Source organism: Cherax quadricarinatus, chromosome 59 (assembly GCF_038502225.1).
Source record: "Cherax quadricarinatus isolate ZL_2023a chromosome 59, ASM3850222v1, whole genome shotgun sequence".
Classification (NCBI taxonomy): Eukaryota; Metazoa; Arthropoda; class Malacostraca; order Decapoda; family Parastacidae; genus Cherax; species Cherax quadricarinatus.
In genome coordinates this window covers 13199286-13271374 of record NC_091350.1, presented here as the reverse complement: position 1 = coordinate 13271374, position 72089 = coordinate 13199286, and the positions used below count along the sequence as shown (strand labels likewise).

Here is a 72089-nt window from a genome sequence, read left to right as displayed (position 1 = left end):
TATAGGCCAATATCAAACTTGCCTTTGCTATCCAATATCTTTGAGAAACTCACAAACAAGAGATTATACTCCTTTATAACATCACAAACTATTCTCAACCCCTGCCAATTTGGCTTCAGGAGAAACAAAAGCACAAATGATGCAATTACAAAAATGTTAGTTTAATATCTATTATGCAGCCCATACCCATCCTGTGGGCGGCAGTCAAAAGATTACAGAGGTACATAATGGGTCCAGGGACTGCATCCCAAAGTTATGATAGTTGAACTAGTCACAAAGGTAATAAACTCCAGGTAGATCTAGTCACAATCAAAGGTAATGAACCATTCACACTCCTACACATGGTTCCAGTCATGAACAAATTACAAAGTAATGAACCACTGACACATTACAAAAATGCTAGACCTACTTTACACAGCTTCACATCGTCTGCGAACAGGGACACCTCTGAATCTAACCTTTCTGCCATATCATTCACATATACTAGAAACAGCATGGACTTAGAACTGACCCTTGTGGAACCCCATTCGACACATGCACCTCGTCATGTTTCAACACATTGTTTCCTTTATGCCGAGTATTCCCTGATCCACTGTAGTACTTTCCCTGCCTGCTCCTCTAGCTTGTCAATCAGTCCCTTATGTAGTACTGTGTTGAAAGCCTTTTTTACAGTCCAAGAAGATGCAGTTTGCCCATTCCTCTCTCTTCTGTCTTACTTCTGCTACCTTATTGTAGAACTCCAGTAGCTTGTTATGCAATATTTTCTTTCCCTGAAGCGATGCTGGTTGTCATGTATGAGCCCATTCCTTTCTAGGTGCTCCACCACTCTTCTGATGATCTCCATATCTTAAGATACTATACATGTCAGCAACATAGGTCTGTATTTATTGCTGCCTGTCTTTCTCCTTTCTTAAAAACTGGGGTTGCCCAGTTTCAATGGATTTATAGAAGATTGTTGTTAGTGGCACACACAGTGCATCTGTTCCCTCTCTCAGGTCCCATGGAGGAATGTTATCTGGGCCCACCGTCTTCATGGTATCTAGTTTACCTAGCAGTTTCTTCACCTCCTCGGTTGTATGCAGTGTATCTATCACTTACTGGTGCACCATACTCCTTTGGTTTGCTAGAAGCCTATCTCCACTGCGAACACCTCCCTGAATCATGAGCCGAGCTCCTCGCATACTTCCTGGTCGCTTCCTGTGAGCTCCCCTCCTTCCTTCCTCAGCCTGCTCCTTGACTGTTTTCCTTTTGATGTGGCTGTATAACAACTTTGGGTCAGATTTGGCTTTTGATGCTGTCATTCTTGTATTCCCACTGGGCCTCTCTCTCATTTCTGGCTCTTCAGCTCAACTCCCTGTTTTCCCGAGTCCTTTGCCTTCTGTATGTTTAACATGCTCTAGCACACTTGGCTTTGGCCTCTCCACACCTCCGGGTAAACCACGAGTTCACCCTGGGCTTCCCATTGTTTCTGTTGCCCTTTGACACGAACTTCTCCTCTGCCTCCCTACACTGTAGTCACATGTTCCATCATTTTGTTTACTGTCTTTCCCTCTAGCTCTCTTACCTACTGTATCTCATGCAGGAATTGCTTCATACATGTGTAGTCCCTTTTTTGAAGTTTGGCTTCTTCCTGTCCTTCTCGCATTTCATGTGTGATTTCCTCTATGTCCAAACTGTTCAAGGTGAATACAAAGTCCAGCCTGACTGGTTCATCATCTCTCCCTCTCTCTGGCTGTGTCCCTAATATGTTGGAACATGATACTTTCCAACATTACTCCCAGCATCTTGGCTCTCCATGTCTCCGATCCCCATGTGGCTCCAGCTTTTCCCAGTCTCCTTGTGGTTAAAATCCCCCATGATGAGTAACTTTGCCCTGCTTAAGTGAGGTCTTCTGGCGACCTCAGCTAGAGTGGCCACCATCTTTGTTGTTCTCCTCGTTGTATTCTTGTCTTGGTCACCTGCTGTTCAGTGGCAGTTTGTACATCACTTCTGTCATCACTTTTGGACCCCTGGTTAAGTGTTCCTCCTATGTAGTCATTCGCTTCAGCTCTGACTAGTCTTCCCATCTCCCCAAAACTCCATTGGTTTTTGATGAGCAATGCAACTCCTCCTCCCCCTCTGTTTTCCCCCATTTTTCATCAGGATCTGATATCCAGATGGGAAGATCACATCTGTCATCACCCACATGAGTTTTGTCTCTGTGAGTGCTGTGATATATATATACAGCCTCTCCTCACTTAGCGACATACTCGTTTACTGATGACTCGGACTTACAACGGGCTCTCTGGCCAGTATGCATACATAAATAATGTATATTAAAGCTGATTTCCTCTATTCTGTTTTAATACAATATGTATAAAGTACACTACTGTATAAACATTTAAAAATATACCAAAAAAGTTATAAATGGTACTAAAGTGACATTACAACAATATCAAAGATGGTTGACACAAACCCACTACCATTATAGTATACTCCTTACTTAGCGATGAATTCGTTTACTGACATGGTCTTAGGAACAGAGCTCCATCGTTAAGTGAGGAGAGGCACTGTGTGTGTGTGTGTGTGTGAGTGTGTGTGAGAGAGCAAGAGAGAGAGAGCGAGAGAGAGGAGAGAGGGGGGAGGGAGGAAAGAGAGGGAAGGAAAGGAGGAAAGAGAGGGGGAAGTGAGCATGAGTTGTCATGGTGGCTCTCTAATTGGGGGGTTGGGGGAGGGGTTCTTGCAAAAAGTTTATATTAACAACACTAACAGCACCTTTCAAGGCAGGTGAAATTGCTGACCTAGAAAATGTACAGAGAACCTTCACGGCTCGCATAACGGAGATAAAACACCTCAATTGCTGGGAGGGCTTGAGGTTTCTGAACCTGTATTCCCTGGAACGCAGGCGGGAGAGATACATGATTATATAGACCTGGAAAATCCTAGAGGGACTAGTACCGAACTTGCACACGAAAATCACTCTCTGCAAAAAAAAAAAGACTTGGCAGACGATGCAACATCCCCCCAATGAAAAGCAGGGGTGTCACTAGCACATTAAGAGACAACACAATAAGTGTCAGGAGTCCAAGAGTGTTCAACTGCCTCCCATCATACATAAGGGGCATTACCAATAGACCCCTGGCTGTCTTCAGGCAGGCACTGGACAAGCACCTAAAGTCAGTACCTGACCAGCTGGGCTGTGGCTCGTACATTGGATTGCGTGCAGCCAGCAGTAACAGCCTGGTTGATCAGGCCCTGATCCACCATGAGGCCTAGTCACAGACCGGGCTGTGGGGGCGTTGACCCCCAGAACTCTCTCCAGGTAAACTCCAGATAATAAAACAGAAGCTTGTGAGTCATGTCATTATTAGGAGGGTTAGAAGTACCCAACTACTGGTTTCAAAGCTTTTTCCCATTAATGATATCACATGGGTTGGTCAGCATAATAACCTTCTATGACTTGTTGTTAACATATCTCTTACCTTTTTTTTTTAATCTGACTGTGTACCAACAATACCACCAGTCCGATGACATTCTTCTTTGCAAATATACAGGGTCTAAAGCCAGCAACAAACAACAAAATACCTTTCATCCGTGGACTGCTTGCAGAGGCAAAGGCAATGTTCGCGGCTTTCACTGAGACCCACATAAAGGATCACTTGGACAACGAAATATGGATCCCAGGTTACAACCTATACAGATGTGACAGAGTGAACAGGCAAAAGGAAGGGGTTGGCCTGTACATTGCAGAGTCACTTGTTTGCACAGAACTGCTAAATGCCTCAAATGATGTAGTGGAAGTTTTAGCAGTAAAGGTCGAGAACCAAAACCTAGTCATTGTGGTAGTCTATAAGCCTCCGGATGCAACATCCCAGCAATTCCAGGAACAGCTGTTAAAAATTGACCACTGTCTGGAAAATCTTCCAGCTCCTGCACCCAACATCTTGCTCCTGGGGGATTTCAACTTAAGGCACCTAAAATGGAGGAATATAGCAAATAATATTGTTGCAGTAATAACACCAGGAGGCAGCTCTGATGAAAACTCACACTCACACGAGCTTTTAAATCTCTGCACAAAATTCAATTTAAACCAGAAAATAATAGAGCCTACTAGACTGGAGAATACACTAGACCTCATCTTCACTAACAATGATGATCTGATAAGAAATGTCACCATATCAAAAACAATATACTCAGATCACAACATAATTGAGGTTCAGACATGTATGCGTGGAGCCCCAGACCGACAAAATGAGATTAGTCACGAGGGAGCATTCACCAAATTCAACTTCAATAACAAAAACATAAAGTGGGACCAAGTAAACCAAGTCCTAACCGATATAAGCTGGGAAGATATACTAAGCAACACAGACCCCAACGTATGCCTAGAACAGATTAACTTGGTGGCACTCGATGTATGCACAAGGCTTATTCCTCTAAGAAAAAGGAGGAGTAGATGTAAAATAGAAAGAGACAGGCGCTCCCTTTACAGGCGATGGAAAAGAATAACAGAGCGGCTAAAAGAGGTCAATATATCTGAAATGCGTAGGGAGACACTGGTCAGAGAAATAACAAGCATCGAACTCAAGCTAAAGGAATCTTATAGGAGTCAGGAATCGCAGGAAGAACTAAAAGCCATAAATGAAATCGAAAGAAACCCAAAGTATTTCTTCTCCTATGCCAAATCAAAGTCGAGAACAACATCCAGTATTGGGCCCCTACTTAAACAAGATGGGTCCTACACAGATGAGAGCAAGGAAATGAGTGAGCTACTCAAGTCCCAATATGACTCAGTTTTTAGCAAGCCGCTAACCAGACTGAGAGTCGAAGATCAAAATGAATTTTTTATGAGAGAGCCACAAAATTTGGTTAACACAAGCCTATCCGATGTTATCCTGATGCCAAATGACTTCGAACAGGCAATAAATGACATGCCCATGCACTCTGCCCCAGGGCCAGACTCATGGAACTCCGTGTTCATCAAGAACTGCAAGAAACCCCTATCACGAGCCTTTTCCATCCTATGGAGAGGGAGCATGGACACGGGGGTCGTCCCACAGTTACTAAAAACAACAGACATAGCCCCACTCCACAAAGGGGGCAGTAAAGCAACAGCAAAAAACTACAGACCGATAGCACTAACATCCCATATCATAAAAATCTTTGAAAGGGTCCTAAGAAGCAAGATCACCACCCATCTAGAAACCCATCAGTTACACAACCCAGGGCAACATGGGTTTAGAACAGGTCGCTCCTGTCTGTCTCAACTATTGGATCACTACGACAAGGTCCTAAATGCACTAGAAGATAAAAAGAATGCAGATGTAATATATACAGACTTTGCAAAAGCCTTCGACAAGTGTGACCATGGCGTAATAGCGCACAAAATGCGTGCTAAAGGGATAACAGGAAAAGTCGGTCGATGGATCTATAATTTCCTCACTAACAGAACACAGAGAGTAGTCGTCAACAGAGTAAAGTCCGAGGCAGCTACGGTGAAAAGCTCTGTTCCACAAGGCACAGTACTCGCTCCCATCTTGTTCCTCATCCTCATATCCGACATAGACAAGGATGTCAGCCACAGCACCGTGTCTTCCTTTGCAGATGACACCCGAATCTGCATGACAGTGTCTTCCATTGCAGACACTGCAAGGCTCCAGGCGGACATCAACCGAATCTTTCAGTGGGCTGCAGAAAACAATATGAAGTTCAACGATGAGAAATTTCAATTACTCAGATATGGTAAACACGAGGAAATTAAATCTTCATCAGAGTACAAAACAAATTCTGGCCACAAAATAGAGTGAAACACCAACGTCAAAGACCTGGGAGTGATCATGTCGGAGGATCTCACCTTCAAGGACCATAACATTGTATCAATCGCATCTGCTAGAAAAATGACAGGATGGATAATGAGAACCTTCAAAACTAGGAGGCCAAGCCCATGATGACACTCTTCAGGTCACTTGTTCTATCTAGGCTGGAATATTGCTGCACACTAACAGCACCTTTCAAGGCAGGTGAAATTGCTGACCTAGAAAATGTACAGAGAACCTTCACGGCGCGCATAACGGAGATAAAACACCTCAATTACTGGGAGCGCTTGAGGTTCCTGAACCTGTATTCCCTGGAACGCAGGCGGGAGAGATACATGATTATATACACCTGGAAAATCCTAGAGGGACTAGTACCGAACTTGCACACGAAAATCACTCGCTACGAAAGCAAAAGACTTGGCAGACGATGCAACATCCCCCCAATGAAAAGCAGGGGTGTCACTAGCACGTTAAGAGACCATACAATAAGTGTCAGGGGCCCGAGACTGTTCAACTGCCTCCCAGCATACATAAGGGGGATTACCAACAGACCTCTGGCAGTATTCAAGCTGGCACTGGACAAGCACCTAAAGTCGGTTCCTGACCAGCCGGGCTGTGGCTCGTACGTTGGTTTGCGTGCAGCCAGCAGCAACAGCCTGGTTGATCAGGCTCTGATCCACCAGGAGGCCTGGTCACAGACCGGGCCGCGGGGGCGTTGACCCCCGGAACTCTCTCCAGGTAAAACTCCAGGAAAACAGCCTCAACAATGTTTGAGTGTGTTTTTGAGGAAGGAAGAGCTCACTTCCTTGTACGCACTATTCATGCACCTTCCAAAAGTTCAAAATGCTTTTATAGCTTGTTTCTTTGATGCCAGTGAAGGGCTTTTGATCCAATGAATTGAAGCTACTCTCCCTTTCCTTTAAACAAAATTGATTGCCTCCAATTCCTCAAGTGATGTATGACCTTCATGGATTTAGCACCACCCCATAAATGTAATGTGTAGTAGGTTGGTAGACAGCAACCATCCAGGGAGGTACTACCGTCCTGCCAAGTGAGTGTAAAACAGAAGTCTGTAATTGTGTTACATGATGGTAGGATTGCTAGTGTCTTTTTTCTGTCTCATAAACATGCAAGATTTCAGGTACATCTTGCTACTTCTACTTACACTTAGGTCACACTACATATACATGTACATGTTTATGTATACACACTCATCTGAGTTTTCTTAGATTGTCTTAATAGTTCTTGTTCTTATTGTTTTCCCTTTCATGTCCATGGGGAAGTGAAATAAGAATCTTTCCTCCGTAAGCCACATGTGTTGTAAAAGTCAACTAAAATGCCGGGAACAATGGGCTAGTAACCCCTTTTCCTGTATAGCCTACTAAAAAGAAAAAGAAAAACCGTCAAAGTGGGATGTTTGAATTTGCATGGATGTTATGTGAATAAGAAAGAGATGATTGTGGATGTTATGAATGAGAAGTAGCTGGATGTCCTGGCTTTAAGTGAAACAAAGCTGAAAGGGGTGGGAGAGTTTCAGGGGGGAAAATAAATGGAATTAAGTCAGGGGTTTCAAATAGAGTTAGAGCTAGAGGAGTAGCAGTAATGTTGAAGGATAAGTTATGGCAGGAAAAGATGGAATATAAATGTATAAATTCAAGGATTATGTGGAGTAAAATAAGGGTTGGATGTGAAAAGTGGGTTATAGTAAGCCTCTATGCACCTGGAGAAGAGAGAAGTATAGAGGAGAGAGGGAGATTTTGAGAAATGTTGAGTGAGTGCATAGGGAGTTTTGAACCAAGTGTGAGAGTACTTGTGTTTGGGGGATCTCGAGGCTGAAGTGGGTAAAAATGTTGTGGAGGGAGTAGTAGGTAAATTTGGGGTGCCAGGGGTAAATGACAATGGGGAGCCTTTAAGTGAGCTATGTGTAGAAAGAGGTTTGGTAATATTTTTTTTTATTATCACACCGGCCGATTCCCACCAAGGCAGGGTGGCCCGAAAAAGAAAAACTTTCACCATCATTCACTCCATCACTGTCTTGCCAGAAGGGTGCTTTACACTACAGTTTTTAAACTGCAACATTAACACCCCTCCTTCAGAGTGCAGGCACTGTACTTCCCATCTCCAGGACTCAAGTCCGGCCTGCCGGTTTCCCTGAATCCCTTCATAAATGTTACTTTGCTCACACTCCAACAGCACGTCAAGTATTAAAAACCATTTGTCTCCATTCACTCCTATCAAACACGCTCACGCATGCCTGCTGGAAGTCCAAGCCCCTCGCACACAAAACCTCCTTTACCCCCTCCCTCCAACCCTTCCTAGGCCGACCCCTACCCCGCCTTCCTTCCACTACAGACTGATACACTCTTGAAGTCATTCTGTTTCGCTCCATTCTCTCTACATGTCCGAACCACCTCAACAACCCTTCCTCAGCCCTCTGGACAACAGTTTTGGTAATCCCGCACCTCCTCCTAACTTCCAAACTACGAATTCTCTGCATTATATTCACACCACACATTGCCCTCAGACATGACATCTCCACTGCCTCCAGCCTTCTCCTCGCTGCAACATTCATCACCCACGCTTCACACCCATATAAGAGCGTTGGTAAAACTATACTCTCATACATTCCCCTCTTTGCCTCCAAGGACAAAGTTCTTTGTCTCCACAGACTCCTAAGTGCACCACTCACTCTTTTTCCCTCATCAATTCTATGATTCACCTCATCTTTCATAGACCCATCCGCTGACACGTCCACTCCCAAATATCTGAATACGTTCACCTCCTCCATACTCTCTCCCTCCAATCTGATATTCAATCTTTCATCACCTAATCTTTTTGTTATCCTCATAACCTTACTCTTTCCTGTATTCACCTTTAATTTTCTTCTTTTGCACACCCTACCAAATTCATCCACCAATCTCTGCAACTTCTCTTCAGAATCTCCCAAGAGCACAGTGTCATCAGCAAAGAGCAGCTGTGACAACTCCCACTTTGTGTGTGATTCTTTATCTTTTAACTCCACGCCTCTTGCCAAGACCCTCGCATTTACTTCTCTTACAACCCCATCTATAAATATATTAAACAACCACGGTGACATCACACATCCTTGTCTAAGGCCTACTTTTACTGGGAAAAAATTTCCCTCTTTCCTACATACTCTAACTTGAGCCTCACTATCCTCGTAAAAACTCTTCACTGCTTTCAGTAACCTACCTCCTACACCATACACTTGCAACATCTGCCACATTGCCCCCCTATCCACCCTGTCATACGCCTTTTCCAAATCCATAAATGCCACAAAGACCTCTTTAGCCTTATCTAAATACTGTTCACTTATATGTTTCACTGTAAACACCTGGTCCACACACCCCCTACCTTTCCTAAAGCCTCCTTGTTCATCTGCTATCCTATTCTCCGTCTTACTCTTAATTCTTTCAATTATAACTCTACCATACACTTTACCAGGTACACTCAACAGACTTATCCCCCTATAATTTTTGCACTCTCTTTTATCCCCTTTGCCTTTATACAAAGGAACTATGCATGCTCTCTGCCAATCCCTAGGTACCTTACCCTCTTCCATACATTTATTAAATAATTGCACCAACCACTCCAAAACTATATCCCCACCTGCTTTTAACATTTCTATCTTTATTCCATCAATCCCGGCTGCCTTACCCCCTTTCATTTTACCTACTGCCTCACGAACTTCCCCCACACTCACAACTGGCTCTTCCTCACTCCTACAAGATGTTATTCCTCCTTGCCCTATACACGAAATCACAGCTTCCCTATCTTCATCAACATTTAACAATTCCTCAAAATATTCCTTCCATCTTCCCAATACCTCTAACTCTCCATTTAATAACTCTCCTCTCCTATTTTTAACTGACAAATCCATTTGTTCTCTAGGCTTTCTTAACTTGTTAATCTCACTCCAAAACTTTTTCTTATTTTCAACAAAATTTGTTGATAACATCTCACCCACTCTCTCATTTGCTCTCTTTTTACATTGCTTCACCACTCTCTTAACTTCTCTCTTTTTCTCCATATACTCTTCCCTCCTTGCATCACTTCTACTTTGTAAAAACTTCTCATATGCTAACTTTGGTAATAATATATATTTTATGAAAAAGAGGATAAATAAGTATACAAGGTATGATATAGCACGTAATGAAAGTCGTTTGTTAGATTATATATTGGTGGATAAAAGGTTGATGAGTAGGCTTCAGGATGTACATGTTTATAGAGGGGCAACTGATATATCGGATCATTATTTAGTTGTAGCTATAGTTAGAGTAAGAGATAGATGGGACAAAAGGAAAATGACAACAAGTAAGAGAGAGGTGAAAGTGTATAAACTAAGGGAGGAGGAAGTTAGGGTGAGATATAAGCAGCTGTTGGTAGAAAGGTGGGCTAGTGCAAGTATGAATAGTGTGAGGGGGGGGGGCGGTTGAAGAGGGTTGGAATACTTTTAAAAATGCATTATTAGAATGTTGGGCAGAAGTTTGTGGCTATACAAGGGTGGGTGCAGGAGGAAAGAGGCGTGATTGGTGGAATGATGAAGTAAAGGGTGCGATAAGAGAAAAAGCTACCTTATGAGAGGTTTTTACAAAGCAGAAGTGTTATAAGAAGAGCAGAGTAGTATATGCAGAGTGAAGGTGAAGGTGAAGAGAGTGGTGAGAGAGTACAAAAGGAGAACAGATGATAGAGTGGGAGAGGCACTGTCAAGAAATTTTGATGAAAATAAGAAAAAGTTTTAGAGCGAGATAAACAAGTTAAGAAACCCTAGGGAATGAATGGATTTGTCATTTAAAAACAGAGTAGGGGAGTAGTAGATGGGGAGCTGGAGGTATTGGGTAGATGGCAGGAATATTTTGAGGAACTTTTAAATGTCGATGAAGGAAGGGAGGCGGTAATTTCATGCACTGGCCAGGGAGGTATAACATCTTTTAGGAGTGAAGAAGAGCAAGATGTGAGTGTGGGGGAGGTGCGTAAGGCATTACGTAGAATGAAAGGGGGTAAAGCAGAGCTGGGGAGGTACCTAGGAATTGGCAGAGAGCGTGTATAGTTCCTTTATGTAAAGGGAAGGGGGACAAAAGAGATTGTAAAAATTATAGAGGAATAAGTTTACTGAGTGTACCAGGAAAAGTGTATGGTAGGTTTATTATTGAAAGAATTAAAGGTAAGACAGAGTAGGATTGCAGATGAGCAAGGAGACTTCAGAGTGGGTAGAGGATGTGTATATCAAGTGTTTACATTGAAGCATATATGTGAACAGTATTTAGATAAAGGTAGGGAAGTTTTCATTGCCTTTATGGATTTAGAAAAGGCATATGATAGAGTGGAAAGGGGAGCAATGTGGCAGATGTTGCAAGTATATGGAATAGGTAGTAAGTTATTAAATGCTGTAAAGAGTTTTTATGAGGATAGTGAGACTCAGGTTAGGGTGTATAGAAGAGAGGAAGATTACTTCCCGGTAAAAGTAGGTCTTAGACAGGGATGTGTAATGTCACCATGGTTGTTTAATATATTTATAGATGGGGTTGTAAAAGAAGTAAATGCTAGTCTCTTTGGGAGAGGGGTGGGATTAAATTATGGGGAAACAAATACAAAATGGGAGTTGACACAGTTACTTTTGCTGATGATACTGTGCTTATGAGAGATTCTAAAGAAAAGTTGCAAAGGTTAGTGGACGAGTTTAGGAGTGTGTGTAAAGGTAGAAAGTTGAAAGTGAACATACAGAAGAGTAAGGTGATGAGAGTATCAAATGATTTAGAAGAGGAAAAATTGGATATCACATTGGGGAGAAGGAGTATGGAAGAAGTGAATGTTTTTAGATATCTGGGAGTTGACTTGTCAGCAGATAGGTTTATGAAGGATGAGGTTGACCATAGAACTGATGAAGGAAAAAAGGTGATTGGTGTGTTAAAGTACATACCTATGGAGACAAAAAAACTTTATCCATGGAGGCAAAGAAGGGAATGCATGAAAGTATAGTGGGTGTGAATCTTGGGTTGCAAATGCTGCAGCGACGAGGCAGCTGGAGGCAGTGGAGATGTCCTGTCTAAGGGCAATGTGTGGTGTAAACATTATGCAGAGAATTCGGAGTGTGGAAATTACGGGGAGGGGTGGAGTTACTAAAAGTATTAGTCAGAGGGCTGAAGAGGGGTTGTTGAGGTGGTTTGGTCATTTAGAGAGAATAGATCAAAGTAGAATGACTTGGAGAGCATATAAATCTGTAGGGGAAGGAAGGCGGGGTAGGGGTCGTCCTCAAAAAGTTTGGAGGGAGGGAGTAAAGGAGGTTTTGTGGGCGAGGGGCTTGGACTTCCAGCAAGAATGTGTGAGCGTGTTAGATAGGAGTGAATGGAGACGAATGGATTTTGGGACATGACGAGCTGTTGGAGTGTGAGCAGGGTAATATTTAGTGAAGGGATTCAGGTAAACCGGTTATTTTTATATAGCAGGACTTGAGTACTGGAAATGGGAAGTACAATGCCTGCACTTTAAAGGAGGGGTTTGAGATATTGGCAGTTTGGAGGGGTATGTTATATATCTTTATATATGCTTCTAAACTGTTGTACGTATCTGGGCGCCTCTGCAAAGACAGTGATTATGTGTGAGTGAGGTGAAAGTGTTGAATGATGATGAAAGTATTTTCTTTTTGAGTCACACTGCCTCAGTGGGAGATGGCCGACTTGAGAGAGAAAAAAAAATAATAATAACAGAGTAAAAAGAGGTAATGTTATTTTAGGTGTTACAGGTATTCCATGTAAAAAATACCATATTACCTAGCATTATAGGTAGTAGGTTGGTAGACAGCAACTGCCCAGGGAGGTACTACTGTCCTGCCAAGTGAGTGTAATTGTTTTACATGATGGTAGGATTGCTGGTGTCCATTTTTCTGTCTCATGAGCATGCAAGGTTTCAGGTACATCTTGCTACTTCTACTTGCACTTAGGTCATACTACACATACATGTACAAGCATATATATACACACCCCTCTGGGTTTTCTTCTATTTTCTTACTAGTTCTTGTTTATTTCCTCTTATCTCCATGGGAAAGTGGAACAGAATTCTTCCTCCATAAGCTGTGTGTGTTGTAAGAGGCGACTAAAATGTCAGGAGCAAGGGGCTAGTAACCCCTTCTCCTGTATAAATTACTAAATTTGAAAAGAGAAACTTTCATTTTTCTTTTTGGGCCACCCTGCCTTGGTGGGATATGGCCGGTTTGTTGAAAAAAAAAAAATTACCTAACATTCATATTCTTCTAAGAAATTATTATTAATTAATCTATTATAATCCAAATTCACTGTATTATTACATTCACTGGCAGGAGCACTACACTGGTAGAGGTTATACATCCCCTGGGCAAATGGGAGGCAATCAGGTTTGAGCCAAGGATGTGGTCCCATACAAATCCTTAAATCAAGAGCCCCTTACTGGTATCAAGAAACCTCTTGAGAGGAGTCCACATTATTGTGATGTTCACTACCTCTTTTACAAACAAATTATCAACAGTCTTCTACATCAATGGCAGATGCTTGATTTCATAAGAAATGAGTTTTCAGTCTGATAGAAATGGGAGGAGTTAATACCAGATAACAGGAGAATAACACATCATGTTATGGAGTTCTTTTAATGGGAAGTGTATAATTATACAGCAATACAACTGAACAATGATTATTCAGTCCCTTTCAGGGAAAAGGAGAAAAGGGTTACAGTGGGTTTTCAACAATGCAACTCACATAAATTTTGTAGTCCCTTTGTTTTACAGACACCTCTTTTTTCATTATATATTTGTTTTCAGCATTGGATGGAACAAGAATGCCAGATAATGCTGAAAGCCAAATAATTATAACCAGTCACAGGTTAATCAACGACCTACTGTAGTTTCAAGAATAGGAACACTACTGTTTCTGACATTTTCAGCTAGCACCTTACATTTTCTGAGGGGCTGATTATTTTTTTTCAAATACATTTCATGTGTTAAGTATCAATACTCTGCATTTCCTCTCCATTGTATTAAAATTGACATTGAGTTAAACACTAGTTGCATCAATGTTAATTTACACATGTACAGTATTTTACTGTAAAGTTTGAAATATCTATCACCAGTGTAATTTCAAATGTAATTATTATTATATTTAGAAAGAAGAGCTAAAAACCAGAGGTTATAGTGTGCTTTTGAAATAGGCAGTAATCAGATTTAATCTAAGAAAGAGAAGAACAGGTCCAGTTCCTTGGAATAACAGACCCTCACTGGCTTCAAATAATCTCCCTTGAATGCTTTAACCTTTAAAATGTCCACACGTAGATATAGGTTCACGTGCAGTGGGCTCTGAACGTAGATCAATGTTTTATTTTTCATTCCTTCAAATTTGGTGCGATAGGCCTGGTCACCTACATGAAAGAATAGGTCTGTGCACTCAGTGTGCACACTATGAAAAAAATCTGGGAGCACTTAGTACCTTGTGAGAGCACCAGTTCAACTGAGCGCCAGCTAGAGCAAACAGTGTTGCAAACACCAGTGATTCACTGATGTCATGTCATATTAACACTCACATTTTAAGAGGAAAGTAAAACTAGGTTAGATAAATATGTGAGTGGGTGTGGGTGCATGTGAGTTGGACCTGACTAGCTTGTGCTACTGGGTCAGATGTCATGCTCCTTCTTTCAGTGGATGTGACCTCACTAGGTGGGTCATTGGTTTAAGCTGGGGGGTGACATGGACCTGCTTTGCATGGACCAGTAGACCTGCTGCAGTGTTCCTTCTTTCTTATGTTCTTATGTATTCGGCTGGCTAGCTGGCTGGCTTTGGCTGTCTCTCTCTGTATCTCTGTTTATATCACTGTCTCTTTGTATCTCTGTCTCTCACATGTATTCATAAATACAGTTATTATATATAATGTAAATTACCTAGGATAACCCAAAAATTCCAGGCCAAGTGCTATACAGTGTTTGTAGATATAAGACATAAATAAACATGATGCAAATAATAGCAGTGTCACTTGCTCAGCAATCAGGGAGCAGCACATACACCACAAACCAACAGGTTTACTAGCCGCTCCCTGAGACAGAGACAAGCAGATGGAGAGACAGACACACACAGGCAGACAAAAAGACAGATAAGCAGAACTAGACAGACAGATAAGCAGAGCTAGACACACAGACAGACATAGATGTACAGATAGACAGATAGACTGACAGACAGACATACAGAGACATGTTTGTGTGCAAGAGTAAAAACATATAGAGGCAAGGTTTCCCCTCCAGCAGTGCACATTCATCAAATGTCACTTGCTATCTGACGCCTGTCATAACACCATTATTCAAGGAGTTCATATTATACTCCAGGCACACACAGAAGACAGATAAGCTGAACTGGACAGACAGATAAGTAGAGCTAGGCAGACAGACAGACAGATAGATGTACAGATAGACAGATGTACAGATAGACAGGCAGACAGATAGTCAGGCAGACAGATAGACTGACAGACAGATATACAAAGACATGTTTGTGTGCAAGAGTAAAAACATATAAAGGAAAGGTTCCCTCCAGCAGGGCACATTCATAAAATGTCACTTATCTGACCCTTGTCATAACACCATTCAAGGAGTTTCATACCCCAGCTGGGACCTATAAATACTTTGTATATATTTCTAGACAATAGTAAATGGCCAGGGCAGGTGAAAATATTCACCTGTCAGTGTGATTGTTACAGTTTATCAGTATATGATATTAATTACAATTTATCAGTACATGAGTGTGTCAGAACAAAGATTGGCTATTAAATCACAAGAACTATTATAAATTCTAATTATCAGAACATAAAAATTATATAAATTAAAATAAAAACGAGAAAAAAAAGGTAAATCGGCAACACTTCTGCAAGCGGCAGGACTGGATGTTGCCATCAGGTGAGCATCCAGAGCCAACTTCATGGTTTTATATCTTGGTAAGTACTTGTCCTAATTTTTTTTTGGGGGGTTTTGTACCACACAGAAAATAGCCCTCTTTAAAAAAAAAAGATTTTCTTATTTTTCAAAATATTCAGAGCACCACACAGGTGAACGTAGATCTATGTTTGGACAGTTTAAGGGTTAAAGGTGACATTTAGCTTGAAAAAGATAAAGCCAGTTCTTTAGAGCCACCAAGTGTGAATATAAGGTGATAACTCAAACAAGTAAAGTTGCTGTTCTAAATGCTCATTATTTAACATACTCAAGATAACTCACCATTCAGTTAATAATTTGTTGGAGGCACTGAAGGTGGAGCTTGGGTGTGATCAAATGGTATATGAGGTGGGGGTGGTTGGGATGGTATGTGATGCATTGGTGGTGGAGGGGGCATGCTGTGTGGTGGGTGCAGTGGGGTTATATTATGTAATGGTGGTGGTGTCATACTATGTGATGGCGGTGGTGGTGTCATGTTGTGTTGCGGTGGAGGCATATTATGGGTTGATGGTGGTGTCACAGTGTGTGGTGGTGGTGGAGGCATACTATGTGATGGTGGTGGTGATGTCATATTGTTGGGTGATGGCATACAGTTTGGTGGAGGCATATTACATGGTGGCAGTGATGCCATGTGTGATGGTGGTGGTGGCATGTTATGTGGTGGTGGAGGTGGCGGTGGTGGTAATGACATGCTCTGTGGTGGCAGCATGCTGTGTGGAGGTGCAAGTGATATGTTGGGATGCATTTGTGGCATATTGCTTGGTGGAGGGGGTGGCAGCATGCCAACAACAGATTCATGTCCTGAGTAAGATGGAGAAGGCTGGGAGGCTTGCATTACATCACCAAAAGATCCCAATGGATTCCCAAGGCCAAAAGAATTCTCTACAGGGGAGGGAGGGGGGTTTGGATGATCTGAGACACCGAGAGGACCTGCTAAACCACGGGGATGGAAATACCCCCTGGGACTGGAGAACTGTGGAGGTCCCCCAAACTGAATGTTTGACGGCTGAGGCCAAGCAGCTGTGCTAGTGGGAGGACCATTGTGATATCCATCACCTTCATGAGTAATCAAAGCCATGCCTTGATCAGCAGTCATTTCTACCCGGTTCTGGAAGTTAGAAAATGGTCTTGGGTCGTGTGGCTCAGGATTCCGATGCATTCGTGAGGGTCCTTGAAAACCAGGAGAGCCCGGTATGAAGTCTGGAGGACCCATAGAAAAAGGTGGAGGTCCCCGTGGCCTGAACCTTGGGTGCATTGCTGGTGGATAGCCAAACCTGGTGGGTGGTCTGGAAACCTTGCCTCTCCCATGAAATGGAATATTATTGCCATTTTCATGAGTGTGTCCACGGTCACGAGCTTCACCATGAACTTGCCCCTTTCCACGTTTTCTACATGACTGGAATTCATTTGTAGATGTTGTATACTGCATAAGAAAATGATCAAATTAATTAGTTACAGTATTTACAGCTAATTTTCAGCTACTAATTGTTTATTTAAACATGCACAAATGAAAAAATATAAAAAAAAAAATAAAAAATATGAGGAACAATAGATGAAAAAATTAAAATATCTTGAGAAATGATGAAGAAAAACAATTAGACTGAGAAAAGCAAAATGTAGGTAAATTATGAATAATATCAGAATAGTGGATAATGGGAAATGCAAGATATAGGAGTAGGGGAAGGGAGAGGTAAAACAGAGAGAGGAGGGAAGAGGAGGAAAGGATAACAAAAGAAAATACAACTACAAATCTTTATTCCCATATAGACTCATAATGGTTAGAAATGGTGACAAAAAGTATGTGGCATGGATTTGAACCTTAATGAAAAACCACTGATTATGCAAAGCATTTTAGGCATACTAAGATTAAACCTTAAAATTAGGCCTTGAAACTACTTCACAATGCATAATTAAAGCAAGAGGCTAGTAACTCCTCCTGTATAAATTACAAATGTAACAAAAAAAACTTCCATTTTTCATTGTACATCTTGTGTTTCCCAAACTTTAATTTTTCTTTTTAGGCTACCCTGCCTTGGTGGGAGACAGCTGGTGAGTTAAAGATAATTCAAGTTTGACTGTCTGAATGCTAAGTTTAATACAACATGTTAGTATGAGAAGATAGTAAACTAAACTGAAATGTTAATTTTGGTAACATTTCAGTTTATAAATATTGTAATTACATAACCTCTGTATGACTCTTAAAACTACTGCTTCAAAATTATGTGAAAATATATGTATGAGATTCATGGATGGTGGCAACTCATGAGGCATGCATCCACTGTCTGAACAACAACAGTGTTAGTACGAATTTGCTCTCTGATGAGCGATGGTGCAAATGAAATTCTTGTGAATTAATTTTTACTGTTTTAACCACCTGACTGCATTATGAGATTTCAATGTCAAATCTTACTGATATCACTTAGCCATGAAAGAGAGCACATGTTAGTTGTTTTCCACTCAGACAGGGCAACCAAAAGACAAAAATGTATTCACAAAAATTAATGTATGCTGGAAATTGGGGAATATTTATAATACTTTTATAAAAATGATACAGGTACAAAACCGATTTTCAGGCACCCTTGGATCCTAGGCTTTGCTTGTATATCGACTTTGCCGAACCAACAAAGGTCATATAATAATAATTAAACAATACACTAATGACCCACCATAGTCTGTTAGAAACATAAACATTAGCATAAATGAAACAGGTTAATCTACTACTGTACTTACAAAGAATATTACCACTCCCAAAATGGTAAATTTTAGAATTTTACTGGAGCTACAAATCTAATCACTAGCCATAACGAGGGTTGTTAGTAAAATATGCTAAGAACTGCACAGAATCAAGTGATCACCACCAACAACTGCAGTGTAAACAATTTAAGTAAAGACGCACTATATACAACACCATCTGTGGCCGCCCCATTAACTATTTGGTAAAAAAGTAGTCTCATAATTTTGTCTGAACCGAAAGAGGTACCATACAATCTGTTGTTGGTAAATCAGTGTTGCATCTGTAACAAAATTAGTTCATCTAAGGCAAGAAGTCTAAAAATACTTTAAAGAGTTACTTCATTGCACCATGTACAAAAGAAAATATTAGATCAATAAAACTTGGTCATCAATAATATAGTATATTATAATTTATATAGAATAAGTCTTTGTACATTAATTGTCCTAAAGCAGTGCCACATGTGCCTTTTCTTTTTCTAAACTAAATCATTACATTAATTATGTAACTTTCTTGATCACTCTAATACTAACCTTATTTTGCTTCTTTCCTCCTAATACTCTTGCTTCTTCCTCATCATCTGAGAATTCTTGGCATTCTGAAGCTGGCAGTTCATTGCCTGTCAGGCCCGAAGCATCACTGCCCTTGAGCCTAAGGTAACATAAAAAAAACCAAGAAGAAGGAATAAATATAAAACTTTCAAGTAACATGAGAACTTATAATACTATGGAATAACAGTACAGTAATTTGTAGATTGAAGGAGAAAGGTAAGAATCAGGTGAAGTGGATGAATGACTGCCAGAAGATAGAGAAGTACACTTTAGAAATTCATGGGGAATAATGTTCCTAGAGGATGTGGAAATTTAAAAAATTTAAATAGCACAGACAAGGGGAATCCGATTGTCTAATTAGCCCTTAAACTGTCAACACGTTAGATCTACATTCATGTGTGTAGCGCTCCAAATGTAGATCAACATTTTATTTTTCATTCCTTCAAAATTAGCATGATTGGCCTGAGATGCCTGGTCAGTATAGAATGGGTCTTAACACTTGGTGTGCACATTATTAAAAAAATCTGGGACTACTTAGTTCCTTGTGGGAGCACCAGTTCAACTGAGAGCCAGCTAGAGCAAACAGCATGGCAAACACTAGGGATTCACTTGCGTCATGTCGTATTAACGCTCCCCTTTTAAGAGGAAAGTGATGTAGACCCAGAGTTTAGTGGCTTTGAGATGGATGAGGCCACAAGTGGTCGAGGAAATCTCAAAAACCTCGATAATAACACATCTGCAACATTTGTGTAACATCCTTTCATTTCTGATACCACTGGTAGTGTCATCCTGCCAGAATGTCATATGTATTTGGCAGGCTGGCTGGCTGGCTAGCTAGCTGACTGACTTTGGCTGTCTGTATCTGTCTGTCTATATCTCTGTCTGTTTGTCTGTATCTCTGTCTCTGTCTATCTCTCACTGGTACACATAAGTACAGTTATTATACATAGTGTAAATTACCTAGGATAACCCAAAAATTCCACGCAAAGTGCTATACAGTGCTTGTAGATAAAAGGCATAGCATGACGCAAGTAATACGCATTTTCACTTGCTCAGGATTCAGAGTGCGGCTCGTAAATCAACAGGTTTACGAGCCGCTCCCTGAGACAGAGACAAGCAGAGGGAAAAAGACACACACACAGGCAGACAGAAAGACAGATAAGCAGAGCTAGACAGATAGACAAACAGACAGACAGACAGACATACAAACATGTTTGTGTGTAACACTGAAAACAAATAAAGCCAGAGTTCCCTGCAGTAATGCACGATCATCAAGTGTCACTCCACTGCTGCAATGTCAGCAGTTTATTGACACCCGTTTTACCACCATGCCTCAAGGAGTTTCACATATACAGTGGACCTCCGCATAGCGACTTTAATCCGTGCAAGAGGGCTGATTGTTATGCGAAATGTTCGGTATGCGAATGAATTTTCCCCATAAGAAATAATGGAAATCAAATTAATCCGTGCAAGACACCCAAAAGTATGAAAAAAAAATTTTTACCACATGAAATATACATTTTCCTACACACAAAGAGAAGGATACATGCACAATAGTAGAGTAGTACATGCACAATATATATTGTGCATGTTCTACTCTACTAAATGAAGAATAAATGACACTTACCTTTATTGAAGATGCAGCAATGACTGATGAGACACTGTGTCCTGGGAGTGCCTTTTCCTCCTGAGTACTGTAGGTCCTATTTGGCATTTTCTTCCAGAACAGGCCTTATCACACTGTGTATGCCACTACGATTCTTAAATCTCTCAAACCAACCTTTGCTGGCTTTAAATTCACCAATATGAGCACTAGTTCCAGGCATTTTTCCCTGTTCACCTGGGTGTTAGTCAACTGGTGTGGGTTGCATCCTGGGAGACAAGATTAAGGACCCCAATGGAAATAAGTTAGACAGTCTTCGATGACACTGACTTTTTTGGGTTATCCTGGGTGGCAAATCCTCTGGGGTTAATTGTTTCTTGGTATTCTCAATAAGCCACACCAACAACGGTGCTACAGCAGCAGCTGCAGCTGACGGTGGTACAGCAGCAACAGACGATGCTACAGCAGCAACAGACGATGCTACAGCAGCAACAGACGATGCTACAGCAGCAACAGACGATGCTACAGCAGCAGCAAAATTTTTGCGAAAAAAGAGAGCGGTATGCGGATTGTACGGTATGCGATGCGTGCGGTATGCGGGGGTCCACTGTAATAATAATTATAATGCGTACAGGTCTCCCTCAACATTTGCGTTTTCAACTTTCACAGGCCTCACACATTCACGAATTCCCAACCGCCAAATTCCCAGCCGCCAAATCATATTTAAGTTTCCCGCCACCTGCGAGTCCCTACTACCCTCCCACCGACCCCCGCAACTGGCAGCCAGCCCTCCCACCACTGTGTGGGGAGTGTTTTGTTTGTTCATTATTTGCTATTAAAATACAATATAAATAATGTAAACCCATTCATGATTGCATATTGGAATGGCTGTTTGGACAGGTATTGGACGGTGACATCATGTGTTTACTCTTGAACACAGCAAAGAATCAAACATTTCTGCTACTGCTAATAATAACAATAGTAATAATAATAATAATAATAATAATAATAATAATAATAATAATAATAATAATAATAATAATAACTAATAATAATAATAATAATAAATACGATAGAATTGAAGAAGGAAATTGTGCAAAAATACGAGGGAGTGGTTGACACATTGTCAGTGTGGCTTTGTTTATGCTGGAGTGAGCATTAGTCTCCCTGCTCTTCCAAGCATTTCACAATAATTCATTGTGTTCGGTGCTTGTAGATTGAGTGCAACTGGAGTGGTAGAGGCAGTGGTTGAGGAAGCGGTTGAGGCAGTGGGTGAGGCAGCAGTTGAGGCAGTGGGTGAGGCAGTAGTTGAGGCAGCGGTTGAGGCAGCGGTTGAGGCAGCGGTTGAGGCAGCGGTTGAGGCAGCGGTTGAGGCAGCGGTTGAGGCAGCGGTTGAGGCAGCGGTTGAGGCAGCGGTTGAGGCAGCGGTTGAGGCAATGGTAGAGGCAGTGGGTGAGGCAGCGGGTGAGGCAGCGGATGAGGCAGCGGTTGAGGCAGTGGTTGAGGCAGCGGTTGAGGCAGTGGTTGAGGCAGTGGTATTTAATAACATACATGTTATTAATAATAATACATGTTGTTAATAATAATACATGTTATTAATAATAACATGTACTATTATTATTTATAACATATATGTTATTAAATACCACTGCTTCAATTGCTGCTTCTACCATTGTCTCAACCGCTGCCTCACTCACTGCCTCACCCACTGCCTCAACCGCTTCCTCAACCACTGCCTCTACCACTCCAGTCACACTCAATCTACAAGCACCAAACACAATGAATTATTGTGAAATGTTTGGAAGAGCACAGAGACTAATGCTCACTCCAGCATAAACAAAGCCACACTGACTGACAAATGTGTCAACCACTCCCTCGTATTTTTGTACAATTTCCTTCTTCAATTCTATCGTATTTATTATTGTTATTATTTTTTTTTAACAAGTCAGCCGTCTCCCACCGAGGCAGGGTGACCCAAAAAAGAAAGAAAATCCCCAAAAAGAAAATACTTTCATCATCATTCAACACTTTCATCTCACTTACACATAATCACTGTTTTTGCAGAGGTGCTCAGAACACAACAGTTTAGAAGCATATACAGTGGACCCCCGCTTTACGATCAGCTCCCAATGCAACCACTTATGTAAGTGCGTTTGTACGTGTATGTTTGGGGGTCTGAAATGGACTAATCTAATTCACAATATTCCTTATGGGAACAAATTCATTCAGTAATGGCACCTGAACATACTTCTGGAATGAAATAATATCGTAAACCGGGGGTCCACTGTACCTATAAAGATACACAACATATCCCTCCAAACTGCTAATATCCCGAACCCCTCCTTTAGAGTGCAGGCATTGTACTTTCAATTTTCAGGACTCACGTCCAGCTATATAAAAATAACCGGTTTCCCTGAATCCTTTCACTAAATATTACCCTGCTCACACTCCAACAGATCGTCAGGTCCCAAATACCATTCATCTCCATTCACTCCTATCTAACACGCTCATGCAAGCTTGCTGGAAGTCCAAGCCCCTCACCCACAAAACTTCCTTTACCCCCTCCCTCCAAACTTTTCGAGGACGACCCCTACCCCGCCTTCCTTCCCCTACAGATTTATACGCTCTCCATGTCATTCTACTTTGATCCATTCTCTCTAAATGGCCAAACCACCTCAACAACCCCTCTTCAGCCCTCTGACTAATACTTTTATTAACTCCACACCTCCTATTTTCCACACTCTGAAATTTCTGCATAATATTTACACCACACACTGCCCTTAGACAAGACATCTCCACTGCCTCCAGCCGCCTCCTCACTGCTGCATTCACAACCCAAGCTTCACACCCATATAAGAGTGTTGGTACTACTATACTTTCATACATTTCCTTCTTTGCCTCCATAGATATACCTCCCCAATTTGATATCCAATTTTTCTTTATCTAAATCATTTGATCATTTGATTAATATTATTATTATTACTATTGTTATTATTAGCAGTAGGAGAAATGTTTGATTCTTTGCTGTGTTCAAGAGTAAACACATGATGTTACCTTCCAATACCTGTCCTAATAGCCATTCCAATATGCAGTCATGAATGGGTTTACATTATTTATACTATAGTTTAATAGCAAATAATGAACAAACAAAACACTCACCACACAGTGGTGGGAGGGCTGGCTGTCGGTTGGAGGGAGGGTAGTAGGAACTCGCAGTGGTTGAGGAAGTGGTGGAGGCAGTGGTATTTAATAACATACATGTTACTGAAGTATAACATGTATGTATTTAGTACAATTTACGGCATTTTCTGGTATTTTATGATTGTTCATGGTTCAACAAGTTAAGGAAGCAGTACTGTATTATATTTCCCTACAATATATTGGGGCATCAAACATTCGCGATTTTTCAACATTCGCGAGGCTCTTGATCCCCTAACCCTCGCGAATGTTGAGGGAGACCTGTATTAATAATAATAATAATAATAATAATAATTGTAAGACATACATACTAAGAATAGTAATAATTATATTAATAAAAATAATAATAATACAATATAATAGTAATACACCTACCATCCGACTTACGACCTGCTCGACTTACGACCACTCGACTTACAACTGTGTTTTTTATGCCAAATTTCTGGGAAATAAACAACTATTTGTGTTGTACAAAGTGTTTATCCTAAACCTTACAGTATAAAATACAGTACTAACAGCATAAAAAGTAAAGTAAAACATGAAATACCAAAATAAAACAATAAAATAAAGTCATTACAAAAACGTTTTGTTGATATTCAGTAGTAAAGTTCGACTTACGACTATTTCGACTTACGACCGGTTTCTCGGAACTGAACTCGGTCGTAAGTCGGATGGTAGGTGTAATAATAATATGTTGTCATTTTTAGACATTTTTCGTATTTTTTTTTTTCATATTTTTGTGCCAAATGCTTCAAAATACAAATTGGTAGCCCTCTGGATGGCTGTAGGTACAGCTGCTAGACCAATGCTGTCTCAGTGCCAACCAAGGGTCAAAAGGAAGGGGAGGTGAGCCACTCTGAGTGAGCGCAGCAGACCCTTGGGATGCGTAATTTTGTCTTATATTGCACAAATTTCTTACACAATGCCTCGCCCAAAGGGACAGTATTTGCATACAATTAGCAAGAAGCTCAGGAAGTGATTAGAAACTATGAAAAAAGCTAGAGAAACGAAGAAGGAAGCAGCATAGAGTGGGGCAGCTGGCCGCCGCCACTACCACCACTGTGGCCACAGTGATCATGTCTTCACCTATACGTATATACATCTGTCTTGACCACACCTGTGGTTACATACGTGACAATCTCACCACTAATCATAGATAAACACAAGCTAGGTGTGGGGTTATGGACTGGGAAGATACTAGAGTGAGAGAGTAAACGGCAAATGCTTTCTGCTGCTGCTGGTGTTGCCATCACTTGCTGTATTATGGCTTATTTTATTCATTCTAGAATATATATCATGTTTCTGTCTTATTAATATTTTTTATTATGTCATATTATATGAATTTTGATGGATAACTAAGCCGTAGAGTTGATATTAGCATTATTTTGTCATGCCTCCTAAGAGGCTGGAACGGATTAATTGCATTTCAATTAATTTAAATGAGGAAAATTGACTCGGCATACGAACAAATCAGAATACGAACAAGGTCATGGAATGGATTAAATTCGTAAGCGAAGTTCCACTGTATTTCAGTACATAATATTAGTGTCAGAACAAAGATTTGCTATGAAATCACAAGAACTATAATAAACTGTAATTATCAGAACATAAAAATTATATAAATTAAAATAAAAATGAGAAAAAAGGTATATCAGCAACACTTCTGCAAGTGGCAGGACTCGATGTTGCCATCAGGTGAGCATCCAACGCCAACTTCGCCAACTGGTCCTAATTTTTTTTTTTTTGGTCTGATAACACACAGAAAATTTCCCTCTTTAATTAAAGAATTTTTTTTTTTTTTCCAAAATATTTAGAGCGCTATGCAGGTGAATGTAGATCTATGTTTGGACAGTTTAAGGGTTAAAACAAGGCATCAAGAAGGTCACAAATGGATGCTGACGCGATGTGATTGCTGCCCAGTGCTCTGAATGTGAAGGTGAAGAGATTCAAACAAGAGTGGGTAAATGGCTGGAGTAACTATGATAGTCTGCTTAATATATTTTTCAGATTTGGGGTCATATTGTGTTTTAACCCTTTCAGGGTCGAGAGGCCCTCTCCAAAACTTGTTCTCAGGGTCAAAAATTTTTCAGAAAAAAAAATTATTTTTTTTGTTATGAAATGATAGAGAATCTTTTCCCAATCATAATGACACCAAAAGTATGAAATTTGGTGGAAAACTTACGGAATTATGCTCTCGCGAAGTTAGCGGTCTCACTAATGTTGATGCATCGGCGATTTCACCCACTTTGAACCCTATTTTCAGCCAATTCCTGTGTACTAGTCGACAAAAATCATATTTATTTCGCTAGAACTCCATTTTTTCTATCGAATGAGTACAAGAAACCACCCATTTACCAATTTCAACTATCCAATACAGTGGTTAGAAATTGGCAATTTGCCAATTTCACACAAATTTCAGAAGATGCCAATTTCCAAATAGGGTCCAGAATAAACAAGACAGACATTCCTGGCACTAAAATAACAAGTTCTCTGTTCGTTAGTCACGTCCCCAGGCCCCTCTTACATTTCTTTTGCTTTCCACTTTGAATTTTTATTCTCACAAAAAATAAAACATTTACTGTTATGCAGACTACTGCATTAGTATAGAAATGGTATAAATAATATCAGCGCACTTGTGAAAGAATATTAGACTCACCAGTTGATGTGTATTGGATGCTTGGCATGATTTGTTTACTTTTGAACTTGGGTAAAAATTGAACATTTCTGCTACTGTGAGCTCAATTTCAAGTACTTTTCATAGTGAAACAAATCAAAATCATCTCAATTTCTGTAATATGTCTTCCATTCTATAAAATGAGACCAGGAAAACTAGAATACAACCATAAATACCATACGAAAATACAGTGCAAAGTCGCTGTTTTAACCCAAAAACACGGTCAAAGTTTTTTTTTTCTCGTTACGCACTGTGTGCTGCAGGATTTTTTTTTTATACTGCACACACTGACCACATAGACCCATTCTTTCATATGTAGGCCTACCAGCTTTCTCTCACTAGATTTGACAGCGCTAGAATTTAGGCATTCTAGTACGTCAATAACCCTTGTGCGTAAGCCGTACTAGTATGTCGGAAACCCTGAAAGGGTTAAAGACTACATCTCTTTAATATATCACTCTAATATAGTTAATTCTGACATTCATAAAGAATGACCAGAATAAAATGAGATTTATGTAAGGAAAAAACACTGAGAAAATGTGTACCCAAAGAAAACCCATGAATCATCAAATTCAATAGTGGTCTACCCATCAGTAAAAATTTTTTTTTTTCAACAAACCAGCCATATCCCACCAAGGAAGGGTGGCCCAAAAAGAAAAACAAAAGTTTCTCTTTTTAAATTTAGTAATTTATACAGGAGAAGGGGTTACTAGCCCCTTGCTCCCAGCATTTTAGTCTCTTCTTACAACACGCATGGCTTACGGAGGAAGACTTCTGTTCCACTTCCCCATGGAGGTAAGAGGAAATAAATAAGAACAAGAACTAGAAAGAAAATAGAAGAAAACCCAGAGGGGTGTGTGTATATATATGCTTGTACATGTATGTGTATTGTGACCTAAGTGTAAGTAGAAGTAGCAAGACGTACCTGAAATCTTGCACGTTTTATGAGACACAAAAAAGGACACCAGCAATCCTACCATCATGTAAAACAATTACAGGCTTTCACTTTACACTCACTTGGCAGGACAGTAGTACCTCCCTGGGCAGTTGCTGTCTACCAACCTACTACCTATGATCAGTATAAATATACTGAATAATCAAACTCCCCAAATGAGGAGCCCCATGAGTGTGTGATCTCAACTGTACATCAGTTGATTAAATCAGGAAATGACATTTAACACAATAGGATATAAATTGTTGAGAAGTGAGAGAATAGTCTCTCAATGATGATGCAGCACAAAGTGAACAATAGAATACAGTTTACCAGGTAAAGTGCAGAGCAGAGTTTTCATTGATAATGGCTGAAATGGCAGAAAGTGTGAGTAACGAACAGACCAAATGGAAAAGGATGTATGAATCATGTGATGTATTTTCTTTGAAGAATATAAGTAAACATGGGCAAGAAAAAGAAACTTTTGAATTCATGGATATGGAAAATATCATGGAAGCCAAGAAAATGATGGGGAAGATAATGAAAACTTTCAAAACAAGGGAAATAGTGCCAATGGTGATGCTTTTCAAATCACTTGTGCTTTCTCGCTTAAAGTATTGTTCAGTGTTGAGGGCTCCTTTCAGGGCAGGAGATATCCGAGCTGGAACTGACAGAGCATAGAGCCCATAAAGCATTTAAATTGCTGAGAATGCCTCAAAGTCCTAAGGTGCCTGAGGGTCTGGTCCAAATCTGCACATTACTTAACAACAGGGGTGTCATGGGCACAATACGGGAATGTTGCATCAATATCTGTGGGCCCATACTATTTAAAACTAACACAAGATATTAGAAACATTGCCAGAAAAAATGTAGAAATTTTCAAGAAAAAATCTGACATGTACCTCTGCCAAGTGCCACATTAGCTAGGCTGTGATGAATATGTGGGCTAGCAGGCTGCCGGTAGTAACAACTTGGTCGATTACGCAAGCACCAGACAAGCTTGGCTCAAGGCCAGGCTCTGAGAATATGAAAACTCTCAAAAGACTCCAAGGATATATTTAATTTCAACACAACGAGGCAGGGTGACCTAAAAATAAAAAATTAAAGTTTTCCTTTTAAATTCAGTAATTTATACAGAAGAGGTTACCAGCCTCTTGCTTCCGGCATTTAAGTCACCTCTCATGACACGCATGGCTTATGAAGGAAGAATTCTTTTTCCATTTCCCCATGTGTAGTGTAACTTATGTCACATTACACATGCATGTACATGCATGTGCAAGTAGAAGTAGCAAGACATACCTGAAATTTTGTACATTTTTGAGACAGAAAAAAAGACACCAGCAATCCTACCATGTAAAACAATTACAGGTTTCCATTTCACATTCATGTGGCAGGACATAGTACTTTCCTGGGTGGTTGCTATCTACCAACCTACTACCTAGGTTTGCCTCAGATTATTTTATTATATCCATGGTGAGGTGCTAAATCTGTAGGGGTCATACTGTGCATGGGAAATGGGATGTTATCAGATTTGATCCAAGAAAGGGAAAGGTAACTCCAATTGTTTGAATCAATAACCCTTCACCACCACTAAGCCACCTACCAAATTCTTAATTAAAGAAGTTGCCCATCAAGTGATGACTTGACAGAAGTCCAGATCACCCTATTGGATAGGGTTTTCCGGCCTATAAACAACAAAATACAGTAGACCCTTGAGTTACAATAATAATAATATGTGCCAGAAGACGCATCATTCTTCAAAACTACCATTACTCATATCCTAAGTTACATGATTTTGTGGTAATTTGTTCCAAGACTCCAGAAGTGCAACTTTTACTATGCCTTGGTCTTGGAAAGTTGGTGGTGTGGTGGTGGGGAGAGGGTGGAGAAGAGGTTACTGGTTGGTGGTCGGGGAGACGGTGGTGAAGAGGTTACTGGTTGGTGGTGTGGTGATTGGGGAGAGGGTAGAGAAGAGGTTACTGGTTGGAAGAAGCTCCTTTCAGCTGCTGCCTCTTGAAAAACCTGTCCAGAGTTGTTTGTTTTTCTCACTTTCATCTGAGGCTATTAAAATAAGATAAAACATTATCTTCTAAAAACAAAGGAAGTGAGTTCAGGTTATTTATATGTCTGGGTGCTTTCTTCTGATTCTTTTCATATTTTCCCAATGTAAATAATTCCTGAATTTCTGCAGCTGTTATCCTATGGTCATCTTCCTCCCCACTGTCCTGATCCATCTCCCCTAATTCCTGGAGTCCCTCTGTTGTTAACTCCGTTCTGAAATAACTCCTCCACATCCTTTTCATCAACATCCAGACCCCACTGCCTCACCAAGAGCAACAATCTCCTGGTTTACATTCTCCTCAACCTCAAATCCTTCAGAGTCATAGGTGACTGATAGCCACAATTTCTTGCTTGATCTTTAGAGAAACTGCCTGTTTACTGTGCACTTTAGGGATCATGACTTGGTAACACCAAAGATGGTATGATTAAATCACAAGGGTAAATAATCCAGATCTTGTGCAGGCAACACACATGGCTGCTTCAAACTGAAAAGGAAACATTATACTGTAGCACAAACACTGACACTGACTGAGATGCTACCCCAGAGACATTCATTCCTATCACTGACCGGCTGCTAAGCCACCCCCACTGATGCTCCTATTGGCTTGGACACTGCCCAAGAGGCAAGCTACCACATCACCTGCTAGCTGAGGCCCACCCCCTTGCACCGACCATCATATGCGTATCGTATGTCAAATTTTTCATTGTGACTCAAAACTCAATTCCTTTATAAGCAGTAAACTGTGACTCACAATTATCACAACTCAAGACCATTGTAATAGTCTGAAAGTGGTGTAAGAAAAAAAGAACTTACCTCATAAGTTCATCAATAACAATGAAGTTGGTATGTTCCGTGCTTGGGGCAAAATAAACAATATCTCCCTTTTCTATCTTGTTATCCTTTATATGGTCAGCGGAATTGAAACGAACCACATAAAATGGTTCTTGAACAGGGCCAAACACATCAAACACTTGTCCAAGTGTTCTCTTGCCATGATCCAAAAAGAGTACAGAGTCCAAATCAATGGCAGGGATCTTTGCAAAGGCTTCCACCACAACTGAAAAACACTTTTGTTACTATACTTCATAATATTTATTTTTCTTTGTAGTAGCTGCATACCAGCTCCTTGCATTAGACACTAGCCAACATTTATGGCACTCATGGCTTATGCATAAATTTTAACTCACTTCCTCATGGAACTGGAAAGGAATTGCTATGGGATTACCTAACGTTAATGTGAAGCAGTTAGTGAATAAAAAAAAGTTGTCTTACAATTAAATGACTGAAGAAATATTCAAGTAAAGGAGTTTTCTTCCCTACAGTGTGACTACTTTCCAGGAGCCTAGCCTGGGGTTAGGCTTACATGTTAATTGCCTGTTTAACCAAGCTGTTGCTGTTAGCAACCCACTGCCCCCACAACCTGGTTGATCTGGTATTTGGCACAGGCAGTGAAAATTATATGAGTGAAATGATAACCATTTACTGTATGGGTGAAATTATAACCATTTAATGTATGGGTTAAATGGTAATAATTTAATGTATGGGTGAATTGATAACCACTTAACCCGTAAACGGTCCAAGTAGATCTACGCTCACATGTGTAGTGCTACAAAAGTAGATCAAAGTTTTTTTTTACACATTTTCAAATGTAGAAAAACAAAAAGAATATCTACTTTTTTTACATACTTTCAAATGTTGAAAAAACGTATATATACGTTTGGACCGTTTACAGGTTAATGTATGGGTGAATTGATAACCACTTAATGTATGGGTGAAATGATAAAAATTTAATGTATGTATAAAATGATAACCATTTAATGTATGAGTGAAATGTTAATCATTTAATATATGGGTGAAATGATCATTTAATATATGGGTGAAATGAAACAGGAAGAACAAGGTATGTGGAGAAGACAGTAAACACACACACTAGATCTTCTCACTAACCTTGCTGCTCAACAGTGTTGAATACTGTTCCTATGGGGACAGCCTTTTCCTCTGGCACAGATATGTGTAAGTCCTCGATGGGTGGCAACTCATGTAGCTGCAGTTCTCCAGGAGTGACCAGAATGTTAAGCTTTGATGCAGGTTTCTTCTGCACCTGATGTCTGATAGTGGATACAACACTATGTTAAATAACCAATAGTTACCAGGTAAAGCTAATAAACTAAGGTATATTATCATCAGAGTTATACAGCATCTGGGGAATAGGAGGTAATCAAGTTTCATCTAAGGAAGGAAAGGGTAGCTCCATCAAGCTTGATATAAGGAAGGAAAGGGTAGCTCCATAAAGCTTGATATAAGGAAAGGGTAGCTCCATCAAGCTTGATATAAGGAAGGAAAGGGTAGCTCCATCAAGCTTGATATGAGGAAGGAAAGGGTAGCTCCATCAAGCTTGATATAAGGAAGGAAAGGGTAGCTCCATCAAGCTTGATATGAGGAAGGAAAGGGTAGCTCCATCAAGCTTGATATAAGGAAAGGGTAGCTCCATCAAGCTTGATATAAGGAAAGGGTAGCTCCATCAAGCTTGATCTAAGGAAGGAAAGGGTAACTCCATCAAGCTTGATATAAGGAAGGAAAGGGTAGCTCCATCAAGCTTGATATAAGGAAGGAAAGGGTAGCTCCATCAAGCTTGATCTTAGGAAGGAAAGGGTAGCTCCATCATGCTTGATCTAAGGAAGGAAAGGGGTAACTTCATCAAGCTTGATCTAAGGAAGGAAAGGGTAGCTCCATCAAGCTTGATATAAGGAAGGAAAGGGTAACTCCATCAAGCTTGATATAAGGAAGGAAAGGGTAGCTCCATCAAGCTTGATCTAAGGAAGGAAAGGGTAGCTCCATCAAGCTTGATCTAAGGGAGGAAAGTGTAGCTCCATCAAGGAAACGGTAGCTCCAACTCCTTAGATCAAGAGTCCTTCACCAACATCAAGGCATTCTACTTGAAGTGTTGTAAATTACAGTCATTCACATAAAACAAAAACCCACAATACCATGACTGGAACAATACACAAATAACCCACACATAGGAGATACTTATGATGATGTTCGGTCCAACTTGAACCATTAACTAGTCACATATTAACACTCGAGGGTAAGGGAGCCAGGACACGAGGGCAGAAGTCACGAGTTTCTTTCTCCTATGTGTGGGTTATTTGTGTACAGTTATCCACACTCTTGCATTACATTATTTTTTTTTTAGAGCAGTCTCCACAATTTAAGAAAGAGTCTAGTTAGAATTTGTATGGATTATGCTGACTTGCTGAATGCCACCAACTATGACCTGTACTAAAGCCAAGATGTCAGTGAAGAAAAGCATTTGAATCTGGAAACTAGCAAAACAAATAAACCAGCCCATTCACTGTACAACTCTAATACAGGATTCTCCAAATTACAAACACCCCCAGTTATATTTACCCACACTTATAAATGGACACTAAACTAGCAAACATTTACAACTGCCGAGAGACAGTAAGAATGTATGAAACATAAGTCAGCCTTCGTACTATTATTTTTAGAAAATAATAGTACTAAAGTGAAAAATCAGGAATGCAACTTGTTTATATGTTAAAGATTTCTTGTATCCAAAAACTACAAACTTCAATGGCAAAAAAAAAAAGAGGAGGAAGTATAACAATAATAGATTATATAAACATTGATCAAGATAACCCAAAAAAGAAACCAGACATCCACGTAATAAATAAGTTAAGGTATTAAAAAATCAACAAGGCATAATAACCCAAAGAAGAAAAAGCCATTCACCATCACTCATTCCATAGCTGTTTTTTCAGAAATGGATGAAGATCATAATTCAAATAACCCACCAATCAACAACATCCTCACTCACTGATCGGAGCTATGGAGCTGAACACACACACCAAGGCTGAGGGACTGACTACCTCGTATCTACATATCCACTCCTGCTGTCTCCTCTGTATTTCAATGGAAGAAGCCTGCTGAGGAGGCAGGCAATAAAGATATCAAATTGTTGCACATGAGTCTTACTCATCTACTTGTCAGTATTGTATATCATTAACATAATGATTCCCAGCCATCCTCCATAGTGCTGACACTCTACTTCCCACTTTATGTCAGCCAGTTTCCTCTGAATCCCTTTGTACATGAAGGGGGTAGGTGAGTTTAAGTGGGGAGAAATAAATGAGATTAAGTCAGGAGCATCTGAGAGAGTTAGAGCTAAGGAAGGGGTAGCAATAATGTTGAAGGATCAGTTATGGAAGGAGAAGAGGGAATATAAATGTATAAATTCAAGGATTATGTAGATTAAAATAAGGGTCAGATGCAAAAAGTGGGTCACAGTAAGTGTATGCACCTGTAGAAGAGAAGAGTGTAGAGGAGAGAGAGAGATTTTGGGAGATGTTTAGCGAGTGTGTAGGAACTTTTGAACCAAATAAGAGAGTAATTGTGGGAGGGGACCTAAATGCTAAAGTAGGAGAAACATTTAAAGAACGTGTGGTAAGTAAGTTTTGGGTCCCAGGTGTAAATGATAATGGGGGTCCTTTGATTGAACTTTGTATAGAAAGGGGTTTGATTATAGAAAAAAGAGAATAAATAAGTATACAAGATATGATGTAGGGCATAATGACAGTAGTCTGTTGGACTATGTATTGGTAGATAAAAGACTTCAGTAGACTTCAAGATGTACATGTTTATAAAGGGGCCACAGATATATCAGATCACTTTTTAGTTGTAGCTACAGTGAAAGTAAAAGGTAGATGGGATACAAGGAAAATGGAATCAGCAAGTAAAACAGATGAAGGTTTATAAGCTAAAGGAGGAGGCAGTTAGGGTAAGATATAAACAACTATTGGAGGATAGATGGGCTAGAAAGAGCATAGGCAATGGGGTTGAAGATGTATGGGGTAGGTTTAAGACTGTAGTGTTAGTGCATTCAGCAGAAGTTTGTGGTTACAGGAAAGTGGGTGTGGGAGGGAAGAAGAGCAATTGGTGGAATGATGATGTAAAGAGAGTAGTAAGAGAGAAAAAGTTAGCATATGAGAGGCTTTTACAAAGTAGATGTGATGCAAGGAGGGAGGAGTATATAGAGAGAAAGAGAGAGGTTAAGAGAGTGGTGAAGCAATGTAAAAAAGAGAGCAAATGAGAGAGTGGGTGAGATGTTATCAACAAATTTTGTTGAAAATAAGAAAAAGTTTTGGAGTGAGATTAATAAGCTGAGGAATTCTAGGAAACGATTGGATTTGATAGTTAAAATTGGAGAGGAGAGTTATTAAATGGAGAGTCAGAGGTATCGGGAAGATGGAGGGAATATTTTGAGGAATTGTTAAATGTTGATGAAGATAGGGAAGCTGTGATTTCGTGTATAGGGCAAGGAGGAATAACATCTTGTAGGTGTGAGGAGTAGTGAGTGCGAGGGGAATTTCGTGAGGCAGTGGGTACCTAGGGATTGGCAGAGAGCATCCATAGTTCCTTTGTATAAAGGAAAAGGGGACAAAAAATAGTGCAAAAAATATAGGGGAATAAGTCATGACATCTCCACTGCCTCCAGCCTGCATGTCTGCTACACTCCCTGCATACCTGCTACACTCCCTGCATACCTGCTACACTCCCTGCATGTCTGCTACACTCCCTGCATGTCTGCTACACTCCCTACATACCTGCTACACTCCCTGCATGTCTGCTACACTCCCTGCATGTCTGCTACACTCCCTGCATGTCTGCTACACTCCCTGCATGTCTGCTACACTCCTTGCATGTCTGCTACACTCCCTGCATGTCTGCTACACTCCCTGCGTGTCTGCTACACTCCCAGCATGTCTGCTACACTCCCTGCAAGTCTGCTACACTCCCTGCATGTCTGCTACACTCCCTGCATGTCTGCTACACTCCCAGCATGTCTGCTGCACTCCCTGCATGCCTGCTACACTCCCTGCATGCCTGCTACACTCCCTACATGTCTGCTACACTCCCTGCATGCCTGCTACACTCCCTGCATGCCTGCTACTCTTCCAGCATGCCTGCTACACTTCCTGCATGGCTGCTACACTCCCAGCATGCCTGCTACACTCCTTGCATGCCTGCTACACTCCCTGCATGTCTGCTACACTCCCTGCATGTCTGCTACACTCCCTGCATGCCTGCTACACTCCCTGCATGCCTACTACACTCCCAGCATGCCTGCTACACTTCCTGCATGACTACTACACTCTCAGCATGCCTGCTACACTCCTTGCATGCCTGCTACACTCCCTGCATATCTTCTACACTCCCTGCATGTCTGCTACACTCCCTGCTATATTCCCTGCATGCCTGCTACACTCCGTGCATGCCTGCTACACTCCTTGCATGCCTGGTACACTCCTTGCATGCCTGCTACACTCCTTGCATGCTTGCTACACTCCCTGCATGCCTGCTACACTCCCTACATGCCTGGTACACTCCCTGCATATCTGCTACACTTCATCAAACTAACTATGTAATTAAGCTAACGTCTCCTCCAAAGTAAGAGCAAATATTTCTTATTTCTATATTAAAATGTAAATATTTCTTATTTATAAATTAAAATGTAAATAGTTTTTTATTTATAAATTACGTACATATACATATCGTTTGTGGATAGTGGTTGTGGCAGAAACCTCCTCCACCACTAATATGTACAGCTTCTCTCAGTGGCCATTATAAACCCAATAACAACACTTCCAGCACTTTCTCCTCACATATAATATGACATATTTTATTCTAGAGTATATATCATGTTTCTATGGTATTAATATTGTGATAGATAAATAAGCCGTAGAGTTGATAATAGTGTCATGTTGAAGTACTATTCTCTCAAGCCTCCTGACACCAGAAACAGATTAACTGGATTTCCATTATTTCTTAGGGGGAAAATTAAATCGGATAACGATAAAATCGGTTAAGTAGAATCTCTCTGAAACGGATTAAAATCGTTAACTGAGGGTCCACTGTACTCTCATACATTCCCCTCTTAGCTTCCACAGACAAAGTTCTTTGTCTCCACAGATTCCTAAGTGCACCACTCACCCTTTTTCCCTCATCAATTCTGGGATTCACCTCATCCTTCATAGACCCATCTGCTGACACATCCACTCCTAAATATCTGAATACATTCACCTCTTCCATACTCTCTCCCTCCAATCTGATATCCAATCTTTCGTCACCTAAAGAAATAGCTATGAGTTTGGTCAACTGGAACAATGGAATTGGCCAAAAACAGGGCTCAAAGTCAGCGAAATTGCCGATGCGTATATGTCGCCGAGACCGCTAACTTCATGGGACTGTAATTCCCTGAGTTTTTGACCAAATCTCATACTTTTGGTGTCATTACCATCGGGAAAAGATTCTCTATCATTGCATAAGAAATTTTTTTTTTTTTCCAAAACTTTTGCGACATAGAATGAGTTTCAGAAAGGGGCTTGCGACAGTCAAAGGGTTAAGAGTAAGACGGTGAGTAGAATAGCATATGAACAAGGCTTTAGGAAGGACAGGGGGTGTGTAGACCATGTGTTTGCAGTGAAACATATAGGTGAACAGTATTTAGATAAGGATAAAGAGGTTTTTGTGGCCTTTATGGATTTGGAAAAGGCATATGATAGGGATTCAGGGAAACCGGTAGGCCCTACTCGAGTCCTGGAGATGGAAAGTACAGTGCCTGCACTCTGAAGGAGGTGTTAATGTTGCAGTTTTATAACTGTACTGTAAGCACACCTCTCGCAAGACAGTGATGGAGTGAATGATGGTGAAAGTTTTTCTTTTTCCAGCCACCCTACCTTGGTGGGAAACGGCTAATTTGTTAATAAAATAATAACCATACTCGTTCTCCTATGACATATCATCTGACAGTAGACTGAAAAAACAGTGTGCATTAATACAAACACAGATACACATCCCACATGTGCATGCATGCACACATACATGTATATACACAAATACACATGCACACACACAAATACTCACGCAAACAAGTACATATACAATGACAAATACACACTCACTGAGAAATACGCATTCACACACACAATAGGTAATAACATACAAGTTACTATTCACATATATTAATAAAGAAATTGCCATTAAAATTTACCACTGTCTAGAGCAGAGGTAGCTAACCTTTTGCATTCCATGCCTCAATTTTTTCACTCTCTGGTTCAAATGTGCCATACAACACTTGTACGCCCATTCAGTTATTTAAAATATGTTTATATGGACATATTTAGCATTTTTACATAAAATTATTTAATATAAAGACAAGATAAACATTACTTACCTTAACAAGACTTTTGAGTCTACCTTGATTTCATCAAGTTTGTAATATCTGGAGTTAAATTAGTTACTGAGAGCAGCAGAGAATTCTTCAAATTTGAATCAGTCATTTGTGACCTTAGTTTGTTTTCAATAAATTTCATGGATGAAAATGCTTGTTCACATCTATACGTTGTTCCAAAATGACAGATATAACTCCGGGCAAATTTTCTCAGTTCTGGAAAATGTTCACAGGGTAATGATCGCCAAAAATTAATTACATATGAATATCAAAAGCATCAGGAACTGAGGGAAGCTCATCAAATTTCATTTTCAATAATGAATTTGTTTTCAAATCAATAAGTTCCATGTGTATGTTACTAGGCATCTTCAGGATTTTTTGTTCATTAAGTGAAAATGGGTAAAATCACTAGAACAACTTTCAAATGACTCTTGCAATAATCTGATTTTTTCAATATATTCTGTAAAATTGCCATTATTTTCAGCACATTCACTCAGTTCTTTTGAACGTAGAAACTGGCTCAAATCCTCATTTTCTAACTGAGAGGTATAAACAGCTTTATCTTCATCTTGAATGCATTGATATCATTGACTAAGCTAGGAAACAATTTGTTCGTGCCTTGCAGTTTCAAATTTAGATCATTGAGATGGCTGGTAATATGAACTAAAAATGCTAAATCAGACAAATTTGTTATCAGGAAGCTCATTCCTCTCTTCTAGAAAATTATGAGCATTATTTTTCAGTTTCCAAATTCTACTGAGAACCTGTCCTCTAGAAAGCCAGCACACCTTACAATGAAAGATGAGATCACCATATTCCAAATCTAACAATTCACAATATTCTCTGAATTCTCTTCTGTTTAATCCTCTTGCTCTAATTTTATTAACACATTTCACAACTGGTAGCATAACATGCTGCAAATTTAATGTTTTTCCCACACAGTGATTCTTAATGTATGATGCAGTGATATTTTAGTAGAGGATGACCTAAAAAGATTTCAAACAAAGTTACAGTCCGAGCTGCTTTACCTCTCATTGATGGTGCTCTGTCACTACAAACACTGATGAGCTTACTAGAATTTAGTTGCAGATTTTCTAGGTATGACTTTACTTTGTCAAATATGTCTCATCCTCTTGTTTTTCCATGATGTGACTCAAGACTGATAAGTTCTTCAAAGATGTTAAAATTATCATTAATTCCTTTTAAAAAAATGCCTAACTGGGCTACATCACATATGTCAGCAGATTTTCCAAAGCTAAAGAAAAGAAAGCACAAGCATGGGCAAGGTCTTTCAGTTGCTCAGATACATCATAAGAAAGTTCTTCAGTCTCGTAATTGTTTGCTTTGACAGAGAGATCCTGTCTACTTGTCTTTCAATATTTTTATCACCAAGACATCTTGCAAATATTTGGAGATAAGGCTTAATAATTTCTTCTCCATCAGATAAAGATTTCCATTTTTTAGCCAACACAAAGGCAACTTAATAGGATGCTTATGTCTTTACCAAACTTTCACAACCTTTTCAGGGTTGGTACGTTGTATCACGGCTTTGAAGCCAGTGTCGGTCCTGTAGTACAATACCATGAGCTCAGCTCACTCAGATTAGCAGTGAGCAGTAAATCTGGGCCTAGATATAAGAGATGTGTACACCACATAAACAAAATCCTGCAGCATGCAGTGCACGAGGAAAAAATCCTGTGACCGTGTTTTTGGTTTAAAACGACTTTTCAGTGTATTTTTGTATGGTTTTTATTTTATTCTTGTTTTTTGGTCTCATTTGATGGAAAGGAAGATATATAACAGAAATAGATATGATTTTGATTGGTTACAGGACTGCAAGTAGCTTGAAATTGAGTTCAATGTTTGATTTTTGCTGATATTCTAGAGGAGACATATGACATCACTTTTCCAATATGTGTCTAACTGGCCAGTCTAATATGCATTTAGGAATGCAGTGACATTATTTATACAATTATTACAATAATGCAATAGTCTGCATAACAGTAAATCTTCTCTTTTTGTATGAACAAAAATTCAAAATAGAAAGCAAGTGTAATATAAGAGGGGCCTGGAGACATAACTAATGAACAGAGAAAATGCTATTTTAGTGCCAAGAATGTCTGCACTGTTTATTCTGGACCCTATTTTGAAATTGGCATTTCTTGAATTTTGTGTGAAATTTGCCAAATAACCAAATTCTTATCACTTAATTGGGTAGTTTATATAGTTGAATGGGCAATTTCTTGTACTCAATTAATATAATGGAAGACATACTAGCAAAATAGTTAAGAATTTGGTCAAGTGGAACAATGGAATTGGCCTATAATCAGACTCAAAGTGGACGAAATTGCCGATGCATAAATATCACTGACACAGCAAAATTCGCAAAAGTGTAATTTCGTCAGCTTTCCATCAAATTTTGTACTTTTGGTTTTATTACCTACATAAAAAAATTCTCTATCATTTCAAAAGAAATTTTTTTTTTTTTAATTTTGCAACCCTGAGAGCAAATCTGAGAGCAGGGGTCACAACCCTGAAAGGGTTAACAAATATATTTTGTCCTTTTTCTTAATCACATACTCTTTCCTTAACTTAAGACACAAGCACTAACTTCAGTTTTTCTTCTATTTCACCCTGATATTTTTTATAGTGTCTATTAATATCATGTCTTCTATTATCTGAGAGAGTTTTCACAAATAATGCACATCCATTTTCTTGACGGACACTCATTTTCTCACTGTTCATTAAACTGATGCTTACTATCACTTTCTGTTTTTCTTTTGCTCATTTTCTTTTGTACTGTGATGGGTAACTGACTGTAAAAACAAAGCTTAAGTTTTGAAAGTACAAAACTTCAATTGTTCACAAAGAGCGAAGCACAACTCTAGAGAAAGTAATAAATGTAAACTGACTGGTAAAAACGTGTGATGGACTGCAGCCACTGCTGGTGCCTGGCACCTCAAAATCAAACAAGCATTAAATATACTCAATTAATATGGAACAACTCCTATATATAAGTCCCTCTTTGTGCAATGTCCCTGATAAGAGCAGAGCTCTATGTTTAGTGAATACATAGCAACTCATAAATGTGGTGTGGGTGTTCACTGCAATTTGTGCCTAGTTTTACTCACTGAATATTTTTTAACTGAAAACAGATTAATGTGCAAGAAGATGACATTTGCTAAAAGATGTGCATGAAATAATAAAATCAATGGAATTGACTGCTAAGTTTTAGACTTAATCTCAGTAAAACTCATTTCTAGCTATAGCTTACAGTGGTACCTTGATATTTTTTTTTTTTTTTCAACAAGTCGGCCGTCTCCCACCGAGGCAGGGTGACCCAAAAAAGAAAGAAAATCCCCAAAAAGAAAATACTTTCATCATCATTCAACACTTTCACCACACTCACAAATTATCACTGTTTTTGCAGAGGTGCTCAGAATACAACAGTTTAGAAACATACACGTATAAAGATACACAACATATCCCTCCAAACTGCCAATATCCCAAACCCCTCCTTTAAAGTGCAGGCATTGTACTTCCCATTTCCAGGACTCAAGTCCGACTATATGAAAATAACCGGTTTCCCTGAATCCCTTCACTAAATATTACCCTGCTCACACTCCAACAGATCGTCAGGTCCCAAGTACCATTCGTCTCCATTCACTCCTATCTAACACGCTCACGCACACTTGCTGGAAGTCCAAGCCCCTCGCCCACAAAACCTCCTTTACCCCCTCTCTCCAACCCTTTCGAGGACGACCCCTAACCCTCCTTCCTTCCCCTATAGATTTATATGCTTTCCATGTCATTCTACTTTGATCCATTCTCTCTAAATGACCAAACCACCTCAACAACCCCTCTTCTGCCCTCTGACTAATGCTTTTATTAACTCCACACCTTTTCCTAATTTCCACACTCCGAATTTTCTGCATAATATTTACACCACACATTGCCCTTAGACAGGACATCTCCACTGCCTCCAACCGTCTCCTCGCTGGTGCATTTACCACCCAAGCTTCACATCCATATAAGAGTGTTGGTACTACTATACTTTCATACATTCCCTTCTTTGCCTCCATAGATAACGTTTTTTGACTCCACATATACCTCAACGCACCACTCACCTTTTTTCCCTCATCAATTCTATGATTAACCTCATCCTTCATAAATCCATCCGCCGAGACGTCAACTCCCAAGTATCTGAAAACATTTACTTCTTCCATATTCCTCCTCCCCAATTTGATATCCAATTTTTCTTTATCTAAATCATTTGATACCCTCATCACCTTACTCTTTTCTATGTTCACTTTCAACTTTCTACCTTTACACACATTCCCAAACTCATCCACTAACCTTTGCAATTTTTCTTTAGAATCTCCCATAAGCACAGTATCATCAGCAAAAAGTAACTGTGTCAATTCCCATTTTAAATTTGATTCCCCATAATTTAATCCCACCCCTCTCCCGAACACCCTAGCATTTACTTCTTTTACAACCCCATCTATAAATATATTAAACAACCATGGTGACATTACACATCCCTGTCTAAGACCTACTTTTACCGGGAAGTATTCTCCCTCTCTTCTACACACCCTAACCTGAGCCTCACTATCCTCATAAAAGCTCTTTGCAGCATTTAGTAACTTACCACCTATTCCATATACTTGCAACATCTGCCACATTGCTCCTCTATCCACTCTATCATATGCCTTTTCTAAATCCATAAATGCAATAAAAACTTCCCTACCTTTATCTAAATACTGTTCACATATATGCTTCAATGTAAACACTTGATCTACACATCCCCTACCCACTCTGAAACCTCCTTGCTCATCCGCAATCCTACATTCTGTCTTACCTCTAATTCAGCTATCATAACTTTGGGGGCCCAGTCCCTGGACCCATTACGTACCTCTGTAATCTGTAAATACCTTTGTAACTTGTCATGATTGTGACCAGACCTACCTGGAGTTCATTACCTTTGTAAATTGTGAGTTCATTACCTTTGTAAATTGTGAGTTCATTACCTTTGTAAATTGTGAGTTCATTACCTCTGTAACTTGCTCAGCTATCAAAACTTTGGAGTCCAGTCCCTGGACCAATTATGTACCTCTGTAATCTTTTGGCTACTGCCCACAGGATGGGTATGGGGTGCATAATAAACATATTAAACTAAAAAAAACTCTAATTCTTTCAATTATAACCCTACCGTATACTTTTCCTGGTATAGTCAGTAAACTTATTCCTCTATAATTTTTGCAATCTCTTTTGTCCCCTTTCCCTTTATATAAAGGGACTATACATGCTCTCCGCCAATCCCTAGGTACCTTCCCCTCTTTCATACATTTATTAAACAAAAGTACCACCCACTCCAACACTATATCCCCCCCTGCTTTTAACATTTCTGTCATGATCCCATCAGTTCCAGCTGCTTTACCCCCTTTCATTCTACGTAATGCCTCACGTACCTCCCCCACACTTACATTCTGCTCTTCTTCACTCCTAAAAGATGGTATACCTCCCTGACCAGTGCATGAAATTACTGCCTCTGTTTCTTCCTTAACATTTAAAAGTTCCTCAAAATATTCTTGCTATCTACCTAATACCTCCATCTCCCCATCTACTAACTCCCCTACTCTGTTTTTAACTGACAAATCCATACTTTCCCTAGGCTTTCTTAACTTGTTTAACTCGCTCCAAAATTTTTTCTTATTTTCATTAAAATTTCTTGACAGTGCCTCTCCCACTCTATCATCTGCTCTCCTTTTGCACTCTCTCACCACTCTCTTCACCTTTCTTTTACTCTCCATATACTTGATATTAGAACTTAATCCATTTCAGGAGGCTGTTCGAATAGAGAGTTGTACAAACATTAAATAAATTTTTCCCAAAGAAATAATGTAAATTGGATTAATCCGTTCCAGAGTCCAAAAAATTAACAATTATAAAACATTTTAAGTGAAAATATTGCTTATTTAAACCTGTATAATAATATTTGCATGCATAAAATCATACATGAACTATATATGAAAACTATACATGTTCCACTTTCCCACTTCGCAATGAGTGTTTTTTTTCACTTTAAGTGTTGTTTTCACTGCTTTCCTTTTAGGCTTGTTTGGGTCAGTACTATTTTTTTGGGGAGGGGAGCCATGATTACTTATTTTCAATGAAAATATTTAAAAAAAAAAACACAGAATAACAACAAAATACAGTGGACCCTCGGCTAACGATATTAATCCGTTCCTGAGAGCTCATCGTTAGACGAAATTATTGTTAGCCGAATTAATTTTCCCCATAAGAAATAATGGAAATCCAATTAATCCATTCCAGACAGCCAAAAGTATTAAAAAAAAATAATTTTTTTTTTCATGAAATATACATTTCCCTACAAAGAAAACAATGAGACATGCACAATAACTATATAAATAAATGTTAAAATGACACTTACCTGTATTGAAGAGTACTGATGAGCGATGAGACACTGTTTTTCTTGAACACTGGGATTTTCAGAGTGATACATGAGTAAAGGCTTCAATCCCCACTAGCATTACAACAAAACAAGTTAGCCTGTCTTTCATAGGCTTGTGTCCTGGGAGTGCCTTTTCCTCCTGAGTAATGTAGGTCCTGTTTGGCATTTTCTTCCAGAACAGACCTGTTTCGACACAATTGAACACTCGTTGAGGTTGGAATTTTTCAGCTTTGCCATGCCTTATCACACTGTGTATGCCACTACGATTCTTAAATCTCTCAAACCAACCTTTACTGGCCTTAAATTCACCAATATGAGCAATAGTTCCAGGCATTTTTTCCTGTTCACCTGGGTGTTAGTCGACTGGTGTGGGTCGCATCCTGGGGAACAAGATTAAGGACCCCAATGGAAATAAGTTAGACAGTCCTTGATGACTCACTGACTTTCTTGGGTTATCCTGGGTGGCTAACCCTCTGGGGTTGTTTCTCGTTAAGCCACACCAACAACAGTCTCTCCACATCTTCGAGTAGTACAGCTGACAGTGGTGCAGCAGCAGCTGACCGTGGTATGATAGTATTTCAATAGTATTTCTCACCCTTTTTACCACAGGGTTGGCACTAGAAGCTTTCTTTGGGCCCATGGTGACTTATTTAGCAGTTACAAGCACTATAAACAATGGAATAATACAAAATGTATCGAATGTATTCATGAAACCGGCCACCCTGGCTTGTAAACAATGACGGCAGGGCAGCTGAGGCGCTCAGGCTGGACGGACAGGTTCGAGACGAATCATGTTGGGCGAGTTTTTTATCGTTAGCCAGGCCAAAATTTTTATGCTCATATGCTTCATTGGGCAGATTTAACATTATGCGATGCATTCATTAGCCGAGGGTCCACTGTACTAAAAAGTTTCATGAAGCTTGTACGAACGATACCTAAGAACAAAAGCTGACGAGAGACTGAACACGTGATGCGTTGTTTTCGTGAGACTTCATCCAGATGGACCGTTGAATACCAGGGCAATGTCCAAATACACCTACCATCCGACTTACGACCTGCTTGACTTATGACCACTCGACTTATGACCATGTTTTTTATGCCAAATTTCTGGGAAATAAACAACTATTTGTGTTGTACACAGTGTTTATCCTAAACCTTACAGTATAAAATACAATACTAACAACATAAAAAGTAAAGTGAAACATGAAATACCAAAATAAAACAATAAAATAAAGTCTTTACAAAAATGTTTTGTTGATATTCAGTAGTAAAGTTTGACTTACGACCGGTTTCCCGGAACCGAACTCGGTCGTAAGTCGGATGGTAAGTGTACCTAGTCAAATTTTTATTGAAAAAGTTGGGCGAATGAAGTAGTACGAATATAGGGACGTATGAATATTGAAGTTCCACTGTATACCTGGATTATACCTGGAGAGGGTTTTGGAGGTCAATGCTCCCATGGCCCGATCCATGACCGAGCCTCCTAGTGGATCAGGGCCTGATCAACCAGGCTGTTACTACTGGCCGCAGGCAGCCTGAAGTATGAACCACAGCCTGTCCAGTGCCTTATGTATGCTGGGAGGCAGCTGAACAGTCTTGGGCCCCTGACACTTATTGTGTTGTGTCCTAGTGTACTTGTGGCACCCCTGCTTTTCACTGGGGGGATGTTGCACTGCCTCTTAAGTCTTTTGCTTTCATAGGGAGCAATTTTTGTGTGCAAATTTGGTACTAATCCCTCTAGGATTTTCCAAGTGTATATTATCATATAGCTTTCTTGCCTGAATTCCAGGGAATACAAGTCAAGGAACTTCAACCATTCCCAGTAATTTAGGTGTTTTATTGCATTTGTCAGCATAGTTGCTGATCCCTGTGTTGTATAGCATATTAGTATCATCCATGTGCTTTAGATAGGAGATCCCTTTTAGGCCTGTGACTTTGTGTGACGTCACGGGATGCGCATGTGTACGTTCGTACCTCTGCCTCGGCCTCAGTCGGCATTAGACATCCAGGCTAGGACAGGCAGAGGCTGGGCTCCATCTCCCATCATCTCAGTCTGACAATATATATCGTTACCATCCAACAAGTGTGTCTACCTTCAACCCTCGATATCTCCATTTAAGAACCCCTACGATAAATGGTGGCAACGGAGGGCCTGTAATTCTGACGATTACAGCGATTTCTGGAGATAAATTTCGACCGAGCTTGCCATCTTCTGAGTAGGCCTACCGAGAAGGTTAACGCCAGCCAGCTATCTCAGCCAGTTCTCCCACCCAAGCTCCTACCAGCTTCTACACCATTCACTGGTCAGTCTCTTTGTATTAGTGTTTATCTGCTTATTTGCATCACTCCCGAGGGGTTGACCCGAGTTTGCAAAATAAGCCAGCTTCCAGTCTGTGGTGGGGGAGTAAGAACAACGGAGTCCAGTCGAGCCTAGTTTACTCCATCCAATTCTTTTGCCTGCCAAGCCAGCTTCCACCCCTGCTGTGCTCATCGTGTGAAGTTATCAAGCTATTCTGTGTGAAGGGTTAAGATAAGCCAGCTAGCAACTAACCCAGGTGTCTTACCCCAGTACTCAAGCAAGCCATGTGAGTAGTCTTCATCGCTTGTGATTCAAGCTCCAAGCAATTCTGAGTGCTCTTTTTCATCCTTGTGGTGTTGTGGTATTTTGTGGGTGTATTTTAAGCTAGCCAGCTTAGAATATCTTCGCGGCAGTGTGGTTGTCCTCAGTGAGGGTTATGCCATTCAACCCATAGGCCCAACCACCCACTCACCACGTGTCTCACCACTGCCCGGTCTTAGCCCTGTTTACCCACAAACCCAACCACTCTCACTGTGTTGTGGTACTCACCCAACCTCCACCAATGTTTTGGGTACACAACTCCGGGTTCCAGCAGCATATTTTAAGGACCACATAGGGGGTCAAGAGCTAGAGTGTGTCTTCGACAGTGGCGCCACCATTGAAAGCCTCCTGTGTGTGTCTGTCGTCGATGTAAGCGCAATTCTACGATCACGTGTGCAGAGGACAGCAGCAAGACGACATAAACAATCCTCTACTCTCCACTACCATCTACCTCATTCTACACCAAGTCGTTACAGCGATAATTAATATTTTTTTTCATAGAGACATTTGCGAGTGTTGAGACATTTCTTTTGTGTTCCAGTGATTTTCTTAGTGACATTCAGTGACTCTTGATTAGACGCAGTGTTTATCATATACTGATTGCAATAATTTGATAATCTCCTTAATTCAGTGTTAATTTTCATGCATTATCTTATGTCTGTTGTGTTGTATGTCTTTTTATACACTTGAAGTAAGTACCTAGTGTTTTTCCTTGTTGTGTGTGCAACATATGAGCAGTATAGAACTTGTGTTTACACTTCACAATCACCTTGTGTTCTCAGTGACTCAGTGGAGTAATTCAGTAATTTATTTAGTTGTGTCCAGCATCACAACTCAGTGTTGTCTCAGTTATATATATATATTTTTCCTAGCATTTGTGTATTCTTGTTTTGTTCCCTGTGTGTTGAACATTCTTGTGTTCATATTCTTTCATTTAGCCAGTGTCTAATTGGTCTTATTTCCACAGACAATAGTGCCATTATTTTGTGCAAGCAAGAAATCATTTTTTTTTCAAAAATTTTCACATACCAAGTTTCATTGCAAGAAAATTCTAGTATTGTGTTTATGTTGATGTGTTGTGTTCTGCATCACTGTAAGTGTTCAAACTTTTTTGTTGTGTGTTTTAGCACCTATTATTTTCCATGTTTCATTGAACAAATTCACTGTTAGTGCAATTTTTAAGTTCTTCTTTTAAAGTAAATTGTTCTTTTGCTTGTTAAGTGTTGCTTGAGTGCAGTTAAGAGTTAAAGTGTTCCCTCAGTTCATTCCTTGACATATTTCTTTTCTTGTGTGTGTAATAATTTTTTATGATTGCACATTTACTCATTTTGCAATAATTCTTGTGCAAATATTGTGTTGCCATTAAAGTTTTTCTTGCAGAGATTTTATGCAGTGTTGTGCAATACTTTTTGATTAGCAATTGTTATTTGCAATATTGCTACAGTTTATATCAGTGCAGTTTCATATGCTCTGTTCTGTGCATAATATTTTATTCTTTCTGTGCCATTTTATTTTATTCCAGTGAATTGTGTCCCAGTCTGTTATTATTTTTGCACAAGCTTTATTGAGTCCATTTTATCATTTTATTGTGTGTTTCCCTATTGCACTGAAAGTAAAGACAACTCACTGTGCCATTCATTCAATTTAAAGTAAAAGTTGAACAAATTAGATTTGAGTAAAGTACAAGTTCTCTTGATTTTCAAAGTGTTGTTCATTCAGTTGCGTATTTTTCTTGTGTGAGTTCTTTGCTTACTGTGTGACCTGTCAATTTTCAATTACTTATGCAGAATCGTTAAGCATTTTCTTCCCGTTTAAGCTTATTGTGTCATTCTTTCTATTTTTTTTTTGCCTTATGCCCTTCAGTAAGTTCCCTGAGAAGATGTCCCAGTCACTTTTGAATGTTCACTTAGTGTATCATGCCAGTCAAAGTCAATATGAATTAGTCCACAGTACCAATATTCCCTTACTGACTGAAAGACAATACCTAGCCCTTGAGCAATGTGTTTGTTCTCACAGCTTGTATCTGAGATTTGTTAAAGTGCTGCAAAATGTGAAGTTCAGATTAAGTTCCTATAGATCCGTGAATTGCTCATTAACGTAGCCGAGCGGTCAGGCACTAGTAATACTGTCACTCCTGTCTGGACTCCAGCCACAATATCATGCACGCAGGATAGTGCTGAGATTACTATCCTTGCGATGGCGACTTGTTCAAGTACTCGTTCCTTCCCAGGGGACGCTTTGAGAAGAACTTTACTTGCAACAAGTTATGCCATCTCTTGCTGATGCCACAAGCCGTTGCAGAAAGACGTTTCTGTGGCTAGTGTGCTCACTTGAGTGTTGTTGTTGTCCCTTGTGTTTCAGATTGTGATCCCATCCTAGTTGACAGTAATCAGTGCATTGTAAGAAGTTATTTCTCGAGTAACTTTCACATGTTGTTAACGTTTGTAAGCGAAGTTTCTTTATAGCTGATACCTCGTGTCACTGTGTGCGACTCAGATTGAATATCAGCATTGTTGACCGTGTTCATTTATTTTCTCCTGTGCTTGCAGTTTGAGATAGTAGATTCGTTCTCCCCTGCTCATATTGCGTGTTATAGCGTTAATTTTTTCAACCGGGGAGAGTCATCCACTCCACCGAGTTTGTGCGTTCCTCCAGTAAGAAAGAACTGATCCCTTGTGTTCTGGTGATTCGATTCCTGCTCCAGGAAGATCTTATACTTACTGTGAAGCCACCAGCACCCATTAGTGACTTTGTAATGAGCCAAGAATTACTGTATCAAACAGCCGAGTTGGGTACTCCAAGCAGAAGAGTGTACCAGTTAGTAATTCCACAGTCACTAGTGAAATTAGCTCTACAGCTAGTTCATGATGCACCAGGTGTTGCACACCCTGGTATGGATCGTTCTGTGAAACAAGCCAGAATGAAATACTTTTGGCCACGTATGGCAACTGACATTTCCGAGTATGTTAAGAAATGTGGTGTCTGTATGCAACATAAAGGGAATGTCAATGGTCCTAATCCAATCCAAGCTAATTACAACCCTGATGATTTCGTAGCAACTCGTACCAGCATGGCTCAGAGTGTTTTTAGAAGAATCCGTGAAACACTTCATAAATCAACAGCAGAATTTACTAGAGTAACTAATAGCCGTGCTAAGCCATCAAAAGTAAAAGTAGGTTCAAGAGTAATGCTGACAAATTTCAACAAAACTTCCGCAATGCCTAAGCTCGATCAAAAGTTTGTCGGACCTTATCGAGTTGTAGAACATATCTCTGGTAATAAGTATAAGGTTAGAGAAATTAGTACTGGCAAGTACAAAGAATCGCATTTAGATCATATGAAATTAGTATGCAATGTTGATGATATTGCTACCCAGACTAATGTGACAGATGCTGAAAATCCTCTTGACTCTGTACCCTCTACCTCAAATACTCAGTCAGATAACCAACCTGAATGTCGTTACTCCTTGCGTACTCGACAAGTAATGAGAAACCCACAAGTATCTTTTGTAGACGCTCATTCAGATCTCCCTCAGTCAAGGCATGTGTTAGCCATTGCAGAGGAATTCGATCCTCCCAGAGATGATAACCATTCTGCATATGTAAACCTCACCCTCGCAGAATTGGGTTTAAATGTAAATAGTCTGTATAACTAGATGTCCGAGATGAAGTAAACTGTCAACTGTTTAGTTTTTTTCAGATTTTTTTTTTTTTCGTATTCACGTTCCCTCCGTATTCTGAGAATTGACAGTAATAGTCTGAGTGCACCAGATGCCTTTGCTGTTAATTTCACCTTGTATATATATATTTATTCTTCCTCAGAATCCGTAGAGTGCACGAATACAGATCGATCGATCAATTCCATCCATATTGTACAATGATTTGTTCTCATAGTTTGTAATGCATTACGTTAAAAGTGATTACGTTAACACCCATTACGTAAAATTCATTTTGTTAACATCCAGTATGATACCATCCATTAGTTCTAAGTTATGTTATGCTATGCTGTCAGCATAGTTGCTGATCCCTGTGTTGTATAGCATATTAGTATCATCCATGTGCTTTAGATAGGAGATCCCTTTTAGGCCTGTGACTTTGTGTGACGTCACAGGATGCGCATGTGTACGTTCGTACCTCTGCCTCGGCCTCAGTCGGCGTTAGACATCCAGGCTAGGACAGGCAGAGGCTGGGCTCCATCTCCCATCATCTCAGTCTGACAATATATATCGTTACCATCCAACAAGTGTGTCTACCTTCAACCCTCGATATCTCCATTTAAGAACCCCTACGATACATTTACGTGTCCTGTAAAGGTTCTCTGTACATTTTCCAGGTCAGCAATTTTGCCTGCCTTAAAAGGCCCCATTGGTGTACAGCAGTATTCCATCCTAGAAAGAACAAGTGATTTGAAGAGAATCATGATGAGTTTGGCATTCTAGTTTTGAAGGTTCTCATTATCCATCCTATCATTTTTCTAGCAGATGTAGTAGATACATTGTCATCATCTTTGAAAGTGAGATCTTCTGACATTATCACTCCCAGGTCCTTCACATTGTACTTGAATTTCTGTTATAAATTTTTTTTAGAAATCAGTCATTGGGTAATACTTCTGGTATGATTAGGCTTGCTTTTTTATCACTGGGGTGCAATGTGCCACTTTTGATGTACGCACCATAGGTTGGCCATCCCTGGTCTAGAGGGTAAATCTAAGATTGTACTAAAATAAATCTATAAGAGAATCTTTGAGGATTCCTTAAAAATAAACACACTGCACTTACTGAGTTTCTGGAAGATTCACCCCTTCCCTAACTACAAGTTAATTTTTTTTTACCTAAATAGCCATCTCTTGCCAAGGCAATATGACAAAAAGAAGAAAACACATTCAAAGAAACAGTTATGCATACAACAGATATACAAATTCTCAAACAGATTAGATACAGTAAATTATGCAATATTTTAGTTAAATTTTAGCAATGTTAGGCTGGTCTTCTCTAAAATTGGCATAAATATATGCATTTTAACCAGGAAGGAAATTTTTTAGGTAGTCCCACTTACTTCTTTCTTTGTAATATTGCTTCCACTTCCTTGGAATCTGTGGCACTTTCTTCACTGGAGCTTTCCTCATTAGTGCTTTCTTCACTGGTGCTTTCTTCACTGGTGCTGTCTATTCTTTCAACTGCAGAAATGTCACACACTAGTGAAGATGACACTGAATCACTCTCAGAATCTTCAGTATCACTTCCAACATCTACTGTATGCCTGTAGCTGCCAGTCATAACAACATCAAGATCTCCTGCCTCCTTACTCTCTATCTCTCCTGTCCCAGCTCCACCATTAAATGTTTTTTCAGATATGACTGGCATGCTACACTGACCTTCAACTAGAGGCATGGGAAGCTGCAGACTGTGTGGTGGGACTGAACCTTCAAATGGAAGCTCAGAGCATACATTTGTAGCAACATTTTCTGCAGTCCCATTAGTCAACTCAGTTTCATTTTGACCAATGTCACAGCTAGTGTCCATGCTTTCGTCCACACTACACTCTTCATCTTCACTGTCAGATATTCCATAGCTTGTTAAAAGCTGCAGTGCATTTCTGCTAGTTGAAGCAGTTCCTTGCTGAAAAGGAAATTTACCATCATTATCATATTTTAAATTTTTATGGGCCATAAGGGCACTTACAAGGAAAGGAAGAAGTGCTATACTATCATTAATTTTTTACCATTTCAGCCATTTTGCACCCAAAGAAGGAAACCAATCACCCTGGCATTGTTCCTAAAGTGTTCAAGGAGAATTGGTGCTACAAATTTGCTAGATGTCATACATGAAGACAGAAATGTAGGGAGTGCAATATGTGATGCCCTGCAGATACCAATGCCTCCTAGTCTGACTGGAAGTGTAGTCTGGTTCCACTGTCTGCCTTCTTGAGCGATGCTGAGTACTTTTGTGAATATCAACATCATGAGAATGTCATATTCATGCAGTTTAGGGTTTATTATTTTATTCACAAATAAAGCACTAAACCAGTGTGGGTCATTCAGTGTTAGAAACAAAGGGTCCATGCTGAGAAGAAAAGTACAAATTTAGAACATGTAAAACACAGGAATTTAATCTAAGACTTTGTACAGTCCTTCTCACCTCCAGGGCTCAAGTCCAGCTAACTATTATTATTTTCTTTTTTTTAACACACTGGCCGTATCCCACTGAGGCAGGGTGGCCCAAAAGGAAAAATGAAAGTTTCTCCTTTTACATTTAGTAATATATACAGGAGAAGGGGTTACTAGCCCCTTGCTCCCGGCATTTTAGTCGCCTCTTACAACACGCATGGCTTATGGAGGAAGAATTCTGTTCCACTTCCCCATGGAGATTATTATTATTATTATTATTATTATTTTAGGTAGTAGGTTGGTAAACAGCAACCACCCAGGGAGGTACTACCGTCCTGCCAAGTGAGTGTAAAACGAAAGCCTGTAATTGTTTTACATGATGGTAGGATTGCTGGTGTCCTTTTTTCTGTCTCATAAACATGCAAGATTTCAGGTACATCTTGCTACTTCTACTTACACTTAGATCACACTACACATACATGTACAAGCATATATATACACACCCCTCTGGGTTTCCTTCAATTTTCTTACTAGTTCTTGTTCTTGTTTATTTCTTGTTACCTCCATGGGGAAGTGGAACAGAATTCTTCCTCCGCAAGCCATGCGTGTTGTAAGAGGGGACTAAAATGCCGGGAGCAAGGGGCTAGCAACCCCTTCTCCAGTATAAATTACTAAATTTAAAAAGAGAAACGTTCATTTTTCTTTTTGGGCCACCCTGCCTTGGTGGGATACAGCCAGTCTGTTGAAAGAAAGATTATTATTATTATTATTAATTACATTCATGGAGAGGGTACTAAACCTGTAAGAATTATACAGTGCCTAAGCTAGTGGGAGGCAATCAGGTTTAATCCAGAGAAGGGAAGGTCTGGTTCAATTCCTTGGATCAAAGCCCCTCACTGGCATCAAAGTACCTACTTTAAAGGAAATGAATGTCAGTATAAACCAGTTTGGAGTGATATTTAAGATGATTACGTTTAGATATGAAGAGTTGCTCCACTTGGGTGACTGCATAAGAAATTTATACTGCACTTATTTACTGGTAAAAAATGGAGGTGACAAGTGAATCTGCATAAATGAAGGAAATCTGTACTTGACAGCCTCTTCTACTGAAATATAGTAAAAGTAAAAGGTTTCATTTTATTATACATTTTGTTGTTTTCCAACATGTGTCAGTTCACAGCCATATTCCTAACATATTTTGTATGTAGTTTTCTTTACCTCATCAACCACATAGCACCAAGGTGGCCAGTGGTTGGCCCTGAAAACAAAATTTGCAGCCTGGAGAAGTTAATGTCATGTTCAGCTGTAAATATGTACCTGAGGGTTGTCTTGAATATAAATGCCATGTCTATTGATTGTTATTCCACCATTATCACTAGGTAAAGATCATATCATTGTTTATACCCTTCTTCTCATCCTATTTGAAGAATGCCTTTGGATTATGTTTGGTCTTCTATTCAATTCATCTTTCAAATTCTCATTAAGTATTTCTCTTCAAACACTATAAAACTGAAGAACACTGAACCAACCTAAATATGGAATTCTTTTGTAATTGACCAACTGTCATTTGCACCCTCTTGTATTTTACTTATGTTTGAAGTCTTATACAATATATTATGTCTAGTTTTTAAGCAGCATGTAAGCCTTATAATTAGTTGCCCAAAATGCACTGTATAATTAGTGGCTTTTTTTTGTGACTACCTTTGATTCTTTGCCTTAGTCATGTATAACTACTAAATTCTTTGTATGGCACATAGAAATAAATATTATTATTATTATTATTATTATTATTTGTCTGTTGCCTTCTCTCTGTTAACTTCACGTAGTCAGTATGATCTTCAAGGTCAGTTGTCAGAATAACACCAAGGTCTGGTGGTGACCCAAAGAATGAAATATTCACCAACATGACTCATGAAATTGTAATGACATGATTGCAAACAAACCATACCACAGGCGGGGATAGAACCCATGATCAGAGAATCATAAAATTCCAGACCAGCGCATTAGCCACAGCTTTTAGGAAACTTGAGCTAGAGTTCACCATGGCCATGCTGGCAGGAGATTCGTCTGTAAAAACTTGCATTTGTGGTCACAGTGGTGCCTATGCTAACCTTCCTATGGTGTATAAATATACCTAGTTAGATGAATTCTATTGTAGCCAGCTGGCCCAGTGGCTAAAGCACCGGTCAGGAGTGTTATGACTCTCTGATCGCAGGTTCTATTCCCGCCCATGGTATGGTTTATTCACCATCACTCATTTAATAATGGTCTTGCCAGAGGTGGCATGGACATCTCAATTTCAATGATCCTTTGAACCACAACATTCTTGTAGTACAGTGTAGGGTTATTTATTCAACCCATCCTCCTATGCAAATGTTGGTACAGTACTGTATTTTATTATAATTCAAGACTTGAAAAAGAAACAGACACATCATGTTTTCTCCAATTTTTCAGTGGTTTCCCGTTTTTCTGTTCATGCTTCAGAATATGCATGGACTACATGGTGTGCATGAAAAAGGCAGACAGCAGAGGGCATGGCAGTCCACACTAAGGCCAAGTATCAAGAAGAGCTATCTACTTTTACCTAGATTAGGGACTATCATGTATTATTTAGGTGAGCAAGTCAAAGATAGAAAAGCAGGAGGCTCTCTCCCCACACTACATTCCCTCTGGCCACAGCAGGCATGAAAACTAGAAAAATATACCATACCACATTAGAAAAATGTTATGAAATTTACAGGCAAAATTGAACTGGGTGCAAGATGTGGCCACAACTACCTCTACTAAATATATAGGGCAAGACATAAGAGGAAACTACAATACTTTCTTTTGGGTTATCTATTCTGCCATATGTGATGAAATCCACACAATGTACTTTAGCAGAGCGATTTAGCAGAACGAAAGAAAAACTTAAGTCAGTAAACTTATGTACATCCCAAATCACATAAAGCTAATTACAATACCTCTTTGGAAGTTTGAGGAGTATTATGATACTCCATGGGGTCATCTTGTTCCACTGAAGTACAACTAGTCTGGGGGGCTTGGTGACTGCTAGAAGGAAATGGTGATGTGTGTGCAGCAGACGTGAGAAGCAGTGGCATCACTGAGGCTTCATCTATGTAAGTTGGCACTGTATGAGATGCTTCTTTCATTTTTATTACTGTGTTTGTTGATAGTGGTGCTGTATATATTGTTAGTTCTTTGGCATTAGTTATTTGTGGTGTGTGTGTTGCTGCTTGTGTTGCTGATGCTGCTTCTCCAGTCAATGGCACAGTTACTGGTGTCATCTTTCCAGCTGTTGGTATAGTTACTGAAGCTGCCTCTCTAGATGATGATATAGTTACTGGTATTCTCTCACCAGCAGTCAGCATAGTTACTGGGTCTCTGTCTCCAGGTGTTGGAATAGTTACTGGTGCTACTTCTTTAGCTGATGGTATGGTTACTGTTACTGTCTCTTCAGATATTAGCATTACTGGTGCTGTACCTGCAACTGCTGTATCTCTCTTTGTCTGGGATGCTTCTGAATCAACAGTGACTGTGAGTGTATTACTGATGGTAGTAGTTGTATTACTAATAGTAGTAGTTGTATTACTGATGGTAGTAACTGTATTTATGGTGGTTAAATCTATATCAGTGTCAGCTTGGACTTTATCTACAATAGCTGTAGTCACATCCATCATGCCTGTGACTGTACAAAGAGTAGTGTTTCTATCTACAGATTGTTCTGTGTTGGTTAAGGCTGCATTTGTTTCAGCTGTATCTGTGGTGCTGGAGGATGACAGCAAGTTAGTGGTGATTGTGTTGGCGAAGCCCAGTGCCTGGGAAGAATGGACTGTAGAAGGAATGCCTAGAATTTTATCTGTGGAAACAGAGGCAACATTGGTAGTGGTGGTGGGTATGTCTGCAGGAGGGGGATCAGTAGACTGGAAGCTTTTGGTGCTAGGATGTTCTGAGCCAGCAGAGCTCACTGGTGTTTCATCTTCTTTCATAGCATTCATCTCTTTACACACTCACAGGATTCTGTAATGGATAAAACAAAAAACATAAATTACTGTCATCTATATGCTAACTTTATTTTCTCCTACTGTATATAAAAATACTAAATAATGATACAGCACATAAAAAGATAGTGTAATACTGTTTTAAAGAGAGCAGATGTTTTATTAATACATACAATCAATCAGCATTTTTCTGTAGTTGTACTTCCTTAACTCCTGATTTTTCTGATCCAAATATTATGTTTAACTGAAGGTCTGGTTAAGGAAGAAGCTGCCATAGTTAAATGTAAACATGTAAAGGTTTTGCAAGCTTTATATGACAGATACATTGTTGGCCTTTGGTGCATAAAGTGAACTCAATATACACTAATATGTAAAGCAAGGGTTTCTTCTGAGACTTATAATTTCCACATTTTTTAAATAATGTTTATAAAAAAATTAATCTGCTCAAAAAACTGAGAAAAATGAAATTTAAAATTCAATCATAATCCCTATAAACACAAAATTAAGGAAAACTTCACATTTCTTCATTTATTTTATAAAAAGTTATGACTACCACATAGGCAGAAAATGGCCACAATCAAAAAACAAATGAGAAAAAATTAAATCCAAATTTCAACTGTAATCATCTTCCTCCTCATTCCAACCAACCAGTCTGTCTTTGTCTGGACTGAAGTGCAGTGCATATACAGTATTATGAGCCTTTATCATGAGCCATCTTTCTGTCCCTAGTCCTAAATGTGTCAGTGCAACCCACCTCTCTTTTTGTAATAATTCAAAAAATGCATAATTAAAATTTACCACTCACTGATTTATGCCTAGTCTTAAGTAGTCCGTAATCTTTAGGATTAGTGTGCCCAAAATGCTCTGGCACGTTAGTGGCCTTCTTTGTGCCTAACATTATCTTACAGTATGCAAATCTCACACTGTATACTATGCAAAGGAATAAATTTGTATTTGTATTATTTATATCTGTATTTAATGGAAATACAGTGGGATCCTGGTTTTCGTCTTTAATCCATTTCAGAAGGTCTGCCAAAAACCGATTTGTACAAAAACTGAAGTAATATTTCACAGAAGAAATAATGTAAATCCAATTAATCCATTCCAGACGCCCCAAAATATTAACAAAAAATACATTTTATAGAGAATAACTCTAGTTTTACATACAGAAAACAATGAGAAATAAATCTAAAGCACTAATGAAATAGATAAATGAACATTTAATATCATTGTATCTTTACTGAAGACTCTTGTTGGCATATGGAAGATGACGAGGAGGGGAGAAGGAGAGGTTATTGTTTGGAAGGGGAATCCCCTTCCATAAGGACTTCAGTTATCAAGTACTGCACTTTGTCTGATTTTTTAGGGTTATGCTAAGTACTTTACACATATGTTACTATGCAAAAATCACAAACAAACAAGATACAAAACAACCACAGAGGGAACTGAATGATAGTTCTAGCCTTTTGTGATGCAATCAACACAGCCAAGTCCAAGCAGATTCATTCAGGGGGAACGAACGCTTGGACTTCCTGCTCATTTTTGTAACATTGCAACCTCCTGATGATGTGTTGATTGCAACACAAAAGGCCTAGAGCTATCATTCAATTTCCCCTGTGGTTGTTTTGCATATGTTACAATGTATGATAATTGTAGTCACCTAGATTTGTGTAACTGTACTTATGTGTACCTGTACCTAAACAACCTACTTATTTAATACTAACCAAAAGATTTACTTTAAAAACATGATCAATGGATTTTACAGTGCCATTATTTCTTATGAAAGTCAATATTAACCAGTTTAGTGATATTATTTAAAGAGAACAAAATCTCAAGCAGTGAGGAGTTTTGGTTATCACAAAAGAACAAATTTATACCACATACAATATGACAAATAACGTAGATATAGAGTATGGTTTCTGAATCTGAAAAACTAATTATAATTTATAATTATTACGGTATTATTATTATCTTAATATAATTATATCCCACAGGTATCACACAATGCCAAGGGAATGGTTGAAAATTTGGTTTGATCCATGGAAGGAGGGGGTCGGCTCCAATTCCTTGGATCAAGAGCCCCTCGCCAGCATCACGGAGCCTCCCTTGAGGGTTTCTAAAATTCTAATACAACAAATAAAACTTGAAATTCCAGACATAAAACAATAGTTTTTACATATACATCACAATGCTGGTGCTGACTCCTGCTGCTATATTAACTGTGATCTTCAGATAAGGCTGCCTAGATTGACTTACTGTGCTAGTCTGACATCAATTTGCTGGTAGGCAGCTCAGATTTACTCACCGCGTTGATGAGAAACAATTTACACGTGTTGTTGTTGTTGTAGACTTGAAGGGTTGTTACAGCTTCTTCTTCTGTTGGGTTTCAGGGCCACTGACAGCATACGCTGTATCGAGCCCGGCCGTCCAGTGCTGGGAGAAGGAATATCGACCAAAGTGGAAGAATGTCTTGACTAATAACGATGTATCATATGTCTCTGATACGCCCTGAAGCCAGCAGGAAGGAGCAGGTACAAGCCAATATCTCCTGATGGTCCAGAGGGCGAAACCCCTCCCCATTGAGGAGGACAGGTAGAGTGAAAGTGTGCACTCCAAGTGTGTGCAAGGCCGCACGGAGAGTAGTCCGTGCAGAGTGATAACGTGGGCACCACAGCAGGAAGTGTTCCACCGTCTCAGGCTGTGAGGGGCACCACTGGCAGTACGGAGAGTCCGTCATCCGAAGGCGATATAGATGAACCGCCTGTCGCGAGTGCCCAACTCGAAGGCGAGTCAGTGCAACGTCCACCGAGCGGTTGGGATGGCGAGCCCAAGGGCAGGGGCCATTAAAAGTTCGGACAGAGCCCAACGCCGAAGAAGAGAGGGAGTGTGCAAGGCCCTCTTGCCAATGATGACGAATTCCCTTCCAAACAGCCCTTGTGGAATCACTGTGGCCCAGGGCAAGAGGGGTAACAGTAGGAAGTGTGTGCGCGAGGGAGGCCGCCCGATCTGCTACTTCATTACCCCAGATTCCAACATGGGTGGGAACCCATTGAAGGGAGATGCTCTAACCTGGGCTCCGCAAGAAGCACAGGAGGAGAGATTGTGTCCGACGAACGAGGACGCGCAGTGATCGTGGACGGGCAGAGCACAAAAGTGCCAGGGAAGATTGGGAATCAGAGAAGAGGACCAGTGGTTGTGGGGGAATGTGATCTAGGACAAAAGCCAGAGCCTGGTGAATGGCGAAGAGCTCCCCTGCCAGAACAGAATGAGCAGGGTCCAACCGCCACGTTTGACACAGGGAGATATTAGCAAAGTTAGTTTTTAGTTTAATATGTTTATTATGCACCCCATACCCATCCTGTGGGCGGTAGTCAAAAGATTACAGAGGTACATAATTGGTCCAGGGACTGGACTCCAAAGTTTTGATAGCTGAGCAAGTTACAGAGGTAATGAACTCACAATTTACAAAGGTAATGGACTCACAATTTACAAAGGTAATGAACTCACAATTTACAAAGGTAATGAACTCACAATTTACAAAGGTAATGAACTCACAATTTACAAAGGTAATGAACTCACAATTTACAAAGGTAATGAACTCCAGGTAAGTCTGGTCACAATCATGACAAGTTACAAAGGTATTTACAGATTACAGAGGTACGTAATGGGTCCAGGGACTGGGCCCCCAAAGTTTTGATAGCTGAACTAGGTACAAAGGCAATGAGCTCACAAGTTACAAAGGTAATGAATTCTGTAGAATGGTTACTTACGTTTATACTTTGGCTACAATCATGAACAAATTATAGAGTAATGAGCAATTCACACTTCCACACCCGGTCACAACTGTAATGAGTTATTGGTGCAAATATTGATTGTTGAGTCACACACACCACACACACACACACACACACACACACACACACACACACACACACACACACACACACTTTAGTTTAATATCTTTATGCACCCCATACCCATCCTGTGGGCGGTAGTCAAAAGATTACAAAGGTACATAATGGGTCCAGTGACTGGACCCCAAAGTTATGACAGCTGAACTAGTTACAAAGGTAATGAACTCCAGGTAGATCTGGTCACTAATCATGGCAAGTTACAGAGGTAATGAATCAGCTTCACTCCTATACATGGTTACAGTCATGAACAAATTACAAAGTAATGAACCACTGATACGTCCACACCTGGTCACAATTGTAATGAGTTATAAATACAAATATTAAGTGGATCATACACCCACACTAGCGCGCGCGCGCACATACACACACGAGGGCGCACGCACGCACATGTGCACACGAGCGTACAAATATATGCATACACACAAGGACGCACACCCACACACACACACCCACACACACACACACACCAACACCCACACACACACACCCTCACACACACCCACACACACACCCTCACACACACCCACACACACATACACACACACACACACCCACACACCCACACACGCACACACACACCCACACACGCACACACACACACACACACACACACACACGCACACACACACACACACCCTCACACACACCCGCACACACACCCTCACACACACCCACACACACGCACGCACACACACACACACACACACACACACACACACACACACACACACACACACACACACACACACACACACACACACACACACACACACATGCACACATGCACACATGTGGTAATGCTTTATTTACAGCTAGCAAAGTCAGGGTATATGACCGTGCCGAGCCATCCATGTAGACGGAGAATGAAGAGCCATATGTAACAGAGTGAAACTCTTCAAATAGAAATGCAACTAACTGAGGGGGCTCCCTGTTCCTGTAGTGCCAATCCAGGTGAATGTATCGTGTCAGGTCCAGCCAGGGGGGTGCCAGAGAGTGGAGAGGAGCGGGAGTCATCACGAGTACAGGAAGAGTAAGGCAGGACAGGGAACGCTGGGCCCTGGCTACAAAGGAAGGCTGAGCCAAACGTGGGGGGACAGAGGCTGTCTCCCACAACTGTGAAGAGAGGCGACAGGGGTGAGTACAAGGCAGAGAGGCCATATGATGGAGTCGTAAACAGTTCCTCGCTGTCCTCACCGACGAGAGAGGGACTATTCCCGACTCTGCCTCCAAGGCTACGATAGGGGTGGAGGGGAATGCCCTCAGCATATTACGGATGGCTGAATTCTGGAGAATGTCTAAGTGATGAAGAGAGGAGGAAGAAGCCGAGCCATACACCTCACTCGCATAAGTGAGCTTGCTGCGAACCATAGCTATGTAGAACTGAAAGTTAAGACACATGTGCAACATCTGGATATCTTTATTGTAGACGTTTCGCCATCCAGTGGCTTTATCAATACAGATTCTAGGACATAATAGGAAGACAGTAGAACTATATACAAAAGATGAGGTAATCAGTCCCTCGGCCTTGGAGTTAGTGTTCACAGCATCGTGGTGGAGGAGAGTCTGGAGCAAAGGCAAGAAGACTGGCGTTTTTATAGGCGTCAGTGGATGGGACGGGCAGCAGACGAGGGCAGTCACTGGTAGGCGGGATTCCCCAGTGGAAGTAGGTCCTTCCCAAAGAGATGGGTTAGTTGCAGCAGCCGTGAAGGTCTTGTAGATGTCCTCTGAACTTATAGAGAAGGTCTCGATCCGCCCCCCCCCCCACTTGGTGCCAGAGATCCGGCACATAAGTGCAATGCGACGTGCACACCAGAGGTGGAGGGCCGCTATGTGTTTCTTCCATGTCAAGAATGGTGCATCTAAGGTGACTCCCAACCAACGATGAGAAGAGACCAAAGGGATTGGCGTCTGGTTCGATGAGACTGATGGAAGAGTGGGGAGTCGGCGTCTAGTAAAGCATAAGAGCTTGGACTTAGTGTCACTAACCTCCAAACCCCAGGTGATGGCCCATGATGTTATGCATTGCAGGGCACCCTGAAGTGTTTCCTGTGCTGTCGGTAAAGCTGGGCACTGCACATAAGGGCCACATCATCTGCATATACCAGGGTATGCACTCCCTGGATGGAAGGGAGATCCAACAATAAGACAGAAAAAAGGAGTGGGCTATGAACAGATCCCTGGGGCACTCCCTGGTATACAGGACAGGGTGAAGACAAAGTGCCACCCACTGCTACACGAAAGGTCCTCCCTTGCAAAAAGTTGCACATCCAGCAGAGGGGAGCTCCTGTCAGCCCCATGCGGGCCAGCTTGAAAACAATTGTTGTGTGTGATGCAGAGTCAAATGCTCTGCATAGGTCCAAAAATGCAGCCGAAAGGAACTCCCAGCATTCAAATGAAGTGTGCACAAGCTGTGTAAATTGAAGAAAGGGTCGAGGGTGGATCGACCTTCTCGGAAGCCACTCTGGTTATCAGGCAGGAGGCCATGTTCCTCAATCCACCAAGAGAGACGAGTAGCCACCAGTCATTCCAGCACCTTACCCAAGCAGGGCAGTAGAGCAATGGGCCAGTAAGAGCTCGGTTGGGTATCATCCTTGCCCGGCTTTAGAACTGGAATCAGAAGAGAGTGTTTCCACATATCAGGGAAGACACCTGTATACCAGCTGGTATTGAAAACCTCCAGCATAGCTTCTGTATAGGAGGGAGATAGATGTAGTGTAAATGAATAGGGTAAGTTGTCCTCCCCTGGAGAAGAGCGGGAAGAAAGTTGGAAAAGCGCCCGCTGCAGTTCATGGGAGCTAAAGGGAGATGCCAGCACCTGGCAGTGAACCTCGGATACGGCAGGTGGCAAAGGGCCCCATTTGATCATCTTAGAGGGTAGAGGAGGAGGAGGAGAAAACATAGTTAGTTTAATATGTTTATTATGCACCCATACCCATCCTGTGGGCGGTAGTCAAAAGATTACAGAGGTACATAATTGGTCCAGGGACTGGACTCCAAAGTTCTGATAGCTGAGCAAGTTACAGAGGTAATGAACTCACAATTTACAAAGGTAATGAACTCACAATTTACAAAGGTAATGAACTCACAATTTACAAAGGTAATGAACTCCAGGAAGGTCTGGTCACAATCATGACAAGTTACAAAGGTATTTACAGATTACAGAGGTACGTAATGGGTCCAGGGACTGGGCCCCCAAAGTTTTGATAGCTGAACTAGGTACAAAGGTAATGAGCTCACAAGTTACAAAGGTAATGAATTCTGTAGAATGGTTACTTACGTTTATACATGGCTACAATCATGAACAAATTATAGTGTAACGAGCAATTCACACTTCCACACCCGGTCACAACTGTAATGAGTTATTGGTGCAAATATTGATTGAGTCACACACACACCACACACACACACACACACACACACACACACACACACACACACACACACACACACACACACACACACACACACACACACACACACACACACACACACGCGCACACACACACGCACGCAACCACAAATAGGTGAGTACACAGACACACACAGACACACACACACACACACACACACACACACACACACACACACACACACACACACACACACACACACACACACACACACACACACACACACACACACACACACACTTTAGTTTAATATCTTTATTATGCACCCCATACCCATCCTGTGGGCGGTAGTCAAAAGATTACAAAGGTACATAATGGGTCCAGTGACTGGACCCCAAAGTTATGATAGCTGAACTAGTTACAAAGGTAATGAACTCCAGGTAGATCTGGTCACAATCATGGCAAGTTACAGAGGTAATGAATCAGCTCCACTCCTATACATGGTTACAGTCATGAACAAAGTACAAAGTAATGAACCACTGATACGTCCACACCTGGTCACAGTTGTAATGAGTTATAAATACAAATATTAAGTGGTTCATACACCCACACTAGCGCGCGCGCACACACATACACACACCAGGGGCCAGGAGCTAAGACTCGACCCCTGCAACCACAAATAGGTGAGTACCAGGGCGCACGCACGGACATGTGCACATGAGCGTACAAATATATGCATACACACAAGGACGCACACACACACACACACACACACACACACACACACACACACACACACACACACACACAGGTATGAGAAACTTCCTGAAGGAGGTTCAGTGGGACAGAGAAATGGTAGGAAAATCAGTAAACGAGATGATGGAATATGTGGCAACAAAGTGCAAGGAGGCAGAGGAAAGTTTTGTTCCCAAGGGAAATGGAAATAATAGGAAGACCAAAACGAGTCCTTGGTTTACCCGAAGGTGTAGGGAGGCAAAAACTAAGTGCAACAGAGAATGGAAAAGGTACAGGAGGCATAGGACCCAGGAAAACAAGGAGATTAGTAGAAGAGCCAGAAACGAGTATGCACAGATAAGGAGGGAGGCCCAGCGACAGTATGAAAACGACATAGCATCGAAAGTCAAATCTGACCCGAAACTGCTGTATAGCCACATTAGGAGGAAGACAACAGTCAAGGACCAGGTGATAAGGCTGAGGAAAGAAGGTGGAGAACTCACAAGAAACGATCAAGAGGTATGTGAGGAGCTAAACAAGAGATTTAAGGAAGTATTTACAGTAGAGACAGGAAGGACTCTGGGGGGACAGACCAGACGGGGACACCAGCAAGGAATACACCAACAAGTGTTGGACGACATACATACAGATGAGGAGGAGGTGAAGAAACTGCTAAGGGACATCGATACCTCAAAGGCAATGGGACCAGACAACATCTCCCCGTGGGTCCTTAGAGAGGGAGCAGATATGTTGTGCGTGCCACTTACCACAATCTTCAACACATCCCTGGAAACTGGGCAACTACCTGAGGTATGGAAGACGGCAAATGTAGTTCCCATTTTTAAAAAAGGAGACAGAAAAGAGGCACTAAACTATAGACCTGTGTCATTGACGTGTATAGTATGCAAGATTATGGAGAAGATTATCAGGAGGAGAGTGGTGGAGCACCTGGAACGGAACAGGAGTATAAATGCCAACCAGCACGGATTCACGGAAGGCAAATCCTGTGTCACAAACCTTCTGGAGTTTTATGATAAAATAACAGAAGTAAGACAAGAGAGAGAGGGGTGGGTTGATTGCATCTTCTTGGACTGCAAGAAGGCCTTTGACACAGTTCCTCACAAGAGATTAGTGCAGAAGCTAGAGCATCAGGCGCATATAACAGGAAGGGCACTGCAATGGATCAGAGAATACCTGACAGGGAGGCAACAACGAGTCATGGTACGTAATGATGTATCACAGTGGGCACCTGTGACGAGCGGGGTCCCACAGGGGTCGGTCCTAGGACCAGTGCTATTTTTGGTATATGTGAACGACATGACGGAAGGGTTAGACTCAGAAGTGTCCCTGTTTGCAGATGATGTGAAGTTAATGAGGAGAATTAAATCTGATGAGGACCAGGCAGGACTTCAAAGAGACCTGGACAGACTGGACACCTGGTCCAGCAAATGGCTTCTCGAATTTAATCCTGCCAAATGCAAAGTCATGAAGATGGGGGAGGGGCACAGAAGACCACAGACAGAGTATAGGCTAGGTGGCCAAAGACTGCAAACCTCACTCAAGGAGAAAGATCTTGGGGTGAGTATAACACCGAGCATGTCTCCGGAAGCACACATCAATCAGATAACTGCTGCAGCATATGGGCGCCTGGCAAACCTGAGAACAGCATTCCGATACCTTAGTAAGGAATCATTCAAGACACTGTACACCGTGTATGTCAGGCCCATACTGGAGTATGCAGCACCTGTTTGGAACCCGCACTTGATAAAGCACGTCAAGAAACTAGAGAAAGTACAAAGGTTTGCGACAAGGTTAGTTCCAGAGCTAAGGGGAATGTCCTATGAGGAAAGATTAAGGGAAATCGGCCTGACCACACTGGAGGACAGGAGGGTCAGGGGAAACATGATAACGACATATAAAATACTGCGTGGAATAGACAAGGTGGACAAAGACAGGATGTTCCAGGGAGGGGACACAGAAACAAGAGGCCACAATTGGAAGTTGAAGACACAAATGAGTCAGAGAGATAGTAGGAAGTATTTCTTCAGTCATAGAGTTGTAAGGCAGTGGAATAGCCTAGAAAATGACGTAGTGGAGGCAGGAACCATACACAGTTTTAAGACGAGGTTTGATAAAGCTCATGGAGCGGGGAGAGAGAGGGCCTAGTAGCAACCGGTGAAGAGGCGGGGCCAGGAGCTATGACTCGACCCCTGCAACCACAAATAGGTGAGTACAAATAGGTGAGTACACACACACACACACACACACACACACACACACACACACACACACACACACACACACACACACACACACACACACACACACACACGCGCGCACACGCACACACGCACACACACACACATGGTAATGCATTATTTACAGCTAGCAAAGTCAGGAAGAAATTTGCAAATGTCTCAGCCTTATCCTGGGGTAAGAGTGGAGTCGCTCCTTCCCCCAGCAGGGAAAAAGTACTTACAGAACGTGATCCCAACATGGAGTGGAAGAAACCCCATGCCTGACTGGCAGAGGTACGAAAAGAAAGAGAAGAACAGAATAAAGTCCAGGATGCACGTTTTGCTTGGAGGAGGGTTTGCCGACAAAGAACGTCTGCCCTTCGGTAAGCCAACTGCTGAGTCCGAGAGGGTTGGCGCCACCACTGTGCCCACACTGTCTGGTGTGCCTTCACTGCTCGGAGGCACTCATCATTCCACTATGGAACCCGGGGCCGTGAACGAGAGAAGCTCCCGGAGAGACAGAATGAACGCGAGCTTGCCTCAAGCATGGCCCTTTGCAGAGACGCGAAAGCCTCGTCCAGCAAGGAGTCCTGAGGCAGGCTGTAATCATCAAGGACCCGATTATAGTTTATCCAACCAGCCTGGGTGATTTTCCACCGTGAACGAACTGCCATCACCGGCACTGCTAAGGCTTCATTTGTAGAAGTAAGGACTGGAAGATGGTCACTCCCCATGAAGGGGCCTACAGTAACAGTAGCTGTAGTAAAATATCCACACCCAAGAACGAGGTCTAGGGTAGAAACTCGCCCGGTATAAGAATCCACTCTAGTCTCCAAACCTGGTGGTGTGAGCAACGAAAGGTGAAATGCGAGGAGGGTTTGGAACAGGGCCCTACCTGTGGGATTCACCAATCCCAAAGAAATGGATGGCTCCCAGAACTGGTGCCTTGCATTAAAGTCTCCTATCACAAGCGTAAAACCACGGAGTTGTCCAAAGTAATAGGTAAATTCACTTTGTGTAACCGACCTGCCCGGATTATAGACCAGGAGTATGTTGCACCACTGAGTGCCCAAGGCAACTCTCACAGCCAGAGTTTCCAACACTCCACTCTCATAGGCTTGGAGAGAGAGGGTCGTACTCTGGAGCTGGTTTCGTACAAAAAGAGCTAGGCCACCTCTGCTCCCTGCAAGGCGATCCCTACGGTAAACAGTGAAACCAGGCATTCGAAGAGAGTGGTGACGTGTACTTAGCTCTGTAAAGACCTGTTTGTGTGCTCTCTGTGAATCTGAACCAGGATGCCCTCTCTTGAGCAACTTTACCAGCAGCTGAGAGAAGAGCTCAGAGTTGCTAAGATGGAGATACGGCGATTAACGGAGGAGAACAAGAGGATTCGTAGTAATCCTTCTGTTGTGAGTCCCCAGGTTAAGAGGGGAGCTTGGTCAGTGGCCGGGCAACATGGAAGATCAAGAAAACGGTTGGAGAGGCAGAAACAACGAGAAACCAGAAGACTACCGTGGAAACTTCCAACCCATTCTCGGTGCTACCTGACGAATGTGAGTGTTCTACTGGGAATGCCACAACGAGCACCAAAGAAGCATTGGCAGACGTGAGTGAGACATCCCTAGAAACCCCAACGAAGACCATCGAGAACGTCTTGACGAATTCTACATGTGGTGTAATGCTACCTGGCGAATGTGAGTCGACTACTCGGAGCATCACGACGGACGACGCCAAGGAAGGTAAAAACATTGTTGTTGTTGGGGATAGCCAGATTAGGTACATTATCTGGATATTATCTGGAGAGAGTTTCGGGGGTCAACGCCCCCGCGGCCCGGTCTGTGACCAGGCCTCCTGGTGGATCAGCGCCTGATCAACCAGGCTGTTGCTGCTGGCTGCACGCAAACCAACGTACGAGCCACAGCCCGGCTGATCAGGAACTGTCTTTAGGTGCTTGTCCAGTGCCAGCTTGAAGACTGCCAGGGGTCTGTTGGTAATCCCCCTTATGTGTGCTGGGAGGCAGTTGAACAGTCTCGGGCCCCTGACACTTATTGTATGGTCTCTTAACGTGCTAGTGACACCCCTGCTTTTCATTGGGGGGATGGTGCATCGTCTGCCAAGTCTTTTGCTTTCGTAGTGAGTGATTTTCGTGTGCAAGTTTGGTACTAGTCCCTCTAGGATTTTCCAGGTGTATATAATCATGTATCTCTCCCTCCTGCGTTCCAGGGAATACAGGTTTAGAAACCTCAAGCGCTCCCAGTAATTGAGGTGTTTTATCTCCGTTATGCGCGCCGTGAAAGTTCTCTGTACATTTTCTAGGTCGGCAATTTCACCTGCCTTGAAAGGTGCTGTTAGAGTGCAGCAATATTCCAGCCTAGATAGAACAAGTGACCTGAAGAGTGTCATCATGGGCTTGGCCTCCCTAGTTTTGAAGGTTCTCATTATCCATCCTGTCATTTTTCTAGCAGATGCGATTGATACAATGTTATGGTCCTTGAAGGTGAGATCCTCCGACATAATCACTCCTAGGTCTTTGACGTTGGTGTTTCGCTCTATTTTGTGGCCAGAATTTGTTTTGTACTCTGATGAAGATTTAATTTCCTCATGTTTACCATATCTGAGTAATTGAAATTTCTCATCGTTGAACTTCATATTGTTTTCTGCAGCCCACTGAAAGATTTGGTTGATGTCCGCCTGGAGCCTTGCAGTGTCTGCAATGGAAGACACTGTCATGCAGATTCGGGTGTCATCTGCAAAGGAAGACACGGTGCTGTGGCTGACATCCTTGTCTATGTCGGATATGAGGATGAGGAACAAGATGGGAGCTAGTACTGTGCCTTGTGGGACAGAGCTTTTCACCGTAGCTGCCTCGGACTTTACTCTGTTGACGACTACTCTCTGTGTTCTGTTAGTGAGGAAATTATAGATCCATCGACCGACTTTTCCTGTTATTCCTTTAGCGCGCATTTTGTGCGCTATTACGCCATGGTCACACTTGTCGAAGGCTTTTGCAAAGTCTGTATATATTACATCTGCATTCTTTTTGTCTTCTAGTGCATTTAGGACCTTGTCGTAGTGATCCAGTAGTTGAGACAGACAGGAGCGACCTGTTCTAAACCCATGTTGCCCTGGGTTGTGTAACTGATGGGTTTCTAGATGGGTGGTGATCTTGCTTCTTAGGACCCTTTCAAAGATTTTTATGATATGGGATGTTAGTGCTATTGGTCTGTAGTTCTTTGCTGTTGCTTTACTGCCCCCTTTGTGGAGTGGGGCTATGTCTGTTGTTTTTAGTAACTGAGGGACGACCCCCGTGTCCATGCTCCCTCTCCATAGGATGGAAAAGGCTCGTGATAGGGGCTTCTTGCAGTTCTTGATGAACACAGAGTTCCATGAGTCTGGCCCTGGGGCAGAGTGCATGGGCATGTCATTTATCGCCTGTTCGAAGTCATTTGGCGTCAGGATAACATCGGATAGGCTTGTGTTAGTCAAATTTTGTGGCTCTCTCATAAAAAATTCATTTTGGTCTTCGACTCTCAGTCTGGTTAGCGGCTTGCTAAAAACTGAGTCATATTGGGACTTGAGTAGCTCACTCATTTCCTTGCTGTCATCTGTGTAGGACCCATCTTGTTTAAGTAGGGGCCCAATACTGGACGTTGTTCTCGATTTTGATTTGGCATAGGAGAAGAAATACTTTGGGTTTCTTTCGATTTCATTTATGGCTTTTAGTTCTTCCCGCGATTCCTGACTCCTAAAGGATTCTTTTAGCTTAAGTTCGATGCTTGCTATGATAGGGCATTCTGCTTGAAGGATAGGAGTAGGAGGCAGAGAGTGTGTTTTCCTGGGGCTGGGATGAAGGATATTGTTAGCCGTCTGGATGACATCATGAGAGGTAATGGGAGCAATCCTATTATCTGTCTCAGTGCTGGAGGCAACGATGTTGGCAGACGTAGGAGTGAGGACCTGATTAGCAGGTATAGGTCAGCAATAGAGATAATTAGGAGGAAGGGTGGGAAACCTGTCATATGTGGCATTTTGCCAAGGAGAGGAGTTGGAAATGAATGGTTGTCCAGAGCAATTGGTGTCAATTGCTGGCTGGACAAATGCTGTAAGGAAAATGCGGTAACATTCATTGACAACTGGGACCTCTTCTATGGCAGAAATGACATGTATGCCAGGGATGAGGTTCACTTATCTAGGTGTGGGGTGGGAGCACTAGCCAACGCAGTGGAGGGAGCTGTTAGGTCTTTAAACTAGGAATAGTTAGTGGTATGGGTTTTTGCGGGAAAACTGTGAAGTCTCAGGGTAGTAATATGAGTACTAGGAGAACTAGTAATAGGCAAAATAAGGTGGATATTGGAAAGCCAGTGGCACTAATTGACAAGGACAGTAATAGGTTTAGTGGAATAACAGAAAGGAGCAGGAAGGGTAAAGAGAGAGGAGGGTCTTTAAGTATTTATTACACAAATAGTCGCAGTGCTAGATATAAGATGGACATAAGTCGGAATAAGTCGGAATAAGTCGGGACATGCCTGCAGAATGTCACATTCAGGGTTTTAAATTGTTCCAAGTAGATAGAAGTATCGGGAAGGGGGGTGGGGTGGCACTGTATGTCCGAGATCGCTTGAACTGTTGCATAAAAACGGGTATTAAGTCTGAAGTAACACATACAGAGTCTGTTTGGATAGAATTTTCAGAGGGGCATGAAAAGTTAATTTTAGGTGTGATATACCGTCCCCCAAATTTAGATAGGGACCAGGGGAGACTACTATGGGAGGAAATTGCTAGGGCCACAAGGCACGATAATGTAGTAATTCTAGGAGACTTTAACTTTAGTCATATTGATTGGAATTTCTTGACTGGGAATTTAGAATCATACGATTTCTTAGAAGTAGTTCAGGA

The 72089-nt window shown here is 41.0% G+C and overlaps 1 protein-coding gene across 2 annotated transcripts; it reads right to left on the bottom strand.

The window, feature by feature from the left end:
- Nucleotides 1-13420: 13420 nt before the first annotated feature.
- LOC128698799 (uncharacterized) lies at nt 13421-59410 on the bottom strand. Of its 2 annotated transcripts, none has more exons than XM_053791190.2 (7): nt 59263-59410; nt 55920-56976; nt 51906-52468; nt 31450-31610; nt 30316-30559; nt 19017-19134; nt 13421-17175 (listed from the first exon to the last, which is right to left on the bottom strand). In XM_053791190.2, exons 2-7 carry the CDS (start codon nt 56952-56954, stop codon nt 16042-16044), a joined length of 3255 nt encoding a protein of 1084 aa, XP_053647165.2. In that variant the 5' UTR covers nt 56955-56976; nt 59263-59410; the 3' UTR covers nt 13421-16041. The 2 variants fall into 2 exon arrangements, with proteins under 2 accessions (XP_053647165.2, XP_053647166.2); XM_053791191.2 differs by having other exon boundaries at nt 59214-59317.
- Between the last annotated feature and the right edge of the window lie 12679 nt (nt 59411-72089).

Bases quoted from the DNA above. Each gene is read 5' to 3' on its own strand.
- LOC128698799 (XM_053791190.2), bottom strand. From the start codon at position 56,954: ATGAATGCTATGAAAGAAGATGAAACACCAGTGAGCTCTGCTGGCTCA. The intron at 52,469-55,919 runs GTATTGTAATTA...TTTCCTTTTCAG, and splicing joins CTCCTCAAACTTCCAAAGAG to CAAGGAACTGCTTCAACTAG. The intron at 30,560-31,449 runs GTTAGTGAGAAG...AGTGTTTTTCAG, and splicing joins CAACACTGTTGAGCAGCAAG to TTGTGGTGGAAGCCTTTGCA.